Below are 72,089 nucleotides of genomic sequence, written 5' to 3' on the forward strand. Positions count from 1 at the left end.
ATTCTCTGCCTCTGATTCCCCACTTCTGATTCCCCATATCTGATTCCCCGCCTCTGTTTCCCCGCCTCTGATTCCCCGCCTCTGTTTCCCCATATCTAATTCCCCGCCTCTGATTCCCCAACTCTGATTCCCCGCACTGTTTCCCCAGCTCTGAATCCCCACCTCAGATTCCCCGCATCTGATTCCCTGCCTCTGAATCCCCACCTCTGATTCCCTGCCTCTGATTCCCAACCTCTGATTCCCCTCCTCTGATTCCCCATATCTGATTCCCCGCCTCTGATTCCCCGCGTCTGAATCCCTGCCTCTGATTCCCCGCCTCTGATTCCCCATCTCTGATTCACCACCTCTGATCCCCCGCCTCTGATTCCCCATGTCTGATTCACCGCCTCTGTTTCCCCACCTCTGATTCCCCGCCTCTGATTCCACATATCTGATTCCCCGCCTCTGATTCCCCAACTCTGATTCCCAGCCTGTGATTCGCCAGCTATGATTCCCCGCCTCTGATTCCCCACGTCTAATTCCCTGCCTGTGATTCCCTGCCTCTTATTCCCCGCCTCTGATTCCCCGCATCTGATTCCCTGCCTCTGAATCCCCACCTCTATTCCCTGCCTCTGATTCCCAACCTCTGATTCCCCTCCTCTGATTCCCCATATCTGATTCCCCGCCTCCATTTCCCTGCCTCTGATTCCCCGCCTCTGTTACCCCATATCTGATTCCCCGCCTCTGATTCCCCAACTCTGATTCTGCACATCTGATTCCCTGCCTCTTATTCCCCACCTCTAATTCCCGGCCTCTGATTCCCGGCCTCTGATTCCCCACCTCTGATTCTCCATATCTGATTCCCCGCCTATGTTTCCCCACCTCTGATTCCCCACCTCTGTTTCCCCATATCTGATTCCCCGCCTCTGATTCCCCAACTCTGATTCCCCGCCTCTGATTCCCCAGGTCTGATTCCCCGCCTCTGATTCCACGTGTTTGATTACCTGCCTCTGATTCCCCGCCTCTGCTTCCCCATCTCTGATTCACCGCCTTTGATTCGCCACCTCTGATTCCCCATATGTGATTCCCCACCTCTGTTTCCCCGCCTCTGATTCCCCACTTCTGATTCCCCATATCTCATTCCCCGCCTCTGATTCCCCGCATCTGATTCCCTGCCTCTGAATCCCCACCTCTGATTCCCTGCCTCTGATTCCCAACCTCTGATTCCCCTCCTCTGATTCCCCATATCTGATTCCCCGCCTCCGTTTCCCTGCCTCTGATTAACCGCCTCTGTTTCCCCATATCTGATTCCCCGCCTCTGATTCCCCAACTCTGATTCCCCGCCTCTGATTCCCCAGCTCTGATTCCCCGCCTCTGATTCCCCGCGTCTGATTCCCAGCCTCTGATTCCCCATGTCTGATTTCCTGCCTCTGATTCCCCGCCTCTGATTCGCCATCTCTGATTCATCGCCTCTGATTCCCCACCTCTGATTCCCCATATCTTATTCCCCACCTATGTTTCCCCGCCTCTCATTCCCCGCCTCTGATTCCCCATCTCTGATTCCCGGACTCTGATTCCCCACCTCTGATTCCCTATCTCTGATTCCACACATCCGATTCCCTGCCTCTGATTCCCCGCCTCTGATGCCCCGCCTCTGATTCCCAATCTCTGATTCCCCTCCTCTGATTCCCCATATCTGATTCCCCGCCTCCGTTTCCCTGCCTCTGATTCCCCGCCTCTGTTTCCCCATATCTGATTCCCTGCCTCTGATTCCCCAACTCTGATTCCCCGCCTCTGATTCCCCAGCTCTGATTCCCCGCCTCTGATTCCCCGCGTCTGATTCCCAGCCTCTGATTCCCCATGTCTTATTCCCCGCCTCTGATTCGCCATCTCTGATTCATCGCCTCTGATTCCCCACCTCTGATTCCCCATATCTGATTCCCACCTATGTTTCCCCGCCTCTGATGCCCCGCCTCTGATTCCATGCCTCTGATTCCCAACCTCTGATTCCCCACCTCTGATTCCCCATATCTGATTCCCCGCCTCTGTTTCCCCTCCTCTGATTCCCTGCCTCTGTTTCCTCATATCTGATTCCCCGCCTCTGATTCCCCAAAGCTGATTCCCCTCCTCTGATTCCCCAGCTCTGATTCACCACCTCTGATTCCCCGCGTCTGATTCCCCGCCTCTGATTCCCCATCTCTGATTCCCTATCTCTGATTCCCCAATTCTGATTCCCCGCCTTTGATTCCCTGCCTCTGATTCCCAACCTCTGATTCCCCACCTCTGATTCCCCATATCTGATTCCCCGCCTCTGTTTCCCCGCCTCTTATTCCCCGCCTCTGTTTCCCCATATCTGATTCCCGGCCTCTCATTCCCCAGCTCTGATTCCCCGCCTCTGATTCCCCATATCTGATTCCCCGCCGCTGATTCCCCAACTCTGATTCCCCAGCTCCGATTCCCCGCCTCTGATTCCCCGCGTCTGAATCCCTGCCTCTGATTCCCCGCCTCTGATTCCCCATCTCTGATTCACCACCTCTGATCCCCCGCCTCTGATTCCCCATGTCTGATTCACCGCCTCTGTTTCCCCACCTCTGATTCCCCGCCTCTGATTCCACATATCTGATTCCCCGCCTCTGATTCCCCAACTCTGATTCCCAGCCTGTGATTCGCCAGCTATGATTCCCCGCCTCTGATTCCCCACGTCTAATTCCCTGCCTGTGATTCCCTGCCTCTTATTCCCCGCCTCTGATTCCCCGCATCTGATTCCCTGCCTCTGAATCCCCACCTCTATTCCCTGCCTCTGATTCCCAACCTCTGATACCCCTCCTCTGATTCCCCATATCTGATTCCCTGCCTCCATTTCCCCGCGTCTGATTCCCCACCTCTGTTTCCCCATATCTGATTCCCCGCCTCTGATTCCCCAACTCTGATTCCCCGCCTCTGATTCCCCAGGTCTGATTCCCCGCCTCTGATTCCACGTGTTTGATTACCTGCCTCTGATTCCCCGCCTCTGCTTCCCCATCTCTGATTCACCGCCTTTGATTCGCCACCTCTGATTCCCCATATGTGATTCCCCGCCTCTGTTTCCCCGCCTCTGATTCCCCACCTCTGATTCCCCATATCTCATTCCCCGCCTCTGATTCCCCGCATCTGATTCCCTGCCTCTGAATCCCCACCTCTGATTCCCTGCCTCTGATTCCCAACCTCTGATTCCCCACCTCTGATTCCCCATATCTGATTCCCCGCCTCCGTTTCCCTGCCTCTGATTGCCCGCCTCTGTTTCCCCATATCTGATTCCCCGCCTCTGATTCCCAAACTCTGATTCCCCGCCACTGATTCCCCAGCTCTGATTCCCCGCCTCTGATTCCTCGCGTCTGATTCCCAGCCTCTGATTCCCCATGTCTGATTTCCTGCCTCTGATTCCCCGCCTCTGATTCGCCATCTCTGATTCATCCCCTCTGATTCCCCACCTCTGATTCCCCATATCTTATTCCCCACCTATGTTTCCCCGCCTCTGATTCCCCGCCTCTGATTCCCCATCTCTGATTCCCAGACTCTGATTCCCCACCTCTGATTCCCTATCTCTTATTCTGCACATCCGATTCCCTGCCTCTGATTCCCCGCCTCTGATTCCCCACCTCTGATTCCCCACCTCTGATTCCCCATATCTGATTCCCCGCCTCTGTTTCCCCGCCTCTGATTCCCTGCCTCTGTTTCCTCATATCTGATTCCCCGCCTCTGATTCCCCAACACTGATTCCCCGCCTCTGATTCCCCAGCTCTGATTCACCACCTCTGATTCCCCGCGTCTGATTCCCCGCTTCTGATTCCCGGCCTCTTATTCCCCACCTCTGATTCCCGGCATCTGATTCCCGGCCTCTGATTCCCGAACTCTCATTCCCGGCCTCTGATTCCCGGCCTCTGATTCCCCGCCTCTGATTCCCCGCCTCTGATTCCCTGCCTCTGATTCCCCATCTCTGATTCTCCATATCTGATTCCCCGCCTCTGTTTCCCCGCCTCTGATTCCCCACCTCTGTTTCCCCATATCTGATTCCCCGCATCTGATTCCCCACGTCTGATTCCCTGCCTGTGATTCCCTGCCTCTTATTCCCCGCCTCTGATTCCCCGCATCTGATTCCCTGCCTCTGAATCCCCACCTTGATTCCCTGCCTCTGATTCCCAACCTCTGATTCCCCTCCTCTGATTCCCCATATCTGATTCCCCACCTCCATTTCCCTGCCTCTGATTCCCCGCCTCTGTTACCCAATATCTGATTCCCCGCCTCTGATTCCCCAACTCTGTTTCTGCACATCTGATTCCCTGCCTCTTATTCCCCACCTCTAATTCCCGGCCTCTGATTCCCGGCCTCTGATACCCTACCTCTGATTCTCCATATCTGATTCCCCGCCTCTGTTTCCCCGCCTCTGATTCCCCGCCTCTGTTTCCCCATATCTGATTCCCCGCCTCTGATTCCCCAACTCTGATTCCCCGCCTCTGATTCCCCAGGTCTGATTCCCCGCCTCTGATTCCACGTGTTTGATTACCTGCCTCTGATTCCCCGCCTCTGCTTCCCCATCTCTGATTCACCGCCTTTGATTCGCCACCTCTGATTCCCCATATGTGATTCCCCTCCTCTGTTTCCCCGCCTCTGATTCCCCGCCTCTGATTCCCCATATCTCATTCCCCGCCTCTGATTCCCCGCATCTGATTCCCTGCCTCTGAAACCCCACCTCTGATTCCCTGCCTCTGATTCCCAACCTCTGATTCCCCTCCTCTGATTCCCCATATCTGATTCCCCGCCTCCGTTTCCCTGCCTCTGATTAACCGCCTCTGTTTCCCCATATCTGATTCCCCGCCTCTGATTCCCCAACTCTGATTCCCCGCCTCTGATTCCCCAGCTCTGATTCCCCGCCTCTGATTCCCCGCGTCTGATTCCCAGCCTCTGATTCCCCATGTCTGATTTCCTGCCTCTGATTCCCCGCCTCTGATTCGCCATCTCTGATTCATCGCCTCTGATTCCCCACCTCTGATTCCCCATATCTTATTCCCCACCTATGTTTCCCCGCCTCTCATTCCCCGCCTCTGATTCCCCATCTCTGTTTCCCGGACTCTGATTCCCCACCTCTGATTCCCTATCTCTGATTCCACACATCCGATTCCCTGCCTCTGATTCCCCGCCTCTGATGCCCCGCCTCTGATTCCCAATCTCTGATTCCCCTCCTCTGATTCCCCATATCTGATTCCCCGCCTCCGTTTCCCTGCCTCTGATTCCCCGCCTCTGTTTCCCCATATCTGATTCCCTGCCTCTGATTCCCCAACTCTGATTCCCCGCCTCTGATTCCCCAGCTCTGATTCCCCGCCTCTGATTCCCCGCGTCTGATTCCCAGCCTCTGATTCCCCATGTCTTATTCCCCGCCTCTGATTCGCCATCTCTGATTCATCGCCTCTGATTCCCCACCTCTGATTCCCCATATCTGATTCCCACCTATGTTTCCCCACCTCTGATGCCCCGCCTCTGATTCCATGCCTCTGATTCCCAACCTCTGATTCCCCACCTCTGATTCCCCATATCTGATTCCCCGCCTCTGTTTCCCCTCCTCTGATTCCCTGCCTCTGTTTCCTCATATCTGATTCCCCGCCTCTGATTCCCCAAAACTGATTCCCCTCCTCTAATTCCCCAGCTCTGATTCACCACCTCTGATTCCCCGCGTCTGATTCCCCGCCTCTGATTCCCCATCTCTGATTCCCTATCTCTGATTCCCCAATTCTGATTCCCCGCCTTTGATTCCCTGCCTCTGATTCCCAACCTCTGATTCCCCACCTCTGATTCCCCATATCTGATTCCCCGCCTCTGTTTCCCCGCCTCTTATTCCCCGCCTCTGTTTCCCCATATCTGATTCCCGGCCTCTCATTCCCCAGCTCTGATTCCCCTCCTCTGATTCCCCATATCTGATTCCCCGCCGCTGATTCCCAAACTCTGATTCCCCAGCTCTGATTCCCCACCTCTGATTCCCCGCGTCTGAATCCCTGCCTCTGATTCCCCGCCTCTGATTCCCCATCTCTGATTCACCACCTCTGATCCCCCGCCTCTGATTCCCCATGTCTGATTCACCGCCTCTGTTTCCCCACCTCTGATTCCCCGCCTCTGATTCCCCATATCTGATTCCCCGCCTCTGATTCCCCAACTCTGATTCCCCGCCTGTGATTCGCCAGCTATGATTCCCCGCCTCTGATTCCCCACGTCTGATTCCCTGCCTGTGATTCCCTGCCTCTTATTCCCCGCCTCTGATTCCCCGCATCTGATTCCCAACCTCTAATTCCCCTCCTCTGATTCCCCATATCTGATTCCCCGCCTCCATTTCCCTGCCTCTGATTCCCCGCCTCTGTTACCCCATATCTGATTCCCCGCCTCTGATTCCCCAACTCTGATTCTGCACATCTGATTCCCTGCCTCTTATTCCCCACCTCAAATTCCCGGCCTCTGATTCCCAGCCTCTGATTCCCCACCTCTGATTCTCCATATCTGATTCGCCGCCTCTGTTTCCCCGCCTCTGATTCCCCGCCTCTGTTTCCCCATATCTGATTCCCCGCCTCTGATTCCCCAACTCTGATTCCCCGCCTCTGATTCCCCAGGTCTGATTCCCCGCCTCTGATTCCACGTGTTTGATTACCTGCCTCTGATTCCCCGCCTCTGCTTCCCCATCTCTGATTCACCGCCTTTGATTCGCCACCACTGATTCCCCATATGTGATTCCCCGCCTCTGTTTCCCCGCCTCTGATTCCCCGCCTCTGATTCCCCATATCTCATTCCCCGCCTCTGATTCCCCGCATCTGATTCCCTGCCTCTGAATCCCCACCTCTGATTCCCTGCCTCTGATTCCCCACCTCTGATTCCCGGCCTCTGATTCCCGGCCTCTGATTCCCGACCTCTCATTCCCGGCCTCTGATTCCCGGCCTCTGATTCCCCGCCTCTGATTCCCCGACTCTGATTCCCTGCCTCTGATTCCCCATCTCTGATTCTGCACATCTGATTCCCTGCCTCTTATTCCCCACCTCTGATTCCCGGCCTCTGATTCCCGGCCTCTGATTCCCGGCCTCTCATTCCCGGCCTCTCATTCCCGGCCTCTCATTCCCGGCCTCTGATTCCCCGCCTCTGATTCCCTGCCTCTGATTCCCTGCCTCTGATTCCCTGCCTCTGATTCCCAACCTCTGATTCCCCGCTTCTGATTCTGATTCCCTGCCTCTGATACCCCATCTCTGATTCCGCACATCTGATTCCCTGCCTCTGATTCCCCACTTCTGATTCCCCATATCTGATTCCCCGCCTCTGTTTCCCCGCCTCTGATTCCCCGCCTCTGTTTCCCCATATCTAATTCCCCGCCTCTGATTCCCCAACTCTGATTCCCCGCACTGATTCCCCAGCTCTGAATCCCCACCTCAGATTCCCCGCATCTGATTCCCTGCCTCTGAATCCCCACCTCTGATTCCCTGCCTCTGATTCCCAACCTCTGATTCCCCTCCTCTGATTCCCCATATCTGATTCCCCGCCTCCGTTTCCCTGCCTCTGATTCCCCGCCTCTGTTTCCCCATATCTGATTCCCCGCCTCTGATTCCCCAACTCTGATTCCCAGCCTCTGATTCCCCAGCTCTGATTCCCCGCCTCTGATTCCCCGCGTCTGATTCCCAGCCTCTGATTCCCCATGTCTTATTCCCCACCTCTGATTCGCCATCTCTGATTCATCGCCTCTGATTCCCCACCTCTGATTCCCCATATCTGATTCCCCACCTATGTTTCCCCGCCTCTGATGTCCCGCCTCTGATTCCATGCCTCTGATTCCCAACCTCTGATTCCCCGCCTCTGTTTCCCCGCCTCTGATTCCCTGCCTCTGTTTCCTCATATCTGATTCCCCGCCTCTGATTCCCCAACACTGATTCCCCGCCTCTGATTCCCCAGGTCTGATTCACCACCTCTGATTCCCCGCGTCTGATTCCCCGCCTCTGATTCCCCATCTCTGATTCCCTATCTCTGATTCCCCAATTCTGATTCCCCGCCTTTGATTCCCTGCCTCTGATTCCCAACCTCTGATTCTCCAACTCTAATTCCCCATATCTGATTCCCCGCCTCTGTTTCCCCGCCTCTTATTCCCCGCCTCTGTTTCCCCATATCTGATTCCCGGCCTCTCATTCCCCAGCTCCGATTCCCCGCCTCTGATTCCCCATATCTGATTCCCCGCCGCTGATTCCCCAACTCTGATAGCCCGCCTCTGATTCCCCAGCTCTGATTCCCCGCCTCTGATTCCCCGCGTCTGAATCCCTGCCTCTGATTCCCCGCCTCTGATTCCCCATCTCTGATTCACCACCTCTGATCCCCCGCCTCTGATTCCCCATGTCTGATTCACCGCCTCTGTATCCCCACCTCTGATTCCCCGCCTCTGATTCCCCAGCTCTGATTCCCCGCATCTGATTCCCTGCCTCTGAATCCCCACCGCTATTCCCTGCCTCTGATTCCCAACCTCTGATTCCCCTCCTCTGATTCCCCATATCTGATTCCTCGCCTCCATTTCCCTGCCTCTGATTCCCCACCTCTGTTACCCCATATCTGATTCCCCGCCTCTGATTCCCCAACTCTGATTCTGCACATCTGATTCCCTGCCTCTTATTCCCCACCTCTATTTCCCGGCCTCTGATTCCCCGCCTCTGATGCCCCGCCTCTGATTCCCAATCTCTGATTCCCCTCCTCTGATTCCCCATATCTGATTCCCCGCCTCCGTTTCCCTGCCTCTGATTCCCCGCCTCTGTTTCCCCATATCTGATTCCCTGCCTCTGATTCCCCAACTCTGATTCCCCGCCTCTGATTCCCCAGCTCTGATTCCCCGCCTCTGATTCCCCGCGTCTGATTCCCAGCCTCTGATTCCCCATGTCTTATTCCCCGCCTCTGATTCGCCATCTCTGATTCATCGCCTCTGATTCCCCACCTCTGATTCCCCATATCTGATTCCCACCTATGTTTCCCCGCCTCTGATGCCCCGCCTCTGATTCCATGCCTCTGATTCCCAACCTCTGATTCCCCACCTCTGATTCCCCATATCTGATTCCCCGCCTCTGTTTCCCCTCCTCTGATTCCCTGCCTCTGTTTCCTCATATCTGATTCCCCGCCTCTGATTCCCCAAAACTGATTCCCCTCCTCTAATTCCCCAGCTCTGATTCACCACCTCTGATTCCCCGCGTCTGATTCCCCGCCTCTGATTCCCCATCTCTGATTCCCTATCTCTGATTCCCCAATTCTGATTCCCCGCCTTTGATTCCCTGCCTCTGATTCCCAACCTCTGATTCCCCACCTCTGATTCCCCATATCTGATTCCCCGCCTCTGTTTCCCCGCCTCTTATTCCCCGCCTCTGTTTCCCCATATCTGATTCCCGGCCTCTCATTCCCCAGCTCTGATTCCCCTCCTCTGATTCCCCATATCTGATTCCCCGCCGCTGATTCCCAAACTCTGATTCCCCAGCTCTGATTCCCCACCTCTGATTCCCCGCGTCTGAATCCCTGCCTCTGATTCCCCGCCTCTGATTCCCCATCTCTGATTCACCACCTCTGATCCCCCGCCTCTGATTCCCCATGTCTGATTCACCGCCTCTGTTTCCCCACCTCTGATTCCCCGCCTCTGATTCCCCATATCTGATTCCCCGCCTCTGATTCCCCAACTCTGATTCCCCGCCTGTGATTCGCCAGCTATGATTCCCCGCCTCTGATTCCCCACGTCTGATTCCCTGCCTGTGATTCCCTGCCTCTTATTCCCCGCCTCTGATTCCCCGCATCTGATTCCCAACCTCTAATTCCCCTCCTCTGATTCCCCATATCTGTTTCCCCGCCTCCATTTCCCTGCCTCTGATTCCCCGCCTCTGTTACCCCATATCTGATTCCCCGCCTCTGATTCCCCAACTCTGATTCTGCACATCTGATTCCCTGCCTCTTATTCCCCACCTCAAATTCCCGGCCTCTGATTCCCAGCCTCTGATTCCCCACCTCTGATTCTCCATATCTGATTCGCCGCCTCTGTTTCCCCGCCTCTGATTCCCCGCCTCTGTTTCCCCATATCTGATTCCCCGCCTCTGATTCCCCAACTCTGATTCCCCGCCTCTGATTCCCCAGGTCTGATTCCCCGCCTCTGATTCCACGTGTTTGATTACCTGCCTCTGATTCCCCGCCTCTGCTTCCCCATCTCTGATTCACCGCCTTTGATTCGCCACCACTGATTCCCCATATGTGATTCCCCGCCTCTGTTTCCCCGCCTCTGATTCCCCGCCTCTGATTCCCCATATCTCATTCCCCGCCTCTGATTCCCCGCATCTGATTCCCTGCCTCTGAATCCCCACCTCTGATTCCCTGCCTCTGATTCCCCACCTCTGATTCCCGGCCTCTGATTCCCGGCCTCTGATTCCCGACCTCTCATTCCCGGCCTCTGATTCCCGGCCTCTGATTCCCCGCCTCTGATTCCCCGACTCTGATTCCCTGCCTCTGATTCCCCATCTCTGATTCTGCACATCTGATTCCCTGCCTCTTATTCCCCACCTCTGATTCCCGGCCTCTGATTCCCGGCCTCTGATTCCCGGCCTCTCATTCCCGGCCTCTCATTCCCGGCCTCTCATTCCCGGCCTCTGATTCCCCGCCTCTGATTCCCTGCCTCTGATTCCCTGCCTCTGATTCCCTGCCTCTGATTCCCAACCTCTGATTCCCCGCTTCTGATTCTGATTCCCTGCCTCTGATACCCCATCTCTGATTCCGCACATCTGATTCCCTGCCTCTGATTCCCCACTTCTGATTCCCCATATCTGATTCCCCGCCTCTGTTTCCCCGCCTCTGATTCCCCGCCTCTGTTTCCCCATATCTAATTCCCCGCCTCTGATTCCCCAACTCTGATTCCCCGCACTGATTCCCCAGCTCTGAATCCCCACCTCAGATTCCCCGCATCTGATTCCCTGCCTCTGAATCCCCACCTCTGATTCCCTGCCTCTGATTCCCAAACTCTGATTCCCCTCCTCTGATTCCCCATATCTGATTCCCCGCCTCCGTTTCCCTGCCTCTGATTCCCCGCCTCTGTTTCCCCATATCTGATTCCCCGCCTCTGATTCCCCAACTCTGATTCCCAGCCTCTGATTCCCCAGCTCTGATTCCCCGCCTCTGATTCCCCGCGTCTGATTCCCAGCCTCTGATTCCCCATGTCTTATTCCCCACCTCTGATTCGCCATCTCTGATTCATCGCCTCTGATTCCCCACCTCTGATTCCCCATATCTGATTCCCCACCTATGTTTCCCCGCCTCTGATGTCCCGCCTCTGATTCCATGCCTCTGATTCCCAACCTCTGATTCCCCGCCTCTGTTTCCCCGCCTCTGATTCCCTGCCTCTGTTTCCTCATATCTGATTCCCCGCCTCTGATTCCCCAACACTGATTCACCGCCTCTGATTCCCCAGGTCTGATTCACCACCTCTGATTCCCCGCGTCTGATTCCCCGCCTCTGATTCCCCATCTCTGATTCCCTATCTCTGATTCCCCAATTCTGATTCCCCGCCTTTGATTCCCTGCCTCTGATTCCCAACCTCTGATTCTCCAACTCTAATTCCCCATATCTGATTCCCCGCCTCTGTTTCCCCGCCTCTTATTCCCCGCCTCTGTTTCCCCATATCTGATTCCCGGCCTCTCATTCCCCAGCTCCGATTCCCCGCCTCTGATTCCCCATATCTGATTCCCCGCCGCTGATTCCCCAACTCTGATAGCCCGCCTCTGATTCCCCAGCTCTGATTCCCCGCCTCTGATTCCCCGCATCTGAATCCCTGCCTCTGATTCCCCGCCTCTGATTCCCCATCTCTGATTCACCACCTCTGATCCCCCGCCTCTGATTCCCCATGTCTGATTCACCGCCTCTGTATCCCCACCTCTGATTCCCCGCCTCTGATTCCCCAGCTCTGATTCCCCGCATCTGATTCCCTGCCTCTGAATCCCCACCGCTATTCCCTGCCTCTGATTCCCAACCTCTGATTCCCCTCCTCTGATTCCCCATATCTGATTCCCCGCCTCCATTTCCCTGCCTCTGATTCCCCACCTCTGTTACCCCATATCTGATTCCCCGCCTCTGATTCCCCAACTCTGATTCTGCACATCTGATTCCCTGCCTCTTATTCCCCACCTCTATTTCCCGGCCTCTGATTCCCGGCCTCTGATTCCCCACCTCTGATTCTCCATATCTGATTCCCCGCCTCTGTTTCCCCGCCTCTGATTCCCCACCTCTGTTTCCCCATATCTGATTCCCCGCATCTGATTCCCCACGTCTGATTCCCTGCCTGTGATTCCCTGCCTCTTATTCCCCGCCTCTGATTCCCCGCATCTGATTCCCTGCCTCTGAATCCCCACCTTGATTCCCTGCCTCTGATTCCCAACCTCTGATTCCCCTCCTCTGATTCCCCATATCTGATTCCCCACCTCCATTTCCCTGCCTCTGATTCCCCGCCTCTGTTACCCAATATCTGATTCCCCGCCTCTGATTCCCCAACTCTGTTTCTGCACATCTGATTCCCTGCCTCTTATTCCCCACCTCTAATTCCCGGCCTCTGATTCCCGGCCTCTGATACCCTACCTCTGATTCTCCATATCTGATTCCCCGCCTCTGTTTCCCCGCCTCTGATTCCCCGCCTCTGTTTCCCCATATCTGATTCCCCGCCTCTGATTCCCCAACTCTGATTCCCCGCCTCTGATTCCCCAGGTCTGATTCCCCGCCTCTGATTCCACGTGTTTGATTACCTGCCTCTGATGCCCCGCCTCTGCTTCCCCATCTCTGATTCACCGCCTTTGATTCGCCACCTCTGATTCCCCATATGTGATTCCCCTCCTCTGTTTCCCCGCCTCTGATTCCCCGCCTCTGATTCCCCATATCTCATTCCCCGCCTCTGATTCCCCGCATCTGATTCCCTGCCTCTGAATCCCCACCTCTGATTCCCTGCCTCTGATTCCCAACCTCTGATTCCCCTCCTCTGATTCCCCATATCTGATTCCCCGCCTCCGTTTCCCTGCCTCTGATTAACCGCCTCTGTTTCCCCATATCTGATTCCCCGCCTCTGATTCCCCAACTCTGATTCCCCGCCTCTGATTCCCCAGCTCTGATTCCCCGCCTCTGATTCCCCGCGTCTGATTCCCAGCCTCTGATTCCCCATGTCTGATTTCCTGCCTCTGATTCCCCGCCTCTGATTCGCCATCTCTGATTCATCGCCTCTGATTCCCCACCTCTGATTCCCCATATCTTATTCCCCACCTATGTTTCCCCGCCTCTCATTCCCCGCCTCTGATTCCCCATCTCTGATTCCCGGACTCTGATTCCCCACCTCTGATTCCCTATCTCTGATTCCACACATCCGATTCCCTGCCTCTGATTCCCCGCCTCTGATGCCCCGCCTCTGATTCCCAATCTCTGATTCCCCTCCTCTGATTCCCCATATCTGATTCCCCGCCTCCGTTTCCCTGCCTCTGATTCCCCGCCTCTGTTTCCCCATATCTGATTCCCTGCCTCTGATTCCCCAACTCTGATTCCCCGCCTCTGATTCCCCAGCTCTGATTCCCCGCCTCTGATTCCCCGCGTCTGATTCCCAGCCTCTGATTCCCCATGTCTTATTCCCCGCCTCTGATTCGCCATCTCTGATTCATCGCCTCTGATTCCCCACCTCTGATTCCCCATATCTGATTCCCACCTATGTTTCCCCGCCTCTGATGCCCCGCCTCTGATTCCATGCCTCTGATTCCCAACCTCTGATTCCCCACCTCTGATTCCCCATATCTGATTCCCCGCCTCTGTTTCCCCTCCTCTGATTCCCTGCCTCTGTTTCCTCATATCTGATTCCCCGCCTCTGATTCCCCAAAACTGATTCCCCTCCTCTGATTCCCCAGCTCTGATTCACCACCTCTGATTCCCCGCGTCTGATTCCCCGCCTCTGATTCCCCATCTCTGATTCCCTATCTCTGATTCCCCAATTCTGATTCCCCGCCTTTGATTCCCTGCCTCTGATTCCCAACCTCTGATTCCCCACCTCTGATTCCCCATATCTGATTCCCCGCCTCTGTTTCCCCGCCTCTTATTCCCCGCCTCTGTTTCCCCATATCTGATTCCCGGCCTCTCATTCCCCAGCTCTGATTCCCCGCCTCTGATTCCCCATATCTGATTCCCCGCCGCTGATTCCCCAACTCTGATTCCCCAGCTCCGATTCCCCGCCTCTGATTCCCCGCGTCTGAATCCCTGCCTCTGATTCCCCGCCTCTGATTCCCCATCTCTGATTCACCACCTCTGATCCCCCGCCTCTGATTCCCCATGTCTGATTCACCGCCTCTGTTTCCCCACCTCTGATTCCCCGCCTCTGATTCCACATATCTGATTCCCCGCCTCTGATTCCCCAACTCTGATTCCCAGCCTGTGATTCGCCAGCTATGATTCCCCGCCTCTGATTCCCCACGTCTAATTCCCTGCCTGTGATTCCCTGCCTCTTATTCCCCGCCTCTGATTCCCCGCATCTGATTCCCTGCCTCTGAATCCCCACCTCTATTCCCTGCCTCTGATTCCCAACCTCTGATACCCCTCCTCTGATTCCCCATATCTGATTCCCTGCCTCCATTTCCCCGCGTCTGATTCCCCACCTCTGTTTCCCCATATCTGATTCCCCGCCTCTGATTCCCCAACTCTGATTCCCCGCCTCTGATTCCCCAGGTCTGATTCCCCGCCTCTGATTCCACGTGTTTGATTACCTGCCTCTGATTCCCCGCCTCTGCTTCCCCATCTCTGATTCACCGCCTTTGATTCGCCACCTCTGATTCCCCATATGTGATTCCCCGCCTCTGTTTCCCCGCCTCTGATTCCCCACCTCTGATTCCCCATATCTCATTCCCCGCCTCTGATTCCCCGCATCTGATTCCCTGCCTCTGAATCCCCACCTCTGATTCCCTGCCTCTGATTCCCAACCTCTGATTCCCCTCCTCTGATTCCCCATATCTGATTCCCCGCCTCCGTTTCCCTGCCTCTGATTGCCCGCCTCTGTTTCCCCATATCTGATTCCCCGCCTCTGATTCCCCAACTCTGATTCCCCGCCACTGATTCCCCAGCTCTGATTCCCCGCCTCTGATTCCTCGCGTCTGATTCCCAGCCTCTGATTCCCCATGTCTGATTTCCTGCCTCTGATTCCCCGCCTCTGATTCGCCATCTCTGATTCATCCCCTCTGATTCCCCACCTCTGATTCCCCATATCTTATTCCCCACCTATGTTTCCCCGCCTCTGATTCCCCGCCTCTGATTCCCCATCTCTGATTCCCAGACTCTGATTCCCCACCTCTGATTCCCTATCTCTTATTCTGCACATCCGATTCCCTGCCTCTGATTCCCCGCCTCTGATTCCCCACCTCTGATTCCCCACCTCTGATTCCCCATATCTGATTCCCCGCCTCTGTTTCCCCGCCTCTGATTCCCTGCCTCTGTTTCCTCATATCTGATTCCCCGCCTCTGATTCCCCAACACTGATTCCCCGCCTCTGATTCCCCAGCTCTGATTCACCACCTCTGATTCCCCGCGTCTGATTCCCCGCTTCTGATTCCCGGCCTCTTATTCCCCACCTCTGATTCCCGGCATCTGATTCCCGGCCTCTGATTCCCGAACTCTCATTCCCGGCCTCTGATTCCCGGCCTCTGATTCCCCGCCTCTGATTCCCCGCCTCTGATTCCCTGCCTCTGATTCCCCATCTCTGATTCCGCACATCTGATTCCCTGCCTCTGATTCCCCGCCTCTGATTCCCTGCCTCTGATTCCCTGCCTCTGATTCCCAACCTCTGATTCCCCACCTCTGATTCCCCATATCTGATTCCCCGCCTCTGTTTCCCCGCCTCTGATTCCCCGCCTCTGTTTCCCCATATCTGATTCCCCGCCTCTGATTCCCCAACTCTGATTCCCCACCTCTGATCCCCAGCTCTGATTCCCCGCCTCTGATTCCCCGTGTTTGATTCCCTGCCTCTGATTCCCTGCCTCTGATTCCCAACCTCTGATTCCCCACCTCTGATTCCCCATATCTGATTCCCCGCCTCTTTTTCCCCGCCTCTGATTTTCCGCCTCTGTTTCCCCATATCTGATTCCCCGCCTTTGATTGGCCACCTCTGATTCCCCATATGTGATTCCCCGCCTCTGTTTCCCCGCATCTGATTCCCCGCCTCTGATTCCCCATATCTCATTCCCCGCCTCTGATTCCCCATATCTGATTCCCTGACTCTGATTCCCAACCTCTGATTCCCGGCCTCTTTTTCCCGGCATCTGATTCCCGGCATCTGATTCCCGGCCTCTGATTCCCGGCCTCTGATTCCCCGCCTCTGATTCCCCAGGTCTGATTCCCCGCCTCTGATTCCACGTGTTTGATTACCTGTCTCTGATTCCCCGCCTCTGCTTCCCCATCTCTGATTCACCGCCTTTGATTCGCCACCTCTGATTCCCCATATGTAATTCCCCGCCTCTGTTTCCCCACCTCTGATTCCCCACCTCTGATTCCCCATATCTCATTCCCCGCCTCTGATTCCCCGCATCTGATTCCCTGCCTCTGAATCCCCACCTCTGACTCCCTGCCTCTGATTCCCAACCTCTGATTCCCCTCCTCTGATTCCCCATATCTGATTCCCCGCCTCCGTTTCCCTGCCTCTGATTGCCCGCCTCTGTTTCCCCGCCTCTGATTCCCCACCTCTGATTCCCCATATCTCATTCCCCGCCTCTGATTCCCCGCATCTGATTCCCTGCCTCTGAATCCCCACCTCTGACTCCCTGCCTCTGATTCCCAACCACTGATTCCCCAGCTCTGATTCCCCGCCTCTGATTCCCCGCGTCTGATTCCCAGCCTCTGATTCCCCATGTCTGATTTCCTGCCTCTGATTCCCCGCCTCTGATTCCCTGACTCTGATTCCCTGCCTCTGATTCCCCATCTCTGATTCTGCACATTTGATTCCCTGCCTCTTATTCCCCACCTCTGATTCCCGGCCTCTGATTCCCGGCCTCTGATTCCCGGCCTCTCATTCCCGGCCTCTGATACCCCGCCTCTGATTCCCCGCCTCTGTTTCCCTGCCTCTGATTCCCCTTCTCTGATTCCGCACATCTGATTCCCTGCCTCTGATTCCCTGCCTCTGATTCCCTGCCTCTGATTCCCTGCCTCTGATTCCCAACCTCTGATTCCCCACCTCTGATTCCCCATATCTGATTCCCCGCCTCTGTATCCCCGCCTCTGATTTCCCGCCTCTGTTTCCCCATATCTGATTCCCCGCCTCTGATTCCCCAACTTTGATTCCCCACCTCTGATCCCCAGCTCTGATTCCCCGCCTTTGATTCCCCGTGTTTGATTCCCTGCCTCTGATTCCCTGCCTCTGATTCCCAACCTCTGATTCCCCACCTCTGATTCTCCATATCTGATTCCCCGCCTCTGTTTCCCCGCCTCTGATTCCCCTCCTCTGTTTCCCCATATCTGATTCCCCGCCTTTGATTCGCCACCTCTGATTCCCCATATGTGATTCCCCGCCTCTGTTTCCCCGCCTCTGATTCCCCGCCTCTGATACCCCATATCTCATTCCCCGCCTCTGATTCCCCATATCTGATTCCCGGACTCTGATTCCCCACATCTGATTCCCGGCCTCTTATTCCCGGCATCTGATTCCCGGCCTCTGATTCCCGGCCTCTGATTCCCCGCTTCTGATTCTGATTCCCTGCCTCTGATTCCCCATCTCTGATTCCGCACATCTGATTCTCTGCCTCTGATTCCCCACTTCTGATTCCCCATATCTGATTCCCCGCCTCTGTTTCCCCGCCTCTGATTCCCCGCCTCTGTTTCCCCATATCTAATTCCCCGCCTCTGATTCCCCAACTCTGATTCCCCGCACTGTTTCCCCAGCTCTGAATCCCCACCTCAGATTCCCCGCATCTGATTCCCTGCCTCTGAATCCCCACCTCTGATTCCCTGCCTCTGATTCCCAACCTCTGATTCCCCTCCTCTGATTCCCCATATCTGATTCCCCGCCTCTGATTCCCCGCGTCTGAATCCCTGCCTCTGATTCCCCGCCTCTGATTCCCCATCTCTGATTCACCACCTCTGATCCCCCGCCTCTGATTCCCCATGTCTGATTCACCGCCTCTGTTTCCCCACCTCTGATTCCCCGCCTCTGATTCCACATATCTGATTCCCCGCCTCTGATTCCCCAACTCTGATTCCCAGCCTGTGATTCGCCAGCTATGATTCCCCGCCTCTGATTCCCCACGTCTAATTCCCTGCCTGTGATTCCCTGCCTCTTATTCCCCGCCTCTGATTCCCCGCATCTGATTCCCTGCCTCTGAATCCCCACCTCTATTCCCTGCCTCTGATTCCCAACCTCTGATTCCCCTCCTCTGATTCCCCATATCTGATTCCCCGCCTCCATTTCCCTGCCTCTGATTCCCCGCCTCTGTTACCCCATATCTGATTCCCCGCCTCTGATTCCCCAACTCTGATTCTGCACATCTGATTCCCTGCCTCTTATTCCCCACCTCTAATTCCCGGCCTCTGATTCCCGGCCTCTGATTCCCCACCTCTGATTCTCCATATCTGATTCCCCGCCTATGTTTCCCCACCTCTGATTCCCCACCTCTGTTTCCCCATATCTGATTCCCCGCCTCTGATTCCCCAACTCTGATTCCCCGCCTCTGATTCCCCAGGTCTGATTCCCCGCCTCTGATTCCACGTGTTTGATTACCTGCCTCTGATTCCCCGCCTCTGCTTCCCCATCTCTGATTCACCGCCTTTGATTCGCCACCTCTGATTCCCCATATGTGATTCCCCACCTCTGTTTCCCCGCCTCTGATTCCCCACTTCTGATTCCCCATATCTCATTCCCCGCCTCTGATTCCCCGCATCTGATTCCCTGCCTCTGAATCCCCACCTCTGATTCCCTGCCTCTGATTCCCAACCTCTGATTCCCCTCCTCTGATTCCCCATATCTGATTCCCCGCCTCCGTTTCCCTGCCTCTGATTAACCGCCTCTGTTTCCCCATATCTGATTCCCCGCCTCTGATTCCCCAACTCTGATTCCCCGCCTCTGATTCCCCAGCTCTGATTCCCCGCCTCTGATTCCCCGCGTCTGATTCCCAGCCTCTGATTCCCCATGTCTGATTTCCTGCCTCTGATTCCCCGCCTCTGATTCGCCATCTCTGATTCATCGCCTCTGATTCCCCACCTCTGATTCCCCATATCTTATTCCCCACCTATGTTTCCCCGCCTCTCATTCCCCGCCTCTGATTCCCCATCTCTGATTCCCGGACTCTGATTCCCCACCTCTGATTCCCTATCTCTGATTCCACACATCCGATTCCCTGCCTCTGATTCCCCGCCTCTGATGCCCCGCCTCTGATTCCCAATCTCTGATTCCCCTCCTCTGATTCCCCATATCTGATTCCCCGCCTCCGTTTCCCTGCCTCTGATTCCCCGCCTCTGTTTCCCCATATCTGATTCCCTGCCTCTGATTCCCCAACTCTGATTCCCCGCCTCTGATTCCCCAGCTCTGATTCCCCGCCTCTGATTCCCCGCGTCTGATTCCCAGCCTCTGATTCCCCATGTCTTATTCCCCGCCTCTGATTCGCCATCTCTGATTCATCGCCTCTGATTCCCCACCTCTGATTCCCCATATCTGATTCCCACCTATGTTTCCCCGCCTCTGATGCCCCGCCTCTGATTCCATGCCTCTGATTCCCAACCTCTGATTCCCCACCTCTGATTCCCCATATCTGATTCCCCGCCTCTGTTTCCCCTCCTCTGATTCCCTGCCTCTGTTTCCTCATATCTGATTCCCCGCCTCTGATTCCCCAAAGCTGATTCCCCTCCTCTGATTCCCCAGCTCTGATTCACCACCTCTGATTCCCCGCGTCTGATTCCCCGCCTCTGATTCCCCATCTCTGATTCCCTATCTCTGATTCCCCAATTCTGATTCCCCGCCTTTGATTCCCTGCCTCTGATTCCCAACCTCTGATTCCCCACCTCTGATTCCCCATATCTGATTCCCCGCCTCTGTTTCCCCGCCTCTTATTCCCCGCCTCTGTTTCCCCATATCTGATTCCCGGCCTCTCATTCCCCAGCTCTGATTCCCCGCCTCTGATTCCCCATATCTGATTCCCCGCCGCTGATTCCCCAACTCTGATTCCCCAGCTCCGATTCCCCGCCTCTGATTCCCCGCGTCTGAATCCCTGCCTCTGATTCCCCGCCTCTGATTCCCCATCTCTGATTCACCACCTCTGATCCCCCGCCTCTGATTCCCCATGTCTGATTCACCGCCTCTGTTTCCCCACCTCTGATTCCCCGCCTCTGATTCCACATATCTGATTCCCCGCCTCTGATTCCCCAACTCTGATTCCCAGCCTGTGATTCGCCAGCTATGATTCCCCGCCTCTGATTCCCCACGTCTAATTCCCTGCCTGTGATTCCCTGCCTCTTATTCCCCGCCTCTGATTCCCCGCATCTGATTCCCTGCCTCTGAATCCCCACCTCTATTCCCTGCCTCTGATTCCCAACCTCTGATACCCCTCCTCTGATTCCCCATATCTGATTCCCTGCCTCCATTTCCCCGCGTCTGATTCCCCACCTCTGTTTCCCCATATCTGATTCCCCGCCTCTGATTCCCCAACTCTGATTCCCCGCCTCTGATTCCCCAGGTCTGATTCCCCGCCTCTGATTCCACGTGTTTGATTACCTGCCTCTGATTCCCCGCCTCTGCTTCCCCATCTCTGATTCACCGCCTTTGATTCGCCACCTCTGATTCCCCATATGTGATTCCCCGCCTCTGTTTCCCCGCCTCTGATTCCCCACCTCTGATTCCCCATATCTCATTCCCCGCCTCTGATTCCCCGCATCTGATTCCCTGCCTCTGAATCCCCACCTCTGATTCCCTGCCTCTGATTCCCAACCTCTGATTCCCCACCTCTGATTCCCCATATCTGATTCCCCGCCTCCGTTTCCCTGCCTCTGATTGCCCGCCTCTGTTTCCCCATATCTGATTCCCCGCCTCTGATTCCCAAACTCTGATTCCCCGCCACTGATTCCCCAGCTCTGATTCCCCGCCTCTGATTCCTCGCGTCTGATTCCCAGCCTCTGATTCCCCATGTCTGATTTCCTGCCTCTGATTCCCCGCCTCTGATTCGCCATCTCTGATTCATCCCCTCTGATTCCCCACCTCTGATTCCCCATATCTTATTCCCCACCTATGTTTCCCCGCCTCTGATTCCCCGCCTCTGATTCCCCATCTCTGATTCCCAGACTCTGATTCCCCACCTCTGATTCCCTATCTCTTATTCTGCACATCCGAATACCTGCCTCTGATTCCCCGCCTCTGATTCCCCACCTCTGATTCCCCACCTCTGATTCCCCATATCTGATTCCCCGCCTCTGTTTCCCCGCCTCTGATTCCCTGCCTCTGTTTCCTCATATCTGATTCCCCGCCTCTGATTCCCCAACACTGATTCCCCGCCTCTGATTCCCCAGCTCTGATTCACCACCTCTGATTCCCCGCGTCTGATTCCCCGCTTCTGATTCCCGGCCTCTTATTCCCCACCTCTGATTCCCGGCATCTGATTCCCGGCCTCTGATTCCCGAACTCTCATTCCCGGCCTCTGATTCCCGGCCTCTGATTCCCCGCCTCTGATTCCCCGCCTCTGATTCCCTGCCTCTGATTCCCCATCTCTGATTCCGCACATCTGATTCCCTGCCTCTGATTCCCCGCCTCTGATTCCCTGCCTCTGATTCCCTGCCTCTGATTCCCAACCTCTGATTCCCCACCTCTGATTCCCCATATCTGATTCCCCGCCTCTGTTTCCCCGCCTCTGATTCCCCGCCTCTGTTTCCCCATATCTGATTCCCCGCCTCTGATTCCCCAACTCTGATTCCCCACCTCTGATCCCCAGCTCTGATTCCCCGCCTCTGATTCCCCGTGTTTGATTCCCTGCCTCTGATTCCCTGCCTCTGATTCCCAACCTCTGATTCCCCACCTCTGATTCCCCATATCTGATTCCCCGCCTCTGTTTCCCCGCCTCTGATTTTCCGCCTCTGTTTCCCCATATCTGATTCCCCGCCTTTGATTGGCCACCTCTGATTCCCCATATGTGATTCCCCGCCTCTGTTTCCCCGCATCTGATTCCCCGCCTCTGATTCCCCATATCTCATTCCCCGCCTCTGATTCCCCATATCTGATTCCCTGACTCTGATTCCCAACCTCTGATTCCCGGCCTCTTTTTCCCGGCATCTGATTCCCGGCATCTGATTCCCGGCCTCTGATTCCCGGCCTCTGATTCCCCGCCTCTGATTCCCCAGGTCTGATTCCCCGCCTCTGATTCCACGTGTTTGATTACCTGTCTCTGATTCCCCGCCTCTGCTTCCCCATCTCTGATTCACCGCCTTTGATTCGCCACCTCTGATTCCCCATATGTAATTCCCCGCCTCTGTTTCCCCACCTCTGATTCCCCACCTCTGATTCCCCATATCTCATTCCCCGCCTCTGATTCCCCGCATCTGATTCCCTGCCTCTGAATCCCCACCTCTGACTCCCTGCCTCTGATTCCCAACCTCTGATTCCCCTCCTCTGATTCCCCATATCTGATTCCCCGCCTCCGTTTCCCTGCCTCTGATTGCCCGCCTCTGTTTCCCCGCCTCTGATTCCCCACCTCTGATTCCCCATATCTCATTCCCCGCCTCTGATTCCCCGCATCTGATTCCCTGCCTCTGAATCCCCACCTCTGACTCCCTGCCTCTGATTCCCAACCACTGATTCCCCAGCTCTGATTCCCCGCCTCTGATTCCCCGCGTCTGATTCCCAGCCTCTGATTCCCCATGTCTGATTTCCTGCCTCTGATTCCCCGCCTCTGATTCCCTGACTCTGATTCCCTGCCTCTGATTCCCCATCTCTGATTCTGCACATCTGATTCCCTGCCTCTTATTCCCCACCTCTGATTCCCGGCCTCTGATTCCCGGCCTCTGATTCCCGGCCTCTCATTCCCGGCCTCTCATTCCCGGCCTCTCATTCCCGGCCTCTGATACCCCGCCTCTGATTCCCCGCCTCTGTTTCCCTGCCTCTGATTCCCCTTCTCTGATTCCGCACATCTGATTCCCTGCCTCTGATTCCCTGCCTCTGATTCCCTGCCTCTGATTCCCTGCCTCTGATTCCCAACCTCTGATTCCCCACCTCTGATTCCCCATATCTGATTCCCCGCCTCTGTATCCCCGCCTCTGATTTCCCGCCTCTGTTTCCCCATATCTGATTCCCCGCCTCTGATTCCCCAACTTTGATTCCCCACCTCTGATCCCCAGCTCTGATTCCCCGCCTTTGATTCCCCGTGTTTGATTCCCTGCCTCTGATTCCCTGCCTCTGATTCCCAACCTCTGATTCCCCACCTCTGATTCTCCATATCTGATTCCCCGCCTCTGTTTCCCCGCCTCTGATTCCCCTCCTCTGTTTCCCCATATCTGATTCCCCGCCTTTGATTCGCCACCTCTGATTCCCCATATGTGATTCCCCGCCTCTGTTTCCCCGCCTCTGATTCCCCGCCTCTGATACCCCATATCTCATTCCCCGCCTCTGATTCCCCATATCTGATTCCCGGACTCTGATTCCCCACATCTGATTCCCGGCCTCTTATTCCCGGCATCTGATTCCCGGCCTCTGATTCCCGGCCTCTGATTCCCCGCTTCTGATTCTGATTCCCTGCCTCTGATTCCCCATCTCTGATTCCGCACATCTGATTCTCTGCCTCTGATTCCCCACTTCTGATTCCCCATATCTGATTCCCCGCCTCTGTTTCCCCGCCTCTGATTCCCCGCCTCTGTTTCCCCATATCTAATTCCCCGCCTCTGATTCCCCAACTCTGATTCCCCGCACTGATTCCCCAGCTCTGAATCCCCACCTCAGATTCCCCGCATCTGATTCCCTGCCTCTGAATCCCCACCTCTGATTCCCTGCCTCTGATTCCCAACCTCTGATTCCCCTCCTCTGATTCCCCATATCTGATTCCCCGCCTCTGATTCCCCGCGTCTGAATCCCTGCCTCTGATTCCCCGCCTCTGATTCCCCATCTCTGATTCACCACCTCTGATCCCCCGCCTCTGATTCCCCATGTCTGATTCACCGCCTCTGTTTCCCCACCTCTGATTCCCCGCCTCTGATTCCACATATCTGATTCCCCGCCTCTGATTCCCCAACTCTGATTCCCAGCCTGTGATTCGCCAGCTATGATTCCCCGCCTCTGATTCCCCACGTCTAATTCCCTGCCTGTGATTCCCTGCCTCTTATTCCCCGCCTCTGATTCCCCGCATCTGATTCCCTGCCTCTGAATCCCCACCTCTATTCCCTGCCTCTGATTCCCAACCTCTGATTCCCCTCCTCTGATTCCCCATATCTGATTCCCCGCCTCCATTTCCCTGCCTCTGATTCCCCGCCTCTGTTACCCCATATCTGATTCCCCGCCTCTGATTCCCCAACTCTGATTCTGCACATCTGATTCCCTGCCTCTTATTCCCCACCTCTAATTCCCGGCCTCTGATTCCCGGCCTCTGATTCCCCACCTCTGATTCTCCATATCTGATTCCCCGCCTCTGTTTCCCCACCTCTGATTCCCCACCTCTGTTTCCCCATATCTGATTCCCCGCCTCTGATTCCCCAACTCTGATTCCCCGCCTCTGATTCCCCAGGTCTGATTCCCCGCCTCTGATTCCACGTGTTTGATTACCTGCCTCTGATTCCCCGCCTCTGCTTCCCCATCTCTGATTCACCGCCTTTGATTCGCCACCTCTGATTCCCCATATGTGATTCCCCACCTCTGTTTCCCCGCCTCTGATTCCCCACCTCTGATTCCCCATATCTCATTCCCCGCCTCTGATTCCCCGCATCTGATTCCCTGCCTCTGAATCCCCACCTCTGATTCCCTGCCTCTGATTCCCAACCTCTGATTCCCCTCCTCTGATTCCCCATATCTGATTCCCCGCCTCCGTTTCCCTGCCTCTGATTAACCGCCTCTGTTTCCCCATATCTGATTCCCCGCCTCTGATTCCCCAACTCTGATTCCCCGCCTCTGATTCCCCAGCTCTGATTCCCCGCCTCTGATTCCCCGCGTCTGATTCCCAGCCTCTGATTCCCCATGTCTGATTTCCTGCCTCTGATTCCCCGCCTCTGATTCGCCATCTCTGATTCATCGCCTCTGATTCCCCACCTCTGATTCCCCATATCTTATTCCCCACCTATGTTTCCCCGCCTCTCATTCCCCGCCTCTGATTCCCCATCTCTGATTCCCGGACTCTGATTCCCCACCTCTGATTCCCTATCTCTGATTCCACACATCCGATTCCCTGCCTCTGATTCCCCGCCTCTGATGCCCCGCCTCTGATTCCCAATCTCTGATTCCCCTCCTCTGATTCCCCATATCTGATTCCCCGCCTCCGTTTCCCTGCCTCTGATTCCCCGCCTCTGTTTCCCCATATCTGATTCCCTGCCTCTGATTCCCCAACTCTGATTCCCCGCCTCTGATTCCCCAGCTCTGATTCCCCGCCTCTGATTCCCCGCGTCTGATTCCCAGCCTCTGATTCCCCATGTCTTATTCCCCGCCTCTGATTCGCCATCTCTGATTCATCGCCTCTGATTCCCCACCTCTGATTCCCCATATCTGATTCCCACCTATGTTTCCCCGCCTCTGATGCCCCGCCTCTGATTCCATGCCTCTGATTCCCAACCTCTGATTCCCCACCTCTGATTCCCCATATCTGATTCCCCGCCTCTGTTTCCCCTCCTCTGATTCCCTGCCTCTGTTTCCTCATATCTGATTCCCCGCCTCTGATTCCCCAAAACTGATTCCCCTCCTCTGATTCCCCAGCTCTGATTCACCACCTCTGATTCCCCGCGTCTGATTCCCCGCCTCTGATTCCCCATCTCTGATTCCCTATCTCTGATTCCCCAATTCTGATTCCCCGCCTTTGATTCCCTGCCTCTGATTCCCAACCTCTGATTCCCCACCTCTGATTCCCCATATCTGATTCCCCGCCTCTGTTTCCCCGCCTCTTATTCCCCGCCTCTGTTTCCCCATATCTGATTCCCGGCCTCTCATTCCCCAGCTCTGATTCCCCGCCTCTGATTCCCCATATCTGATTCCCCGCCGCTGATTCCCCAACTCTGATTCCCCAGCTCCGATTCCCCGCCTCTGATTCCCCGCGTCTGAATCCCTGCCTCTGATTCCCCGCCTCTGATTCCCCATCTCTGATTCACCACCTCTGATCCCCCGCCTCTGATTCCCCATGTCTGATTCACCGCCTCTGTTTCCCCACCTCTGATTCCCCGCCTCTGATTCCACATATCTGATTCCCCGCCTCTGATTCCCCAACTCTGATTCCCAGCCTGTGATTCGCCAGCTATGATTCCCCGCCTCTGATTCCCCACGTCTAATTCCCTGCCTGTGATTCCCTGCCTCTTATTCCCCGCCTCTGATTCCCCGCATCTGATTCCCTGCCTCTGAATCCCCACCTCTATTCCCTGCCTCTGATTCCCAACCTCTGATACCCCTCCTCTGATTCCCCATATCTGATTCCCTGCCTCCATTTCCCCGCGTCTGATTCCCCACCTCTGTTTCCCCATATCTGATTCCCCGCCTCTGATTCCCCAACTCTGATTCCCCGCCTCTGATTCCCCAGGTCTGATTCCCCGCCTCTGATTCCACGTGTTTGATTACCTGCCTCTGATTCCCCGCCTCTGCTTCCCCATCTCTGATTCACCGCCTTTGATTCGCCACCTCTGATTCCCCATATGTGATTCCCCGCCTCTGTTTCCCCGCCTCTGATTCCCCACCTCTGATTCCCCATATCTCATTCCCCGCCTCTGATTCCCCGCATCTGATTCCCTGCCTCTGAATCCCCACCTCTGATTCCCTGCCTCTGATTCCCAACCTCTGATTCCCCTCCTCTGATTCCCCATATCTGATTCCCCGCCTCCGTTTCCCTGCCTCTGATTGCCCGCCTCTGTTTCCCCATATCTGATTCCCCGCCTCTGATTCCCCAACTCTGATTCCCCGCCACTGATTCCCCAGCTCTGATTCCCCGCCTCTGATTCCTCGCGTCTGATTCCCAGCCTCTGATTCCCCATGTCTGATTTCCTGCCTCTGATTCCCCGCCTCTGATTCGCCATCTCTGATTCATCCCCTCTGATTCCCCACCTCTGATTCCCCATATCTTATTCCCCACCTATGTTTCCCCGCCTCTGATTCCCCGCCTCTGATTCCCCATCTCTGATTCCCAGACTCTGATTCCCCACCTCTGATTCCCTATCTCTTATTCTGCACATCCGATTCCCTGCCTCTGATTCCCCGCCTCTGATTCCCCACCTCTGATTCCCCACCTCTGATTCCCCATATCTGATTCCCCGCCTCTGTTTCCCCGCCTCTGATTCCCTGCCTCTGTTTCCTCATATCTGATTCCCCGCCTCTGATTCCCCAACACTGATTCCCCGCCTCTGATTCCCCAGCTCTGATTCACCACCTCTGATTCCCCGCGTCTGATTCCCCGCTTCTGATTCCCGGCCTCTTATTCCCCACCTCTGATTCCCGGCATCTGATTCCCGGCCTCTGATTCCCGAACTCTCATTCCCGGCCTCTGATTCCCGGCCTCTGATTCCCCGCCTCTGATTCCCCGCCTCTGATTCCCTGCCTCTGATTCCCCATCTCTGATTCCGCACATCTGATTCCCTGCCTCTGATTCCCCGCCTCTGATTCCCTGCCTCTGATTCCCTGCCTCTGATTCCCAACCTCTGATTCCCCACCTCTGATTCCCCATATCTGATTCCCCGCCTCTGTTTCCCCGCCTCTGATTCCCCGCCTCTGTTTCCCCATATCTGATTCCCCGCCTCTGATTCCCCAACTCTGATTCCCCACCTCTGATCCCCAGCTCTGATTCCCCGCCTCTGATTCCCCGTGTTTGATTCCCTGCCTCTGATTCCCTGCCTCTGATTCCCAACCTCTGATTCCCCACCTCTGATTCCCCATATCTGATTCCCCGCCTCTGTTTCCCCGCCTCTGATTTTCCGCCTCTGTTTCCCCATATCTGATTCCCCGCCTTTGATTGGCCACCTCTGATTCCCCATATGTGATTCCCCGCCTCTGTTTCCCCGCATCTGATTCCCCGCCTCTGATTCCCCATATCTCATTCCCCGCCTCTGATTCCCCATATCTGATTCCCTGACTCTGATTCCCAACCTCTGATTCCCGGCCTCTTTTTCCCGGCATCTGATTCCCGGCATCTGATTCCCGGCCTCTGATTCCCGGCCTCTGATTCCCCGCCTCTGATTCCCCAGGTCTGGATCCCCGCCTCTGATTCCACGTGTTTGATTACCTGTCTCTGATTCCCCGCCTCTGCTTCCCCATCTCTGATTCGCCGCCTTTGATTCGCCACCTCTGATTCCCCATATGTAATTCCCCGCCTCTGTTTCCCCACCTCTGATTCCCCACCTCTGATTCCCCATATCTCATTCCCCGCCTCTGATTCCCCGCATCTGATTCCCTGCCTCTGAATCCCCACCTCTTACTCCCTGCCTCTGATTCCCAACCTCTGATTCCCCTCCTCTGATTCCCCATATCTGATTCCCCGCCTCCGTTTCCCTGCCTCTGATTGCCCGCCTCTGTTTCCCCGCCTCTGATTCCCCACCTCTGATTCCCCATATCTCATTCCCCGCCTCTGATTCCCCGCATCTGATTCCCTGCCTCTGAATCCCCACCTCTGACTCCCTGCCTCTGATTCCCAACCACTGATTCCCCAGCTCTGATTCCCCGCCTCTGATTCCCCGCGTCTGATTCCCAGCCTCTGATTCCCCATGTCTGATTTCCTGCCTCTGATTCCCCGCCTCTGATTCCCTGACTCTGATTCCCTGCCTCTGATTCCCCATCTCTGATTCTGCACATCTGATTCCCTGCCTCTTATTCCCCACCTCTGATTCCCGGCCTCTGATTCCCGGCCTCTGATTCCCGGCCTCTCATTCCCGGCCTCTCATTCCCGGCCTCTCATTCCCGGCCTCTGATACCCCGCCTCTGATTCCCCGCCTCTGTTTCCCTGCCTCTGATTCCCCTTCTCTGATTCCGCACATCTGATTCCCTGCCTCTGATTCCCTGCCTCTGATTCCCTGCCTCTGATTCCCTGCCTCTGATTCCCAACCTCTGATTCCCCACCTCTGATTCCCCATATCTGATTCCCCGCCTCTGTATCCCCCCCTCTGATTTCCCGCCTCTGTTTCCCCATATCTGATTCCCCGCCTCTGATTCCCCAACTTTGATTCCCCACCTCTGATCCCCAGCTCTGATTCCCCGCCTTTGATTCCCCGTGTTTGATTCCCTGCCTCTGATTCCCTGCCTCTGATTCCCAACCTCTGATTCCCCACCTCTGATTCTCCATATCTGATTCCCCGCCTCTGTTTCCCCGCCTCTGATTCCCCTCCTCTGTTTCCCCATATCTGATTCCCCGCCTTTGATTCGCCACCTCTGATTCCCCATATGTGATTCCCCGCCTCTGTTTCCCCGCCTCTGATTCCCCGCCTCTGATACCCCATATCTCATTCCCCGCCTCTGATTCCCCATATCTGATTCCCGGACTCTGATTCCCCACATCTGATTCCCGGCCTCTTATTCCCGGCATCTGATTCCCGGCCTCTGATTCCCGGCCTCTGATTCCCCGCTTCTGATTCTGATTCCCTGCCTCTGATTCCCCATCTCTGATTCCGCACATCTGATTCTCTGCCTCTGATTCCCCACTTCTGATTCCCCATATCTGATTCCCCGCCTCTGTTTCCCCGCCTCTGATTCCCCGCCTCTGTTTCCCCATATCTAATTCCCCGCCTCTGATTCCCCAACTCTGATTCCCCGCACTGATTCCCCAGCTCTGAATCCCCACCTCAGATTCCCCGCATCTGATTCCCTGCCTCTGAATCCCCACCTCTGATTCCCTGCCTCTGATTCCCAACCTCTGATTCCCCTCCTCTGATTCCCCATATCTGATTCCCCGCCTCTGATTCCCCGCGTCTGAATCCCTGCCTCTGATTCCCCGCCTCTGATTCCCCATCTCTGATTCACCACCTCTGATCCCCCGCCTCTGATTCCCCATGTCTGATTCACCGCCTCTGTTTCCCCACCTCTGATTCCCCGCCTCTGATTCCACATATCTGATTCCCCGCCTCTGATTCCCCAACTCTGATTCCCAGCCTGTGATTCGCCAGCTATGATTCCCCGCCTCTGATTCCCCACGTCTAATTCCCTGCCTGTGATTCCCTGCCTCTTATTCCCCGCCTCTGATTCCCCGCATCTGATTCCCTGCCTCTGAATCCCCACCTCTATTCCCTGCCTCTGATTCCCAACCTCTGATTCCCCTCCTCTGATTCCCCATATCTGATTCCCCGCCTCCATTTCCCTGCCTCTGATTCCCCGCCTCTGTTACCCCATATCTGATTCCCCGCCTCTGATTCCCCAACTCTGATTCTGCACATCTGATTCCCTGCCTCTTATTCCCCACCTCTAATTCCCGGCCTCTGATTCCCGGCCTCTGATTCCCCACCTCTGATTCTCCATATCTGATTCCCCGCCTCTGTTTCCCCACCTCTGATTCCCCACCTCTGTTTCCCCATATCTGATTCCCCGCCTCTGATTCCCCAACTCTGATTCCCCGCCTCTGATTCCCCAGGTCTGATTCCCCGCCTCTGATTCCACGTGTTTGATTACCTGCCTCTGATTCCCCGCCTCTGCTTCCCCATCTCTGATTCACCGCCTTTGATTCGCCACCTCTGATTCCCCATATGTGATTCCCCACCTCTGTTTCCCCGCCTCTGATTCCCCACCTCTGATTCCCCATATCTCATTCCCCGCCTCTGATTCCCCGCATCTGATTCCCTGCCTCTGAATCCCCACCTCTGATTCCCTGCCTCTGATTCCCAACCTCTGATTCCCCTCCTCTGATTCCCCATATCTGATTCCCCGCCTCCGTTTCCCTGCCTCTGATTGCCCGCCTCTGTTTCCCCATATCTGATTCCCCGCCTCTGATTCCCCAACTCTGATTCCCCGCCACTGATTCCCCAGCTCTGATTCCCCGCCTCTGATTCCCCGCGTCTGATTCCCAGCCTCTGATTCCCCATGTCTGATTTCCTGCCTCTGATTCCCCGCCTCTGATTCGCCATCTCTGATTCATCCCCTCTGATTCCCCACCTCTGATTCCCCATATCTTATTCCCCACCTATGTTTCCCCGCCTCTGATTCCCCGCCTCTGATTCCCCATCTCTGATTCCCAGACTCTGATTCCCCACCTCTGATTCCCTATCTCTGATTCTGCACATCCGATTCCCTGCCTCTGATTCCCCGCCTCTGATTCCCCACCTCTGATTCCCCACCTCTGATTCCCCATATCTGATTCCCCGCCTCTGTTTCCCCGCCTCTGATTCCCTGCCTCTGTTTCCTCATATCTGATTCCCCGCCTCTGATTCCCCAACACTGATTCCCCGCCTCTGATTCCCCAGCTCTGATTCACCACCTCTGATTCCCCGCGTCTGATTCCCCGCTTCTGATTCCCGGCCTCTTATTCCCCACCTCTGATTCCCGGCCTCTGATTCCCGGCCTCTGATTCCCGAACTCTCATTCCCGGCCTCTGATTCCCGGCCTCTGATTCCCCGCCTCTGATTCCCCGCCTCTGATTCCCTGCCTCTGATTCCCCATCTCTGATTCCGCACATCTGATTCCCTGCCTCTGATTCCCCACCTCTGATTCCCTGCCTCTGATTCCCTGCCTCTGATTCCCAACCTCTGATTCCCCACCTCTGATTCCCCATATCTGATTCCCTGCCTCTGTTTCCCGCCTCTGATTCACCGCCTCTGTTTCCCCATATCTGATTCCCCGCCTCTGATTCCCCAACTCTGATTCCCCACCTCTGATCCCCAGCTCTGATTCCCCGCCTCTGATTCCCCGTGTTTGATTCCCTGCCTCTGATTACCTGCCTCTGATTCCCAACCTCTGATTCCCCACCTCTGATTCCCCATATCTGATTCCCCGCCTCTGTTTCCCCGCCTCTGATTCCCCGCCTCTGTTTCCCCATATCTGATTCCCCGCCTTTGATTGGCCACCTCTGATTCCCCATATGTGATTCCCCGCCTCTGTTTCCCCGCATCTGATTCCCCGCCTCTGATTCCCCATATCTCATTCCCCGCCTCTGATTCCCCATATCTGATTCCCTGACTCTGATTCCCAAACTCTGATTCCCGGCCTCTTTTTCCCGGCATCTGATTCCCGGCATCTGATTCCCGGCCTCTGATTCCCGGCCTCTGATTCCCCGCCTCTGATTCCACGTGTTTGATTACCTGCCTATGATTCCCCGCCTCTGCTTCCCCATCTCTGATTCACCGCCTTTGATTCGCCACCTCTGATTCCCCATATGTAATTCCCCGCCTCTGTTTCCCCGCCTCTGATTCCCCACCTCTGATTCCCCATATCTCATTCCCCGCCTCTGATTCCCCGCATCTGATTCCCTGCCTCTGAATCCCCACCTCTGATTCCCTGCCTCTGATTCCCAACCTCTGATTCCCCTCCTCTGATTCCCCATATCTGATTCCCCGCCTCCGTTTCCCTGCCTCTGATTGCCCGCCTCTGTTTCCCCAACTCTGATTCCCCGCCACTGATTCCCCAGCTCTGATTCCCCGCCTCTGATTCCCCGCGTCTGATTCCCAGCCTCTGATTCCCCATGTCTGATTTCCTGCCTCTGATTCCCCGCCTCTGATTCGCCATCTCTGATTCATCCCCTCTGATTCCCCACCTCTGATTCCCCATATCTTATTCCCCACCTATGTTTCCCCGCCTCTGATTCCCCGCCTCTGATTCCCCATCTCTGATTCCCAGACTCTGATTCCCCACCTCTGATTCCCTATCTCTGATTCTGCACATCCGATTCCCTGCCTCTGATTCCCCGCCTCTGATTCCCCACCTCTGATTCCCCACCTCTGATTCCCCATATCTGATTCCCCGCCTCTGTTTCCCCGCCTCTGATTCCCTGCCTCTGTTTCCTCATATCTGATTCCCCGCCTCTGATTCCCCAACACTGATTCCCCGCCTCTGATTCCCCAGCTCTGATTCACCACCTCTGATTCCCCGCGTCTGATTCCCCGCTTCTGATTCCCGGCCTCTTATTCCCCACCTCTGATTCCCAGCCTCTGATTCCCGGCCTCTGATTCCCGAACTCTCATTCCCGGCCTCTGATTCCCGGCCTCTGATTCCCCGCCTCTGATTCCCCGCCTCTGATTCCCTGCCTCTGATTCCCCATCTCTGATTCCGCACATCTGATTCCCTGCCTCTGATTCCCCGCCTCTGATTCCCTGCCTCTGATTCCCTGCCTCTGATTCCCAACCTCTGATTCCCCACCTCTGATTCCCCATATCTGATTCCCCGCCTCTGTTTCCCCGCCTCTGATTCCCCGCCTCTGTTTCCCCATATCTGATTCCCCGCCTCTGATTCCCCAACTCTGATTCCCCACCTCTGATCCCCAGCTCTGATTCCCCGCCTCTGATTCCCCGTGTTTGATTCCCTGCCTCTGATTCCCTGCCTCTGATTCCCAACCTCTGATACCCCACCTCTGATTCCCCATATCTGATTCCCCGCCTCTGTTTCCCCGCCTCTGATTCCCCGCCTCTGTTTCCCCATATCTGATTCCCCGCCTTTGATTGGCCACCTCTGATTCCCCATATGTGATTCCCCGCCTCTGTTTCCCCGCATCTGATTCCCCGCCTCTGATTCCCCATATCTCATTCCCCGCCTCTGATTCCCCATATCTGATTCCCTGACTCTGATTCCCCACCTCTGATTCCCGGCCTCTTTTTCCCGGCATCTGATTCCCGGCATCTGATTCCCGGCCTCTGATTCCCGGCCTCTGATTCCCCGCTTCTGATTCTGATTCCCTGCCTCTGATTCCCCATACCTGATTCCGCACATCTGATTCCCGCCTCTGATTCCCCGCCTCTGATTCCCCATATCTCATTCCCTGCCTCTGATTCCCCGCATCTGATTCCCTGCCTCTGAATCCCCACCTCTGATTCCCTGCCTTTGATTCCCAACCTCTGATTCCCCTCCTCTGATTCCCCATATCTGATTCCCCGCCTCCGTTTCCCTGCCTCTGATTGCCCGCCTCTGTTTCCCCATATCTGATTCCCCGCCTCTGATTCCCCAACTCTGATTCCCCGCCTCTGATTCCCCAGCTCTGATTCCCCGCCTCTGATTCCCCGCGTCTGATTCCCAGCCTCTGATTCCCCATGTCTGATTTCCTGCCTCTGATTCCCCGCCTCTGATTCGCCATCTCTGATTCATCCCCTCTGATTCCCCACCTCTGATTCCCCATATCTTATTCCCCACCTATGTTTCCCCGCCTCTGATTCCCCGCCTCTGATTCCCCATCTCTGATTCCCAGACTCTGATTCCCCACCTCTGATTCCCTATCTCTGATTCTGCACATCCGATTCCCTGCCTCTGAATCCCCACCTCTGATTCCCTGCCTCTGATTCCCAACCTCTGATTCCCCTCCTCTGATTCCCCATATCTGATTCCCCGCCTCCGTTTCCCTGCCTCTGATTGCCCGCCTCTGTTTCCCCATATCTGATTCCCCGCCTCTGATTCCCCAACTCTGATTCCCCGCCACTGATTCCCCAGCTCTGATTCCCCGCCTCTGATTCCCCGCATCTGATTCCCAGCCTCTGATTCCCCATGTCTGATTTCCTGCCTCTGATTCCCCGCCTCTGATTCGCCATCTCTGATTCATCCCCTCTGATTCCCCACCTCTGATTCCCCATATCTTATTCCCCACCTATGTTTCCCCGCCTCTGATTCCCCGCCTCTGATTCCCCATCTCTGATTCCCAGACTCTGATTCCCCACCTCTGATTCCCTATCTCTGATTCTGCACATCCGATTCCCTGCCTCTGATTCCCCGCCTCTGATTCCCCACCTCTGATTCCCCACCTCTGATTCCCCATATCTGATTCCCCGCCTCTGTTTCCCCGCCTCTGATTCCCTGCCTCTGTTTCCTCATATCTGATTCCCCGCCTCTGATTCCCCAACACTGATTCCCCGCCTCTGATTCCCCAGCTCTGATTCACCACTTCTGATTCCCCGCGTCTGATTCCCCGATTCTGATTCCCGGCCTCTTATTCCCCACCTCTGATTCCCGGCCTCTGATTCCCGGCCTCTGATTCCCGAACTCTCATTCCCGGCCTCTGATTCCCGGCCTCTGATTCCCCGCCTCTGATTCCCCGCCTCTGATTCCCTGCCTCTGATTCCCCATCTCTGATTCCGCACATCTGATTCCCTGCCTCTGATTCCCCGCCTCTGATTCCCTGCCTCTGATTCCCTGCCTCTGATTCCCAACCTCTGATTCCCCACCTCTGATTCCCCATATCTGATTCCCCGCCTCTGTTTCCCCGCCTCTGATTCCCCGCCTCTGTTTCCCCATATCTGATTCCCCGCCTCTGATTCCCCAACTCTGATTCCCCACCTCTGATCCCCAGCTCTGATTCCCCGCCTCTGATTCCCCGTGTTTGATTCCCTGCCTCTGATTCCCTGCCTCTGATTCCCAACCTCTGATTCCCCACCTCTGATTCCCCATATCTGATTCCCCGCCTCTGTTTCCCCGCCTCTGATTCCCCGCCTCTGTTTCCCCATATCTGATTCCCCGCCTTTGATTGGCCACCTCTGATTCCCCATATGTGATTCCCCGCCTCTGTTTCCCCGCATCTGATTCCCCGCCTCTGATTCCCCATATCTCATTCCCCGCCTCTGATTCCCCATATCTGATTCCCTGACTCTGATTCCCCACCTCTGATTCCCGGCCTCTTTTTCCTGGCATCTGATTCCCGGCATCTGATTCCCGGCCTCTGATTCCCGGCCTCTGATTCCCCGCCTCTGATTCCCCAGGTCTGATTCCCCGCCTCTGATTCCACGTGTTTGATTACCTGCCTCTGATTCCCCGCCTCTGCTTCCCCATCTCTGATTCACCGCCTTTGATTCGCCACCTCTGATTCCCCATATGTAATTCCCCGCCTCTGTTTCCCCGCCTCTGATTCCCCACCTCTGATTCCCCATATCTCATTCCCCGCCTCTGATTCCCCGCATCTGATTCCCTGCCTCTGAATCCCCACCTCTGATTCCCTGCCTCTGATTCCCAACCTCTGATTCCCCTCCTCTGATTCCCCATATCTGATTCCCCGCCTCCGTTTCCCTGCCTCTGATTGCCCGCCTCTGTTTCCCCAACTCTGATTCCCCGCCACTGATTCCCCAGCTCTGATTCCCCGCCTCTGATTCCCCGCGTCTGATTCCCAGCCTCTGATTCCCCATGTCTGATTTCCTGCCTCTGATTCCCCACCTCTGATTCGCCATCTCTGATTCATCCCCTCTGATTCCCCACCTCTGATTCCCCATATCTTATTCCCCACCTATGTTTCCCCGCCTCTGATTCCCCGCCTCTGATTCCCCATCTCTGATTCCCAGACTCTGATTCCCCACCTCTGATTCCCTATCTCTGATTCTGCACATCCGATTCCCTGCCTCTGATTCCCCGCCTCTGATTCCCCACCTCTGATTCCCCACCTCTGATTCCCCATATCTGATTCCCCGCCTCTGTTTCCCCGCCTCTGATTCCCTGCCTCTGTTTCCTCATATCTGATTCCCCGCCTCTGATTCCCCAACACTGATTCCCCGCCTCTGATTCCCCAGCTCTGATTCACCACCTCTGATTCCCCGCGTCTGATTCCCCGCTTCTGATTCCCGGCCTCTTATTCCCCACCTCTGATTCCCGGCCTCTGATTCCCGGCCTCTGATTCCCGAACTCTCATTCCCGGCCTCTGATTCCCGTCCTCTGATTCCCTGCCTCTGATTCCCCGCCTCTGATTCCCTGCCTCTGATTCCCCATCTCTGATTCCGCACATCTGATTCCCTGCCTCTGATTCCCCGCCTCTGATTCCCTGCCTCTGATTCCCTGCCTCTGATTCCCAACCTCTGATTCCCCACCTCTGATTCCCCATATCTGATTCCCCGCCTCTGTTTCCCCGCCTCTGATTCCCCGCCTCTGTTTCCCCATATCTGATTCCCCGCCTCTGATTCCCCAACTCTGATTCCCCACCTCTGATCCCCAGCTCTGACTCCCCGCCTCTGATTCCCCGTGTTTGATTCCCTGCCTCTGATTCCCTGCCTCTGATTCCCAACCTCTGATTCCCCACCTCTGATTCCCCATATCTGATTCCCCGCCTCTGTTTCCCCGCCTCTGATTCCCCGCCTCTGTTTCCCCATATCTGATTCCCCGCCTTTGATTGGCTACCTCTGATTCCCCATATGTGATTCCCCGCCTCTGTTTCCCCGCATCTGATTCCCCGCCTCTGATTCCCCATATCTCATTCCCCGCCTCTGATTCCCCATATCTGATTCCCTGACTCTGATTCCCCACCTCTGATTCCCGGCCTCTTTTTCCCGGCATCTGATTCCCGGCATCTGATTCCCGGCCTCTGATTCCCGGCCTCTGATTCCCCGCTTCTGATTCTGATTCCCTGCCTCTGATTCCCCATACCTGATTCCGCACATCTGATTCCCGCCTCTGATTCCCCGCCTCTGATTCCCCATATCTCATTCCCCGCCTCTGATTCCCCGCATCTGATTCCCTGCCTCTGAATCCCCACCTCTGATTCCCTGCCTCTGATTCCCAACCTCTGATTCCCCTCCTCTGATTCCCCATATCTGATTCCCCGCCTCCGTTTCCCTGCCTCTGATTGCCCGCCTCTGTTTCCCCATATCTGATTCCCCGCCTCTGATTCCCCAACTCTGATACCCCGCCTCTGATTCCCCAGCTCTGATTCCCCGCCTCTGATTCCCCGCGTCTGATTACCAGCCTCTGATTCCCCATGTCTGATTTCCTGCCTCTGATTCCCCGCCTCTGATTCGCCATCTCTGATTCATCCCCTCTGATTCCCCACCTCTGATTCCCCATATCTTATTCCCCACCTATGTTTCCCCGCCTCTGATTCCCCGCCTTTGATTCCCCATCTCTGATTCCCAGACTCTGATTCCCCACCTCTGATTCCCTATCTCTGATTCTGCACATCCGATTCCCTGCCTCTGATTCCCCGCCTCTGATCCCCACCTCTGATTCCCCACCTCTGATTCCCCATATCTGATTCCCCGCCTCTGTTTCCCCGCCTCTGATTCCCTGCCTCTGTTTCCTCATATCTGATTCCCCGCCTCTGATTCCCCAACACTGATTCCCCGCCTCTGATTCCCCAGCTCTGATTCACCACCTCTGATTCCCCGCGTCTGATTCCCCGCTTCTGATTCCCGGCCTCTTATTCCCCACCTCTGATTCCCGGCCTCTGATTCCCGGCCTCTGATTCCCTAACTCTCATTCCCGGCCTCTGATTCCCGGCCTCTGATTCCCCGCCTCTGATTCCCCGCCTCTGATTCCCTGCCTCTGATTCCCCATCTCTGATTCCGCACATCTGATTCCCTGCCTCTGATTCCCCGCCTCTGATTCCCTGCCTCTGATTCCCTGCCTCTGATTCCCAACCTCTGATTCCCCACCTCTGATTCCCCATATCTGATTCCCCGCCTCTGTTTCCCCGCCTCTGATTCCCCGCCTCTGTTTCCCCATATCTGATTCCCCGCCTCTGATTCCCCAACTCTGATTCCCCACCTCTGATCCCCAGCTCTGATTCCCCGCCTCTGATTCCCCGTGTTTGATTCCCTGCCTCTGATTCCCTGCCTCTGATTCCCAACCTCTGATTCCCCACCTCTGATTCCCCATATCTGATTCCCCGCCTCTGTTTCCCCGCCTCTGATTCCCCGCCTCTGTTTCCCCATATCTGATTCCCCGCCTTTGATTGGCCACCTCTGATTCCCCATATGTGATTCCCCGCCTCTGTTTCCCCGCATCTGATTCCCCGCCTCTGATTCCCCATATCTCATTCCCCGCCTCTGATTCACCATATCTGATTCCCTGACTCTGATTCCCCACCTCTGATTCCCGGCCTCTTTTTCCCGGCATCTGATTCCTGGCATCTGATTCTCGGCCTCTGATTCCCGGCCTCTGATTCCCCGCTTCTGATTCTGATTCCCTGCCTCTGATTCCCCATCCCTGATTCCGCACATCTGATTCTCTGCCTCTGATTCCCCACTTCTGATTCCCCATATCTGATTCCCCGCCTCTGTTTCCCCGCCTCTGATTCACCGCCTCTGTTTCCCCATATCTAATTCCCCGCCTCTGATTCCCCAACTCTTATTCCCCGCACTGATTCCCCAGCTCTGAATCCCCGCCTCAGATTCCCCGCATCTGATTCCCTGCCTCTAAATCCCCACCTCTGATTCCCTGCCTCTGATTCCCAACCTCTGATTCACCTCCTCTGATTCCCCATATCTGATTTTCCGCCTCCGTTTCCCTGCCTCTCATTCCCCGCCTCTGTTTCCCCATATCTGATTCCCCGCCTCTGATTCTCTGATTCCCCAACTCTGATTCCCCGCCTCTGATTCCCCGCGTCTGATTCCCAGCCTCTGATTCCCCATGTCTTATTCCCCGCCTCTGATTCGCCATCTCTGATTCATCGCCTCTGATTCCCCACCTCTGATTCCCCATATCTGATTCCCCACCTCTGTTTCCCCGCCTCTGATGCCCCACCTCTGATTCCATGCCTCTGATTCCCAACCTCTGATTCCCCACCTCTGATTCCCCATATCTGATTCCCCGCCTCTGATTCCCTGCCTCTGTTTCCTCATATCTGATTCCCCGCCTCTGATTCCCCAACACTGATTCCCCGCCTCTGATTCCCCAGCTCTGATTCACCACCTCTGATTCCCCGCGTCTGATTCCCCGCCTCTGATTCCCCATCTCTGATTCCCTATCTCTGATTCCCCAATTCTGATTCCCCGCCTTTGATTCCCTGCCTCTGATTCCTAACCTCTGATTCCCCACCTCTGATTCCCCGCCACTGTTTCCCCGCCTCTTATTCCCCGCCTCTGTTTCCCCATATCTGATTCCCGGCCTCTCATTCCCCAGCTCTGATTCCCCGCCTCTGATTCCCCATATCTGATTCCCCGCCGCTGATTCCCCAACTCTGATAGCCCGCCTCTGATTCCCCAGCTCTGATTCCCCGCCTCTGATTCCCCGCGTCTGAATCCCTGCCTCTGATTCCCCGCCTCTGATTCCCCATCTCTGATTCACCACCTCTGATCCCCCGCCTCTGATTCCCCATGTCTGATTCACCGCCTCTGTTTCCCCACCTCTGATTCCCCGCCTCCGATTCCCCATATCTGATTCCCCGCCTCTGATTCCCTGCCTCTTATTCCCCGCCTCTGATTCCCCGCATCTGATTCCCAACCTCTGATTCCCCTCCTCTGATTCCCCATATCTGATTCCCCGCCTCCATTTCCCTGCCTCTGATTCCCCGCCTCTGATTCCCCAACTCTGATTCCCCGCCTGTGATTCGCCAGCTATGATTCCCCGCATCTGATTCCCCACGTATGATTCCCTGCCTGTGATTCCCTGCCTCTTATTCCCCGCCTCTGATTCCCCGCCTCTGATTCCCCGCATCTGATTCCCTGCCTCTGAATCCCCACCTCTGATTCCCTGCCTCTGATTCCCAACCTCTGATTCCCCTCCTCTGATTCCCCATATCTGATTCCCCACCTCCATTTCCCTGCCTCTGATTCCCCGCCTCTGTTACCCAATATCTGATTCCCTGCCTCTGATTCCCCAACCCTGATTCTGCACATCTGATTCCCTGCCTCTTATTCCCCACCTCTAATTCCCGGCCTCTGATTCCCGGCCTCTGATTCCCCACCTCTGATTCCCCATATCTGATTCCCGGACTCCGATTCCCCACCTCTGATTCCCGGCCTCTTATTCCCGGCATCTGATTCCCGGCCTCTGATTCCCGGCCTCTGATTCCCCGCTTCTGATTCTGATTCCCTGCCTCTGATTCCCCATCTCTGATTCCGCACATCTGATTCCCTGCCTCTGATTCCCCACTTCTGATTCCCCATATCTGATTCCCCGCCTCTGTTTCCCCGCCTCTGATTCCCCGCCTCTGTTTCCCCATATCTAATTCCTCGCATCTGATTCCCCAACTCTGATTCCCCGCACTGATTCCCCAGCTCTGAATCCCCGCCTCAGATTTCCCGCATCTGATTCCCTGCCTCTGAATCCCCACCTCTGATTCCCTGCCTCTGATTCCCAACCTCTGATTCCCCTCCTCCGATTCCCCATATCTGATTCCCCGCCTCCGTTTCCCTGCCTCTGATTCCCCGCCTCTGTTTCCCCATATCTGATTCCCCGCCTCTGATTCCCCAACTCTGATTCCCCGCCTCTGATTCCCCAGCTCTGATTCCCCGCCTCTGATTCCCCGCGTCTGATTCCCAGCCTCTGATTCCCCATGTCTTATTCCCCGCCTCTGATTCGCCATCTCTGATTCATCGCCTCTGATTCCCCACCTCTGATTCCCCATATCTGATTCCCCACCTATGTTTCCCCGCCTCTGATGCCCCACCTCTGATTCCATGCCTCTGATTCCCAACCTCTGATTCCCCACCTCTGATTCCCCATATCTGATTCCCCGCCTCTGTTTCCCCGCCTCTGATTCCCTGCCTCTGTTTCCTCATATCTGATTCCCCGCCTCTGATTCCCCAACACTGATTCCCCGCCTCTGATTCCCCAGGTTAGATTCACCACCTCTGATTCCCCGCGTCTGATTCCCCGCCTCTGATTCCCCATCTCTGATTCCCTATCTCTGATTCCCCAATTCTGATTCCCCGCCTTTGATTCCCTGCCTCTGATTCCCAACCTCTGATTCCCCACCTCTGATATCCCATATCTGATTCCCCGCCTCTGTTTCCCCGCCTCTTATTCCCCGCCTCTGTTTCCCCATATCTGATTCCCGGCCTCTCATTCCCCAGCTCTGATTCCCCGCCTCTGATTCCCCATATCTGATTCCCCGCCACTGATTCCCCAACTCAGATAGCCCGCCTCTGATTCCCCAGCTCTGATTCCCCGCCTCTGATTCCCAACCTCTGATTCCCCTCCTCTGATTCCCCATATCTGATTCCCCGCCTCCGTTTCCCTGCCTCTGATTGCCCGCCTCTGTTTCCCCATATCTGATTCCCCGCCTCTGATTCCCCAACTCTGATTCCCCGCCTCTGATTCCCCAGCTCTGATTCCCCGCCTCTGATTCCCCGCGTCTGATTACCAGCCTCTGATTCCCCATGTCTGATTTCCTGCCTCTGATTCCCCGCCTCTGATTCGCCATCTCTGATTCATCCCCTCTGATTCCCCACCTCTGATTCCCCATATCTTATTCCCCACCTATGTTTCCCCGCCTCTGATTCCCCGCCTTTGATTCCCCATCTCTGATTCCCAGACTCTGATTCCCCACCTCTGATTCCCTATCTCTGATTCTGCACATCCGATTCCCTGCCTCTGATTCCCCGCCTCTGATTCCCCACCTCTGATTCCCCACCTCTGATTCCCCATATCTGATTCCCCGCCTCTGTTTCCCCGCCTCTGATTCCCTGCCTCTGTTTCCTCATATCTGATTCCCCGCCTCTGATTCCCCAACACTGATTCCCCGCCTCTGATTCCCCAGCTCTGATTCACCACCTCTGATTCCCCGCGTCTGATTCCCCGCTTCTGATTCCCGGCCTCTTATTCCCCACCTCTGATTCCCGGCCTCTGATTCCCGGCCTCTGATTCCCTAACTCTCATTCCCGGCCTCTGATTCCCGGCCTCTGATTCCCCGCCTCTGATTCCCCGCCTCTGATTCCCTGCCTCTGATTCCCCATCTCTGATTCCGCACATCTGATTCCCTGCCTCTGATTCCCCGCCTCTGATTCCCTGCCTCTGATTCCCTGCCTCTGATTCCCAACCTCTGATTCCCCACCTCTGATTCCCCATATCTGATTCCCCGCCTCTGTTTCCCCGCCTCTGATTCCCCGCCTCTGTTTCCCCATATCTGATTCCCCGCCTCTGATTCCCCAACTCTGATTCCCCACCTCTGATCCCCAGCTCTGATTCCCCGCCTCTGATTCCCCGTGTTTGATTCCCTGCCTCTGATTCCCTGCCTCTGATTCCCAACCTCTGATTCCCCACCTCTGATTCCCCATATCTGATTCCCCGCCTCTGTTTCCCTGCCTCTGATTCCCCATCTCTGATTCCGCACATCTGATTCCCTGCCTCTGATTCCCCACTTCTGATTCCCCATATCTGATTCCCCGCCTCTGTTTCCCCGCCTCTGATTCCCCGCCTCTGTTTCCCCATATCTAATTCCTCGCATCTGATTCCCCAACTCTGATTCCCCGCACTGATTCCCCAGCTCTGAATCCCCGCCTCAGATTCCCCGCATCTGATTCCCTGCCTCTGAATCCCCACCTCTGATTCCCTGCCTCTGATTCCCAACCTCTGATTCCCCTCCTCTGATTCCCCATATCTGATTCCCCGCCTCCGTTTCCCTGCCTCTGATTCCCCGCCTCTGTTTCCCCATATCTGATTCCCCGCCTCTGATTCCCCAACTCTGATTCCCCGCCTCTGATTCCCCAGCTCTGATTCCCCGCCTCTGATTCCCCGCGTCTGATTCCCAGCCTCTGATTCCCCATGTCTTATTCCCCGCCTCTGATTCGCCATCTCTGATTCATCGCCTCTGATTCCCCACCTCTGATTCCCCATATCTGATTCCCCACCTATGTTTCCCCGCCTCTGATGCCCCACCTCTGATTCCATGCCTCTGATTCCCAACCTCTGATTCCCCACCTCTGATTCCCCATATCTGATTCCCCGCCTCTGTTTCCCCGCCTCTGATTCCCTGCCTCTGTTTCCTCATATCTGATTCCCCGCCTCTGATTCCCCAACACTGATTCCCCGCCTCTGATTCCCCAGGTTAGATTCACCACCTCTGATTCCCCGCGTCTGATTCCCCGCCTCCGATTCCCCATCTCTGATTCCCTATCTCTGATTCCCCAATTCTGATTCCCCGCCTTTGATTCCCTGCCTCTGATTCCCAACCTCTGATTCCCCACCTCTGATATCCCATATCTGATTCCCCGCCTCTGTTTCCCCGCCTCTTATTCCCCGCCTCTGTTTCCCCATATCTGATTCCCGGCCTCTCATTCCCCAGCTCTGATTCCCCGCCTCTGATTCCCCATATCTGATTCCCCGCCACTGATTCCCCAACTCAGATAGCCCGCCTCTGATTCCCCAGCTCTGATTCCCCGCCTCTGATTCCCAACCTCTGATTCCCCTCCTCTGATTCCCCATATCTGATTCCCCGCCTCCGTTTCCCTGCCTCTGATTGCCCGCCTCTGTTTCCCCATATCTGATTCCCCGCCTCTGATTCCCCAACTCTGATTCCCCGCCTCTGATTCCCCAGCTCTGATTCCCCGCCTCTGATTCCCCGCGTCTGATTACCAGCCTCTGATTCCCCATGTCTGATTTCCTGCCTCTGATTCCCCGCCTCTGATTCGCCATCTCTGATTCATCCCCTCTGATTCCCCACCTCTGATTCCCCATATCTTATTCCCCACCTATGTTTCCCCGCCTCTGATTCCCCGCCTTTGATTCCCCATCTCTGATTCCCAGACTCTGATTCCCCACCTCTGATTCCCTATCTCTGATTCTGCACATCCGATTCCCTGCCTCTGATTCCCCGCCTCTGATTCCCCACCTCTGATTCCCCACCTCTGATTCCCCATATCTGATTCCCCGCCTCTGTTTCCCCGCCTCTGATTCCCTGCCTCTGTTTCCTCATATCTGATTCCCCGCCTCTGATTCCCCAACACTGATTCCCCGCCTCTGATTCCCCAGCTCTGATTCACCACCTCTGATTCCCCGCGTCTGATTCCCCGCTTCTGATTCCCGGCCTCTTATTCCCCACCTCTGATTCCCGGCCTCTGATTCCCGGCCTCTGATTCCCTAACTCTCATTCCCGGCCTCTGATTCCCGGCCTCTGATTCCCCGCCTCTGATTCCCCGCCTCTGATTCCCTGCCTCTGATTCCCCATCTCTGATTCCGCACATCTGATTCCCTGCCTCTGATTCCCCGCCTCTGATTCCCTGCCTCTGATTCCCTGCCTCTGATTCCCAACCTCTGATTCCCCACCTCTGATTCCCCATATCTGATTCCCCGCCTCTGTTTCCCCGCCTCTGATTCCCCGCCTCTGTTTCCCCATATCTGATTCCCCGCCTCTGATTCCCCAACTCTGATTCCCCACCTCTGATCCCCAGCTCTGATTCCCCGCCTCTGATTCCCCGTGTTTGATTCCCTGCCTCTGATTCCCTGCCTCTGATTCCCAACCTCTGATTCCCCACCTCTGATTCCCCATATCTGATTCCCCGCCTCTGTTTCCCCGCCTCTGATTCCCCGCCTCTGTTTCCCCATATCTGATTCCCCGCCTTTGATTGGCCACCTCTGATACCCCATATGTGATTCCCCGCCTCTGTTTCCCCGCATCTGATTCCCCGCCTCTGATTCCCCATATCTCATTCCCCGCCTCTGATTCCCCATATCTGATTCCCTGACTCTGATTCCCCACCTCTGATTCCCGGCCTCTTTTTCCCGGCATCTGATTCCCGGCATCTGATTCTCGGCCTCTGATTCCCGGCCTCTGATTCCCCGCTTCTGATTCTGATTCCCTGCCTCTGATTCCCCATCCCTGATTCCGCACATCTGATTCCCTGCCTCTGATTCCCCACTTCTGATTCCCCATATCTGATTCCCCGCCTCTGTTTCCCCGCCTCTGATTCACCGCCTCTGTTTCCCCATATCTAATTCCCCGCCTCTGATTCCCCAACTCTTATTCCCCGCACTGATTCCCCAGCTCTGAATCCCCGCCTCAGATTCCCCGCATCTGATTCCCTGCCTCTAAATCCCCACCTCTGATTCCCTGCCTCTGATTCCCAACCTCTGATTCACCTCCTCTGATTCCCCATATCTGATTTTCCGCCTCCGTTTCCCTGCCTCTCATTCCCCGCCTCTGTTTCCCCATATCTGATTCCCCGCCTCTGATTCCCCAACTCTGATTCCCCGCCTCTGATTCCCCGCGTCTGATTCCCAGCCTCTGATTCCCCATGTCTTATTCCCCGCCTCTGATTCGCCATCTCTGATTCATCGCCTCTGATTCCCCACCTCTGATTCCCCATATCTGATTCCCCACCTATGTTTCCCCGCCTCTGATGCCCCACCTCTGATTCCATGCCTCTGATTCCCAACCTCTGATTCCCCACCTCTGATTCCCCATATCTGATTCCCCGCCTCTGATTCCCTGCCTCTGTTTCCTCATATCTGATTCCCCGCCTCTGATTCCCCAACACTGATTCCCCGCCTCTGATTCCCCAGCTCTGATTCACCACCTCTGATTCCCCACGTCTGATTCCCCGCCTCTGATTCCCCATCTCTGATTCCCTATCTCTGATTCCCCAATTCTGATTCCCCGCCTTTGATTCCCTGCCTCTGATTCCTAACCTCTGATTCCCCACCTCTGATTCCCCGCCACTGTTTCCCCGCCTCTTATTCCCCGCCTCTGTTTCCCCATATCTGATTCCCGGCCTCTCATTCCCCAGCTCTGATTCCCCGCCTCTGATTCCCCATATCTGATTCCCCGCCGCTGATTCCCCAACTCTGATAGCCCGCCTCTGATTCCCCAGCTCTGATTCCCTGCCTCTGATTCCCCGCGTCTGAATCCCTGCCTCTGATTCCCCGCCTCTGATTCCCCATCTCTGATTCACCACCTCTGATCCCCCGCCTCTGATTCCCCATGTCTGATTCACCGCCTCTGTTTCCCCACCTCTGATTCCCCGCCTCCGATTCCCCATATCTGATTCCCCGCCTCTGATTCCCTGCCTCTTATTCCCCGCCTCTGATTCCCCGCATCTGATTCCCAACCTCTGATTCCCCTCCTCTGATTCCCCATATCTGATTCCCCGCCTCCATTTCCCTGCCTCTGATTCCCCGCCTCTGATTCCCCAACTCTGATTCCCCGCCTGTGATTCGCCAGCTATGATTCCCCGCATCTGATTCCCCACGTCTGATTCCCTGCCTGTGATTCCCTGCCTCTTATTCCCCGCCTCTGATTCCCCGCCTCTGATTCCCCGCATCTGATTCCCTGCCTCTGAATCCCCACCTCTGATTCCCTGCCTCTGATTCCCAACCTCTGATTCCCCTCCTCTGATTCCCCATATCTGATTCCCCACCTCCATTTCCCTGCCTCTGATTCCCCGCCTCTGTTACCCAATATCTGATTCCCCGCCTCTGATTCCCCAACTCTGATTCTGCACATCTGATTCCCTGCCTCTTATTCCCCACCTCTAATTCCCGGCCTCTGATTCCCGGCCTCTGATTCCCGGCCTCTGATTCCCCACCTCTGATTCCCCATATCTGATTCCCGGACTCCGATTCCCCACCTCTGATTCCCGGCCTCTGATTCCCCGCCTCCGATTCCCCATATCTGATTCCCCGCCTCTGATTCCCTGCCTCTTATTCCCCGCCTCTGATTCCCCGCATCTGATTCCCAACCTCTGATTCCCCTCCTCTGATTCCCCATATCTGATTCCCCGCCTCCATTTCCCTGCCTCTGATTCCCCGCCTCTGATTCCCCAACTCTGATTGCCCGCCTGTGATTCGCCAGCTATGATTCCCCGCATCTGATTCCCCACGTCTGATTCCCTGCCTGTGATTCCCTGCCTCTTATTCCCCGCCTCTGATTCCCCGCCTCTGATTCCCCGCATCTGATTCCCTGCCTCTGAATCCCCACCTCTGATTCCCTGCCTCTGATTCCCAACCTCTGATTCCCCTCCTCTGATTCCCCATATCTGATTCCCCACCTCCATTTCCCTGCCTCTGATTCCCCGCCTCTGTTACCCAATATCTGATTCCCCGCCTCTGATTCCCCAACTCTGATTCTGCACATCTGATTCCCTGCCTCTTATTCCCCACCTCTAATTCCCGGCCTCTGATTCCCGGCCTCTGATTCCCCACCTCTGATTCCCCATATCTGATTCCCGGACTCCGATTCCCCACCTCTGATTCCCGGCCTCTTATTCCCGGCATCTGATTCCCGGCCTCTGATTCCCGGCCTCTGATTCCCCGCTTCTGATTCTGATTCCCAGCCTCTGAATCCCCATCTCTGATTCCGCACATCTGATTCCCTGCCTCTGATTCCCCACTTCTGATTCCCCATATCTGATTCCCCGCCTCTGTTTCCCCGCCTCTGATTCCCCGCCTCTGTTTCCCCATATCTAATTCCTCGCATCTGATTCCCCAACTCTGATTCCCCGCACTGATTCCCCAGCTCTGAATCCCCGCCTCAGATTCCCCGCATCTGATTCCCTGCCTCTGAATCCCCACCTCTGATTCCCTGCCTCTGATTCCCAACCTCTGATTCCCCTCCTCTGATTCCCCATATCTGATTCCCCGCCTCCGTTTCCCTGCCTCTGATTCCCCGCCTCTGTTTCCCCATATCTGATTCCCCGCCTCTGATTCCCCAACTCTGATTCCCCGCCTCTGATTCCCCAGCTCTGATTCCCCGCCTCTGATTCCCCGCGTCTGATTCCCAGCCTCTGATTCCCCATGTCTTATTCCCCGCCTCTGATTCGCCATCTCTGATTCATCGCCTCTGATTCTCCACCTCTGATTCCCCATATCTGATTCCCCACCTATGTTTCCCCGCCTCTGATGCCCCACCTCTGATTCCATGCCTCTGATTCCCAACCTCTGATTCCCCACCTCTGATTCCCCATATCTGATTCCCCGCCTCTGTTTCCCCGCCTCTGATTCCCCGCCTCTGTTTCCCCATATCTGATTCACCGCCTTTGATTCGCCACCTCTGATTCCCCATATGTGATTCCCCTCCTCTGTTTCCCCGCCTCTGATTCCCCGCCTCTGATTCCCCATATCTCATTCCCCTCCTCTGATTCCCCGCATCTGATTCCCTGCCTCTGATTCCCCATCTCTGATTCCCTATCTCTGATTCCCCAATTCTGATTCCCCGCCTTTGATTCCCTGCCTCTGATTCCCAACCTCTGATTCCCCACCTCTGATATCCCATATCTGATTCCCCGCCTCTGTTTCCCCGCCTCTTATTCCCCGCCTCTGTTTCCCCATATCTGATTCCCGGCCTCTCATTCCCCAGCTCTGATTCCCCGCCTCTGATTCCCCATATCTGATTCCCCGCCACTGATTCCCCAACTCAGATAGCCCGCCTCTGATTCCCCAGCTCTGATTCCCCGCCTCTGATTCCCCGCGTCTGAATCCCTGCCTCTGATTCCCCGCCTCTGATTCCCCATCTCTGATTCACCACCTCTGATCCCCCGCCTCTGATTCCCCATGTCTGATTCACCGCCTCTGTTTCCCCACCTCTGATTCCCCGCCTCTGATTCCACATATCTGATTCCCCGCCTCTGATTCCCCAACTCTGATTCGCCGCCTGTGATTCGCCAGCTATGATTCCCCGCATCTGATTCCCCACGTCTGATTCCCTGCCTGTGATTCCCTGCCTCTTATTCCCCGCCTCTGATTCCCGGCATCTGATTCCCTGCCACTGAATCCCCGCCTCTGATTCCCCGCCTCTGTTACCCAATATCTGATTCCCCGCCTCTGATTCCCCAACTCTGATTCTGCACATCTGATTCCCTGCCTCTTATTCCCCACCTCTAATTCCCGGCCTCTGATTCCCGGCCTCTGATTCCCCACCTCTGATTCTCCATATCTGATTCCCCGCCTCTGTTTCCCCGCCTCTGATTCCCCGCCTCTGTTTCCCCATATCTGATTCACCGCCTTTGATTCGCCACCTCTGATTCCCCATATGTGATTCCCCTCCTCTGTTTCCCCGCCTCTGATTCCCCGCCTCTGATTCCCCATATCTCACTCCCCTCCTCTGATTCCCCGCATCTGATTCCCTGCCTCTGAATCCCCACCTCTGATTCCCTGCCTCTGATTCCCAACCTCTGATTCCCCTCCTCTGATTCCACATATCTGATTCCTCGCCTCCGTTTCCCTGCCTCTGATTAACCGCATCTGTTTCCCCATATCTGATTCCGCGCCTCTGATTCCCCAACTCTGATTCCCCGCCTCTGATTCCCCAGCTCTGATTCCCCGCCTCTGTTTCCCCGCGTCTGATTCCCAGCCTCTGATTCCCCATGTCTGATTTCCTGCCTCTGATTCCCCGCCTCATATTTGCCATCTCTGATTCATCGCCTCTGATTCCCCACCTCTGATTCCCCATATCTTATTCCCCACCTATGTTTCCCCGCCTCTGATTCCCCGCCTCTGATTCCCCATCTCTGATTCCCGGACTCTGATTCCCCACCTCTGATTCCCTATCTCTGATTCCGCACATCCGATTCCCTGCCTCTGATTCCCCGCCTCTGATGCCCCGCCTCTGATTCCCAACCTCTGATTCCCCTCCTCTGATTCCCCATATCTGATTCCCCGCCTCCGTTTCCCTGCCTCTGATTCCCCGCCTCTGTTTCCCCATATCTGATTCCCCGCCTCTGATTCCCCAACTCTGATTCCCCGCCTCTGATTCCCCAGCTCTGATTCCCCGCCTCTGATTCCCCGCGTCTGATTCCCAGCCTCTGATTCCCCATGTCTTATTCCCCGCCTCTGATTCCCCGCCTCTGATTCGCCATCTCTGATTCATCGCCTCTGATTCCCCACCTCTGATTCCCCATATCTGATTCCCACCTATGTTTCCCCGCCTCTGATGCCCCGCCTCTGATTCCATGCCTCTGATTCCCAACCTCTGATTCCCCACCTCTGATTCCCCATATCTGATTCCCCGCCTCTGTTTCCCCGCCTCTGATTCCCTGCCTCTGTTTCCTCATATCTGATTCCCCGCCTCTGATTCCCCTACACTGATTCCCCTCCTCTGATACCCCAGCTCTGATTCACCACCTCTGATTCCCCGCGTCTGATTCCCCGCGTCTGATTCCCCATCTCTGATTCCCTATCTCTGATTCCCCAATTCTGATTCCCTGCCTTTGATTCCCTGCCTCTGATTCCCAACCTCTGATTCCCCACCTCTGATTCCCCAGCTCTGATTCCCCGCCTCTGATTCCCCACGTCTGAATCCCTGCCTCTGATTCCCCGCCTCTGATTCGCCATCTCTGATTCATCGCCTCTGATTCCCCACCTCTGATTCCCCATATCTTATTCCCCACCTATGTTTCCCCGCCTCTGATTCCCCGCCTCTGATTCCCCATCTCTGATTCCCGGACTCTGATTCCCCACCTCTGATTCCCTATCTCTGATTCCGCACATCCGATTCCCTGCCTCTGATTCCCCGCCTCTGATGCCCCGCCTCTGATTCCCAACCTCTGATTCCCCTCCTCTGATTCCCCATATCTGATTCCCCGCCTCCGTTTCCCTGCCTCTGATTCCCCGCCTCTGTTTCCCCATATCTGATTCCCCGCCTCTGATTCCCCAACTCTGATTCCCCGCCTCTGATTCCCCAGCTCTGATTCCCCGCCTCTGATTCCCCGCGTCTGATTCCCAGCCTCTGATTCCCCATGTCTTATTCCCCGCCTCTGATTCCCCGCCTCTGATTCGCCATCTCTGATTCATCGCCTCTGATTCCCCACCTCTGATTCCCCATATCTGATTCCCACCTATGTTTCCCCGACTCTGATGGCCCGCCTCTGATTCCATGCCTCTGATTCCCAACCTCTGATTCCCCACCTCTGATTCCCCATATCTGATTCCCCGCCTCTGTTTCCCCGCCTCTGATTCCCTGCCTCTGTTTCCTCATATCTGATTCCCCGCCTCTGATTCCCCAACACTGATTCCCCTCCTCTGATACCCCAGCTCTGATTCACCACCTCTGATTCCCCGCGTCTGATTCCCCGCCTCTGATTCCCCATCTCTGATTCCCTATCTCTGATTCCCCAATTCTCATTCCCCGCCTTTGATTCCCTGCCACTGATTCCCAACCTCTGATTCCCCACCTCTGATTCCCCAGCTCTGATTCCCCGCCTCTGATTCCCCGCGTCTGAATCCCTGCCTCTGATTCCCCGCCTCTGATTCCCCATCTCTGATTCACCACCTCTGATCCCCCGCCTCTGATTCCCCATGTCTGATTCACCGCCTCTGTTTCCCCACCTCTGATTCCCCGCCTCTGATTCCCCATATCTGATTCCCCGCCTCTGATTCCCTGAATCTGTTTCCCCGCCTCTGATTCCCCGCCTCTGATTCCCCATATCTCATTCCCCGCCTCTGATTCCCCGCATCTGATTCCCTGCCTCTGAATCCCCACCTCTGATTCCCTGCCTCTGATTCCCAACCTCTGATTCCCCTCCTCTGATTCCCCATATCTGATTCCCCGCCTCCGTTTCCCTGCCTCTGATTGCCCGCCTCTGTTTCCCCATATCTGATTCCCCGCATCTGATTCCCCAAATCTGATTCCCCGCCTCTGATTCCCCAGCTCTGATTCCCCGCCTCTGATTCCCCGCGTCTGATTCCCAGCCTCTGATTCCCCATGTCTGATTTCCTGCCTCTGATTCCCCGCCTCTGATTCGCCATCTCTGATTCATCCCCTCTGATTCCCCACCTCTGATTCCCCATATCTTATTCCCCACCTATGTTTCCCCGCCTCTGATTCCCCGCCTCTGATTCCCCATCTCTGATTCCCAGACTCTGATTCCCCACCTCTGATTCCCTATCTCTGATTCTGCACATCCGATTCCCTGCCTCTGATTCCCCGCCTCTGATTCCCCACCTCTGATTCCCCACCTCTGATTCCCCATATCTGATTCCCCGCCTCTGTTTCCCCGCCTCTGATTCCCTGCCTCTGTTTCCTCATATCTGATTCCCCGCCTCTGATTCCCCAACACTGATTCCCCGCCTCTGATTCCCCAGCTCTGATTCACCACCTCTGATTCCCCACGTCTGATTCCCCGCTTCTGATTCCCGGCCTCTTATTCCCCACCTCTGATTCCCGGCCTCTGATTCCCGGCCTCTGATTCCCGACCTCTCATTCCCGGCCTCTGATTCCCGGCCTCTGATACCCCGGCTCTGATTCCCCGCCTCTGATTCCCTGCCTCTGATTCCCCATCTCTGATTCCGCACATCTGATTCCCTGCCTCTGATTCCCCGCCTCTGATTCCCTGCCTCTGATTCCCTGCCTCTGATTCCCAACATCTGATTCCCCACCTCTGATTCCCCATATCTGATTCCCCGCCTCTGTTTCCCCGCCTCTGATTCTCCGCCTCTGTTTCCCCATATCTGATTCCCCGCCTCTGATTCCCCAACTCTGATTCCCCACCTCTGATCCCCAGCTCTGATTCCCCGCCTCTGATTCCCCGTGTTTGATTCCCTGCCTCTGATTCCCTGCCTCTGATTCCCAACCTCTGATTCCCCACCTCTGATTCCCCATATCTGATTCCCCGCCTCTGTTTCCCCACCTCTGATTCCCCGCCTCTGTTTCCCCATATCTGAATCCCCGCCTTTGATTCGCCACCTCTGATTCCCCATATGTGATTCCCCGCCTCTGTTTCCCCGCATCTGATTCCCCGCCTCTGATTCCCCATATCTCATTCCCCGCCTCTGATTCCCCATATCTGATTCCCGGACTCTGATTCCCCACCTCTGATTCCCGGCCTCTTTTTCCCGGCATCTGATTCCCGGCATCTGATTCCCGGTCTCTGATTCCCGGCCTCTGATTCCCAGCTTCTGATTCTGATTCCCTGCCTCTGATTCCCCATCTCTGATTCCGCACATCTGATTCCCTGCCTCTGATTCCCCACTTCTGATTCCCCATATCTGATTCCCCGCCTCTGTTTCCCCGCCTCTGATTCCCTGCCTCTGTTTCCCCATATCTAATTCCCCGCCTCTGATTCCCCAACTCTGATTCCCCGCACTGATTCCCCAGCTCTGAATCCCCGCCTCAGGTTCCCCGCATCTGATTCCCTGCCTCTGAATCCCCACCTCTGATTCCCTGCCTCTGATTCCCAACCTCTGATTCCCCTCCTCTGATTCCCCATATCTGATTCCCCGCCTCCATTTCCCTGCCTCTGATTCCCCGCCTCTGTTTCCCCATATCTGATTCCCCGCCTCTGATTCCCCAACTCTGATTCCCCGCCTTTGATTCCACAGCTCTGATTCCCCGCCTCTGATTCCCCGCGTCTGATTCCCAGCCTCTGATTCCCCATGTCTTATTTCCCGCCTCTGATTCCCCGCCTCTGATTCGCCATCTCTGATTCATCGCCTCTGATTCCCCACCTCTGATTCCCCACCTCTGATTCCCCATATCTGATTCCCCGCCTCTGTTTCCCCGCCTCTGATTTCCTGCCTCTGTTTCCTCATATCTGATTCCCCGCCTCTGATTCCCCAACACTGATTCCCCGCCTCTGATTCCCCAGCTCTGATTCACCACCTCTGATTCCCCGCGTCTGATTCCCCGCTTCTGATTCCCGGCCTCTTATTCCCCACCTCTGATTCCCGGCCTCTGATTCCCGGCCTCTGATTCCCTAACTCTCATTCCCGGCCTCTGATTCCCGGCCTCTGATTCCCCGCCTCTGATTCCCCGCCTCTGATTCCCTGCCTCTGATTCCCCATCTCTGATTCCGCACATCTGATTCCCTGCCTCTGATTCCCCGCCTCTGATTCCCTGCCTCTGATTCCCTGCCTCTGATTCCCAACCTCTGATTCCCCACCTCTGATTCCCCATATCTGATTCCCCGCCTCTGTTTCCCCGCCTCTGATTCCCCGCCTCTGTTTCCCCATATCTGATTCCCCGCCTCTGATTCCCCAACTCTGATTCCCCACCTCTGATCCCCAGCTCTGATTCCCCGCCTCTGATTCCCCGTGTTTGATTCCCTGCCTCTGATTCCCTGCCTCTGATTCCCAACCTCTGATTCCCCACCTCTGATTCCCCATATCTGATTCCCCGCCTCTGTTTCCCCGCCTCTGATTCCCCGCCTCTGTTTCCCCATATCTGATTCCCCGCTTTTGATTGGCCACCTCTGATTCCCCATATGTGATTCCCCGCCTCTGTTTCCCCGCATCTGATTCCCCGCCTCTGATTCCCCATATCTCATTCCCCGCCTCTGATTCCCCATATCTGATTCCCTGACTCTGATTCCCCACCTCTGATTCCCGGCCTCTTTTTCCCGGCATCTGATTCCCGGCATCTGATTCTCGGCCTCTGATTCCCGGCCTCTGATTCCTCGCTTCTGATTCTGATTCCCTGCCTCTGATTCCCCATCCCTGATTCCGCACATCTGATTCCCTGCCTCTGATTCCCCACTTCTGATTCCCCATATCTGATTCCCCGCCTCTGTTTCCCCGCCTCTGATTCACCGCCTCTGTTTCCCCATATCTAATTCCCCGCCTCTGATTCCCCAACTCTTATTCCCCGCACTGATTCCCCAGCTCTGAATCCCCGCCTCAGATTTCCCGCATCTGATTCCCTGCCTCTAAATCCCCACCTCTGATTCCCTGCCTCTGATTCCCAACCTCTGATTCACCTCCTCTGATTCCCCATATCTGATTTTCCGCCTCCGTTTCCCTGCCTCTCATTCCCCGCCTCTGTTTCCCCATATCTGATTCCCCGCCTCTGATACCCCAACTCTGATTCCCCGCCTCTGATTCCCCGCGTCTGATTCCCAGCCTCTGATTCCCCATGTCTTATTCCCCGCCTCTGATTCGCCATCTCTGATTCATCGCCTCTGATTCCCCACCTCTGATTCCCCATATCTGATTCCCCACCTATGTTTCCCCGCCTCTGATGCCCCACCTCTGATTCCATGCCTCTGATTCCCAACCTCTGATTCCCCACCTCTGATTCCCCATATCTGATTCCCCGCCTCTGTTTCCCCGCCTCTGATTCCCTGCCTCTGTTTCCTCATATCTGATTCCCCGCCTCTGATTCCCCAACACTGATTCCCCGCCTCTGATTCCCCAGCTCTGATTCACCACCTCTGATTCCCCGCGTCTGATTCCCCGCCTCTGATTCCCTGCCTCTTATTCCCCGCCTCTGATTCCCCGCATCTGATTCCCAACCTCTGATTCCCCTCCTCTGATTCCCCTATCTGATTCCCCGCCTCCATTTCCCTGCCTCTGATTCCCCGCCTCTGATTCCCCAACTCTGATTCCCCGCCTGTGATTCGCCAGCTATGATTCCCCGCATCTGATTCCCCACGTCTGATTCCCTGCCTGTGATTCCCTGCCTCTTATTCCCCGCCTCTGATTCCCCGCCTCTGATTCCCCGCATCTGATTCCCTGCCTCTGAATCCCCACCTCTGATTCCCTGCCTCTGATTCCCAACCTCTGATTCCCCTCCTCTGATTCCCCATATCTGATTCCCCACCTCCATTTCCCTGCCTCTGATTCCCCGCCTCTGTTACCCAATATCTGATTCCCCGCCTCTGATTCCCCAACTCTGATTCTGCACATCTGATTCCCTGCCTCTTATTCCCCACCTCTAATTCCCGGCCTCTGATTCCCGGCCTCTGATTCCCCACCTCTGATTCCCCATATCTGATTCCCGGACTCTGATTCCCCACCTCTGATTCCCGGCCTCTTATTCCCGGCATCTGATTCCCGGCCTCTGATTCCCGGCCTCTGATTCCCCGCTTCTGATTCTGATTCCCTGCCTCTGATTCCCCATCTCTGATTCCGCACATCTGATTCCCTGCCTCTGATTCCCCACTTCTGATTCCCCATATCTGATTCCCCGCCTCTGTTTCCCCGCCTCTGATTCCCCGCCTCTGTTTCCCCATATCTAATTCCTCGCATCTGATTCCCCAACTCTGATTCCCCGCACTGATTCCCCAGCTCTGAATCCCCGCCTCAGATTCCCCGCATCTGATTCACTGCCTCTGAATCCCCACCTCTGATTCCCTGCCTCTGATTCCCAACCTCTGATTCCCCTCCTCTGATTCCCCATATCTGATTCCCCGCCTCCGTTTCCCTGCCTCTGATTCCCCGCCTCTGTTTCCCCATATCTGATTCCCCGCCTCTGATTCCCCAACTCTGATTCCCCTCCTCTGATTCCCCAGCTCTGATTCCCCGCCTCTGATTCCCCGCGTCTGATTCCCAGCCTCTGATTCCCCATGTCTTATTCCCCGCCTCTGATTCGCCATCTCTGATTCATCGCCTCTGATTCCCCACCTCTGATTCCCCATATCTGATTCCCCACCTATGTTTCCCCGCCTCTGAGGCCCCACCTCTGATTCCATGCCTCTGATTCCCAACCTCTGATTCCCCACCTCTGATTCCCCATATCTGATTCCCCGCCTCTGTTTCCCCGCCTCTGATTCCCTGCCTCTGTTTCCTCATATCTGATTCCCCGCCTCTGATTCCCCAACACTGATTCCCCGCCTCTGATTCCCCAGGTCTGATTCACCACCTCTGATTCCCCGCGTCTGATTCCCCGCCTCTGATTCCCCATCTCTGATTCCCTATCTCTGATTCCCCAATTCTGATTCCCCGCCTTTGATTCCCTGCCTCTGATTCCCAACCTCTGATTCCCCACCTCTGATATCCCATATCTGATTCCCCGCCTCTGTTTCCCCGCCTCTTATTCCCCGCCTCTGTTTCCCCATATCTGATTCCCGGCCTCTCATTCCCCAGCTCTGATTCCCCGCCTCTGATTCCCCATATCTGATTCCCCGCCACTGATTCCCCAACTCAGATAGCCCGCCTCTGATTCCCCAGCTCTGATTCCCCGCCTCTGATTCCCCGCGTCTGAATCCCTGCCTCTGATTCCCCGCCTCTGATTCCCCATCTCTGATTCACCACCTCTGATCCCCCGCCTCTGATTCCCCATGTCTGATTCACCGCCTCTGTTTCCCCACCTCTGATTCCCCGCCTCTGATTCCCCATATCTGATTCCCCGCCTCTGATTCCCCAACTCTGATTCGCCGCCTGTGATTCGCCAGCTATGATTCCCCGCATCTGATTCCCCACGTCTGATTCCCTGCCTGTGATTCCCTGCCTCTTATTCCCCTCCTCTGATTCCCCGCATCTGATTCCCTGCCTCTGAATCCCCACCTCTGATTCCCTGCCTCTGATTCCCAACCTCTTATTCCCCTCCTCTGATTCCCCATATCTGATTCCCCACCTCCATTTCCCTGCCTCTGATTCCCCGCCGCTGTTACCCAATATCTGATTCCCCGCCTCTGATTCCCCAACTCTGATTCTGCACATCTGATTCCCTGCCTCTTATTCCCCACCTCTAATTCCCGGCCTCTGATTCCCGGCCTCTGATTCCCCACCTCTGATTCTCCATATCTGATTCCCCGCCTCTGTTTCCCCGCCTCTGATTCCCCGCCTCTGTTTCCCCATATCTGATTCACCGCCTTTGATTCGCCACCTCTGATTCCCCATATGTGATTCCCCTCCTCTGTTTCCCCGCCTCTGATTCCCCGCCTCTGATTCCCCATATCTCATTCCCCGCCTCTGATTCCCCGCATCTGATTCCCTGCCTCTGAATCCCCACCTCTGATTCCCTGCCTCTGATTCCCAACCTCTGATTCCCCTCCTCTGATTCCACATATCTGATTCCTCGCCTCCGTTTCCCTGCCTCTGATTAACCGCCTCTGTTTCCCCATATCTGATTCCGCGCCTCTGATTCCCCAACTCTGATTCCCCGCCTCTGATTCCCCAGCTCTGATTCCCCGCCTCTGATTCCCCGCGTCTGATTCCCAGCCTCTGATTCCCCATGTCTTATTCCCCGCCTCTGATTCCCCGCCTCTGATTCGCCATCTCTGATTCATCGCCTCTGATTCCCCACCTCTGATTCCCCATATCTGATTCCCACCTATGTTTCCCCGCCTCTGATGCCCCGCCTCTGATTCCATGCCTCTGATTCCCAACCTCTGATTCCCCACCTCTGATTCCCCATATCTGATTCCCCGCCTCTGTTTCCCCGCCTCTGATTCCCTGCCTCTGTTTCCTCATATCTGATTCCCCGCCTCTGATTCCCCAACACTGATTCCCCTCCTCTGATACCCCAGCTCTGATTCACCACCTCTGATTCCCCGCGTCTGATTCCCCGCGTCTGATTCCCCATCTCTGATTCCCTATCTCTGATTCCCCAATTCTGATTCCCCGCCTCTGTTTCCCCGCCTCTGATTCCCTGCCTCTGTTTCCTCATATCTGATTCCCCGCCTCTGATTCCCCAACACTGATTCCCCTCCTCTGATACCCCAGCTCTGATTCACCACCTCTGATTCCCCGCGTCTGATTCCCCGCGTCTGATTCCCCATCTCTGATTCCCTATCTCTGATTCCCCAATTCTGATTCCCCGCCTTTGATTCCCTGCCTCTGATTCCCAACCTCTGATTCCGCACATCCGATTCCCTGCCTCTGATTCCCCGCCTCTGATGCCCCGCCTCTGATTCCCAACCTCTGATTCCCCTCCTCTGATTCCCCATATCTGATTCCCCGCCTCCGTTTCCCTGCCTCTGATTCCCCGCCTCTGTTTCCCCATATCTGATTCCCCGCCTCTGATTCCCCAACTCTGATTCCCCGCCTCTGATTCCCCAGCTCTGATTCCCCGCCTCTGATTCCCCGCATCTGATTCCCAGCCTCTGATTCCCCATGTCTTATTCCCCGCCTCTGATTCCCCGCCTCTGATTCGCCATCTCTGATTCATCGCCTCTGATTCCCCACCTCTGATTCCACATATTTGATTCCCACCTATGTTTCCCCGCCTCTGATGCCCCGCCTCTGATTCCATGCCTCTGATTCCCAACCTCTGATTCCCCACCTCTGATTCCCCATATCTGATTCCCCGCCTCTGTTTCCCCGCCTCTGATTCCCTGCCTCTGTTTCCTCATATCTGATTCCCCGCCTCTGATTCCCCAACACTGATTCCCCTCCTCTGATACCCCAGCTCTGATTCACCACCTCTGATTCCCCGCGTCTGATTCCCCGCCTCTGATTCCCAATCTCTGATTCCCTATCTCTGATTCCCAAATTCTCATTCCCCGCCTTTGATTCCCTGCCACTGATTCCCAACCTCTGATTCCCCACCTCTGATTCCCCAGCTCTGATTCCCCGCCTCTGATTCCCCGCGTCTGAATCCCTGCCTCTGATTCCCCGCCTCTGATTCCCCATCTCTTATTCACCACCTCTGATCCCCCGCCTCTGATTCCCCATGTCTGATTCACCGCCTCTGTTTCCCCACCTCTGATTCCCCGCCTCTGATTCCCCATATCTGATTCCCCGCCTCTGATTCCCTGAATCTGTTTCCCCGCCTCTGATTCCCCGCCTCTGATTCCCCATATCTCATTCCCCGCCTCTGATTCCCCGCATCTGATTCCCTGCCTCTGAATCCCCACCTCTGATTCCCTGCCTCTGATTCCCAACCTCTGATTCCCCTCCTCTGATTCCCCATATCTGATTCCCCGCCTCCGTTTCCCTGCCTCTGATTGCCCGCCTCTGTTTCCCCATATCTGATTCCCCGCCTCTGATTCCCCAACTCTGATTCCCCGCCTCTGATTCCCCAGCTCTGATTCCCCGCCTCTGATTCCCCGCGTCTGATTCCCAGCCTCTGATTCCCCATGTCTGATTTCCTGCCTCTGATTCCCCGCCTCTGATTCGCCATCTCTGATTCATCCCCTCTGATTCCCCACCTCTGATTCCCCATATCTTATTCCCCACCTATGTTTCCCCGCCTCTGATTCCCCGCCTCTGATTCCCCATCTCTGATTCCCTATCTCTGATTCTGCACATCCGATTCCCTGCCTCTGATTCCCCGCCTCTGATTCCCCACCTCTGATTCCCCACCTCTGATTCCCCATATCTGATTCCCCGCCTCTGTTTCCCCGCCTCTGATTCCCTGCCTCTGTTTCCTCATATCTGATTCCCCGCCTCTGATTCCCCAACACTGATTCCCCGCCTCTGATTCCCCAGCTCTGATTCACCACCTCTGATTCCCCACGTCTGATTCCCCGCTTCTGATTCCCGGCCTCTTATTCCCCACCTCTGATTCCCGGCCTCTGATTCCCGGCCTCTGATTCCCGACCTCTCATTCCCGGCCTCTGATTCCCGGCCTCTGATACCCCGGCTCTGATTCCCCGCCTCTGATTCCCTGCCTCTGATTCCCCATCTCTGATTCCGCACATCTGATTCCCTGCCTCTGATTCCCCGCCTCTGATTCCCTGCCTCTGATTCCCTGCCTCTGATTCCCAACCTCTGATTCCCCACCTCTGATTCCCCATATCTGATTCCCCGCCTCTGTTTCCCCGCCTCTGATTCTCCGCCTCTGTTTCCCCATATCTGATTCCCCGCCTCTGATTCCCCAACTCTGATTCCCCACCTCTGATCCCCAGCTCTGATTCCCCGCCTCTGATTCCCCGTGTTTGATTCCCTGCCTCTGATTCCCTGCCTCTGATTCCCAACCTCTGATTCCCCACCTCTGATTCCCCATATCTGATTCCCCGCCTCTGTTTCCCCACCTCTGAATCCCCGCCTCTGTTTCCCCATATCTGATTCCCCGCCTTTGATTCGCCACCTCAGATTCCCCATATGTGATTCCCCGCCTCTGTTTCCCCGCATCTGATTCCCCGCCTCTGATTCCCCATATCTCATTCCCCGCCTCTGATTCCCCATATCTGATTCCCGGACTCTGATTCCCCACCTCTGATTCCCGGCCTCTTTTTCCCGGCATCTGATTCCCGGCATCTGATTCCCGGCCTCTGATTCCCGGCCTCTGATTCCCAGCTTCTGATTCTGATTCCCTGCCTCTGATTCCCCATCTCTGATTCCGCACATCTGATTCCCTGCCTCTGATTCCCCACTTCTGATTCCCCATATCTGATTCCCCGCCTCTGTTTCCCCGCCTCTGATTCCCTGCCTCTGTTTCCCCATATCTAATTCCCCGCCTCTGATTCCCCAACTCTGATTCCCCGCACTGATTCCCCAGCTCTGAATCCCCGCCTCAGATTCCCCGCATCTGATTCCCTGCCTCTGAATCCCCACCTCTGATTCCCTGCCTCTGATTCCCAACCTCTGATTCCCCTCCTCTGATTCCCCATATCTGATTCCCCGCCTCCGTTTCCCTGCCTCTGATTCCCCGCCTCTGTTTCCCCATATCTGATTCCCCGCCTCTGATTCCCCAACTCTGATTCCCCGCCTTTGATTCCCCAGCTCTGATTCCCCGCCTCTGATTCCCCGCGTCTGATTCCCAGCCTCTGATTCCCCATGTCTTATTTCCCGCCTCTGATTCCCCGCCTCTGATTCGCCATCTCTGATTCATCGCCTCTGAATCCCCACCTCTGATTCCCCTCCTCTGATTCCCCATATCTGATTCCCCGCCTCTGTTTCCCCGCCTCTGATTCCCTGCCTCTGTTTCCTCATATCTGATTCCCCGCCTCTGATTCCCCAACACTGATTCCCCGCCTCTGATTCCCCAGCTTTGATTCACCACCTCTGATTCCCCGCGTCTGATTCCCCGCTTCTGATTCCCGGCCTCTTATTCCCCACCTCTGATTCCCGGCCTCTGATTCCCGGCCTCTGATTCCCTAACTCTCATTCCCGGCCTCTGATTCCCGGCCTCTGATTCCCCGCCTCTGATTCCCCGCCTCTGATTCCCTGCCTCTGATTCCCCATCTCTGATTCCGCACATCTGATTCCCTGCCTCTGATTCCCCGCCTCTGATTCCCTGCCTCTGATTCCCTGCCTCTGATTCCCAACCTCTGATTCCCCACCTCTGATTCCCCATATCTGATTCCCCGCCTCTGTTTCCCCGCCTCTGATTCCCCGCCGCTGATTCCCCAACTCTGATAGCCCGCCTCTGATTCCCCAGCTCTGATTCCCCGCCTCTGATTCCCCGCGTCTGAATCCCTGCCTCTGATTCCCCGCCTCTGATTCCCCATCTCAGATTCACCACCTCTGATCCCCCGCCTCTGATTCCCCATGTCTGATTCACCGCCTCTGTTTCTCCACCTCTGATTCCCCGCCTCCGATTTCCCATATCTGATTCCCCGCCTCTGATTCCCTGCCTCTTATTCCCCGCCTCTGATTCCCCACATCTGATTCCCAACCTCTGATTCCCCTCCTCTGATTCCCCTATCTGATTCCCCGCCTCCATTTCCCTGCCTCTGATTCCCCGCCTCTGATTCCCCAACTCTGATTTCCCGCCTGTGATTCGCCAGCTATGATTCCCCGCATCTGATTCCCCACGTCTGATTCCCTGCCTGTGATTCCCTGCCTCTTATTCCCCGCCTCTGATTCCCCGCCTCTGATTCCCCGCATCTGATTCCCTGCCTCTGAATCCCCACCTCTGATTCCCTGCCTCTGATTCCCAACCTCTGATTCCCCTCCTCTGATTCCCCATATCTGATTCCCCACCTCCATTTCCCTGCCTCTGATTCCCCGCCTCTGTTACCCAATATCTGATTCCCCGCCTCTGATTCCCCAACTCTGATTCTGCACATCTGATTCCCTGCCTCTTATTCCCCACCTCTAATTCCCGGCCTCTGATTCCCGGCCTCTGAATCCCCACCTCTGATTCCCCATATCTGATTCCCGGACTCTGATTCCCCACCTCTGATTCCCGGCCTCTTATTCCCGGCATCTGATTCCCGGCCTCTGATTCCCGGCCTCTGATTCCCCGCTTCTGATTCTGATTCCCTGCCTCTGATTCCCCATCTCTGATTCCGCACATCTGATTCCCTGCCTCTGATTCCCCACTTCTGATTCCCCATATCTGATTCCCCGCCTCTGTTGCCCCGCCTCTGATTCCCCGCCTCTGTTTCCCCATATCTAATTCCTCGCATCTGATTCCCCAACTCTGATTCCCGCACTGATTCCCCAGCTCTGAATCCCCGCCTCAGATTCCCCGCATCTGATTCTCTGCCTCTGAATCCCCACCTCTGATTCCCTGCCTCTGATTCCCAACCTCTGATTCCCCTCCTCTGATTCCCCATATCTGATTGCCCGCCTCCGTTTCCCTGCCTCTGATTCCCCGCCTCTGTTTCCCCATATCTGATTCCCCGCCTCTGATTCCCCAACTCTGATTCCCCGCCTCTGATTCCCCAGCTCTGATTCCCCGCCTCTGATTCCCCGCGTCTGATTCCCAGCCTCTGATTCCCCATGTCTTATTCCCCGCCTCTGATTCGCCATCTCTGATTCATCGCCTCTGATTCCCCACCTCTGATTCCCCATATCTGATTCCCCACCTATGTTTCCCCGCCTCTGATGCCCCACCTCTGATTCCATGCCTCTGATTCCCAACCTCTGATTCCCCACCTCTGATTCCCCATATCTGATTCCCCGCCTCTGTTTCCCCGCCTCTGATTCCCTGCCTCTGTTTCCTCATATCTGATTCCCCGCCTCTGATTCCCCAACACTGATTCCCCGCCTCTGATTCCCCAGGTCTGATTCACCACCTCTGATTCCCCGCGTCTGATTCCCCGCCTCTGATTCCCCATCTCTGATTCCCTATCTCTGATTCCCCAATTCTGATTCCCCGCCTTTGATTCCCTGCCTCTGATTCCCAACCTCTGATTCCCCACCTCTGATATCCCATATCTGATTCCCCGCCTCTGTTTCCCCGCCTCTTATTCCCCGCCTCTGTTTCCCCATATCTGATTCCCGGCCTCTCATTCCCCAGCTCTGATTCCCCGCCTCTGATTCCCCATATCTGATTCCCCGCCACTGATTCCCCAACTCAGATAGCCCGCCTCTGATTCCCCAGCTCTGATTCCCCGCCTCTGATTCCCCGCGTCTGAATCCCTGCCTCTGATTCCCCGCCTCTGATTCCCCATCTCTGATTCACCACCTCTGATCCCCCGCCTCTGATTCCCCATGTCTGATTCACCGCCTCTGTTTCCCCACCTCTGATTCCCCGCCTCTGATTCCCCATATCTGATTCCCCGCCTCTGATTCCCCAACTCTGATTCGCCGCCTGTGATTCGCCAGCTATGATTCCCCGCATCTGATTCCCCACGTCTGATTCCCTGCCTGTGATTCCCTGCCTCTTATTCCCCGCCTCTGATTCCCCGCATCTGATTCCCTGCCTGTGATTCCCTGCCTCTTATTCCCCGCCTCTGATTCCCCATATCTGATTCCCCACCTCCATTTCCCTGCCTCTGATTCCCCGCCTCTGTTACCCAATATCTGATTCCCCGCCTCTGATTCCCCAACTCTGATTCTGCACATCTGATTCCCTGCCTCTTATTCCCCACCTCTAATTCCCGGCCTCTGATTCCCGGCCTCTGATTCCCCACCTCTGATTCTCCATATCTGATTCCCCGCCTCTGTATCCCCGCCTCTGATTCCCCGCCTCTGTTTCCCCATATCTGATTCACCGCCTTTGATTCACCACCTCTGATTCCCCATATGTGATTCCCGTCCTCTGTTTCCCCGCCTCTGATTCCCCGCATCTGATTCCCTGCCTCTGAATCCCCACCTCTGATTCCCTGCCTCTGATTCCCAACCTCTGATTCCCCTCCTCTGATTCCACATATCTGATTCCTCGCCTCCGTTTCCCTGCCTCTGATTAACCGCCTCTGTTTCCCCATATCTGATTCCGCGCCTCTGATTCCCCAACTCTGATTCCCCGCCTCTGATTCCCCAGCTCTGATTCCCCGCCTCTGATTCCCCGCGTCTGATTCCCAGCCTCTGATTCCCCATGTCTTATTCCCCGCCTCTGATTCCCCGCCTCTGATTCGCCATCTCTGATTCATCGCCTCTGATTCCCCACCTCTGATTCCCCATATCTGATTCCCACCTATGTTTCCCCGCCTCTGATGCCCCGCCTCTGATTCCATGCCTCTGATTCCCAACCTCTGATTCCCCACCTCTGATTCCCCATATCTGATTCCCCGCCTCTGTTTCCCCGCCTCTGATTCCCTGCCTCTGTTTCCTCATATCTGATTCCCCGCCTCTGATTCCCCAACACTGATTCCCCTCCTCTGATACCCCAGCTCTGATTCACCACCTCTGATTCCCCGCGTCTGATTCCCCGCGTCTGATTCCCCATCTCTGATTCCCTATCTCTGATTCCCCAATTCTGATTCCCCGCCTTTGATTCCCTGCCTCTGATTCCCAACCTCTGATTCCCCACCTCTGATTCCCCAGCTCTGATTCCCCGCCTCTGATTCCCCGCGTCTGAATCCCTGCCTCTGATTCCCCGCCTCTGATTCGCCATCTCTGATTCATCGCCTCTGATTCCCCACCTCTGATTCCCCATATCTTATTCCCCACCTATGTTTCCCCGCCTCTGATTCCCCGCCTCTGATTCCCCATCTCTGATTCCCGGACTCTGATTCCCCACCTCTGATTCCCTATCTCTGATTCCGCACATCCGATTCCCTGCCTCTGATTCCCCGCCTCTGATGCCCCGCCTCTGATTCCCAACCTCTGATTCCCCTCCTCTGATTCCCCATATCTGATTCCCCGCCTCCGTTTCCCTGCCTCTGATTCCCCGCCTCTGTTTCCCCATATCTGATTCCCCGCCTCTGATTCCCCAACTCTGATTCCCCGCCTCTGATTCCCCAGCTCTGATTCCCCGCCTCTGATTCCCCGCGTCTGATTCCCAGCCTCTGATTCCCCATGTCTTATTCCCCGCCTCTGATTCCCCGCCTCTGATTCGCCATCTCTGATTCATCGCCTCTGATTCCCCACCTCTGATTCCCCATATCTGATTCCCACCTATGTTTCCCCGCCTCTGATGCCCCGCCTCTGATTCCATGCCTCTGATTCCCAACCTCTGATTCCCCACCTCTGATTCCCCATATCTGATTCCCCGCCTCTGTTTCCCCGCCTCTGATTCCCTGCCTCTGTTTCCTCATATCTGATTCCTCGCCTCTGATTCCCCAACACTGATTCCCCTCCTCTGATACCCCAGCTCTGATTCACCACCTCTGATTCCCCGCGTCTGATTCCCCGCCTCTGATTCCCCATCTCTGATTCCCTATCTCTGATTCCCCAATTCTCATTCCCCGCCTTTGATTCCCTGCCACTGATTCCCAACCTCTGATTCCCCACCTCTGATTCCCCAGCTCTGATTCCCCGCCTCTGATTCCCCGCGTCTGAATCCCTGCCTCTGATTCCCCGCCTCTGATTCCCCATCTCTGATTCACCACCTCTGATCCCCCGCCTCTGATTCCCCATGTCTGATTTACCGCCTCTGTTTCCCCACCTCTGATTCCCCGCCTCTGATTCCCCATATCTGATTCCCCGCCTCTGATTCCCTGAATCTGTTTCCCCGCCTCTGATTCCCCGCCTCTGATTCCCCATATCTCATTCCCCGCCTCTGATTCCCCGCATCTGATTCCCTGCCTCTGAATCCCCACCTCTGATTCCCTGCCTCTGATTCCCAACCTCTGATTCCCCTCCTCTGATTCCCCATATCTGATTCCCCGCCTCCGTTTCCCTGCCTCTGATTGCCCGCCTCTGTTTCCCCATATCTGATTCCCCGCATCTGATTCCCCAACTCTGATTCCCCGCCTCTGATTCCCCAGCTCTGATTCCCCGCCTCTGATTCCCCGCGTCTGATTCCCAGCCTCTGATTCCCCATGTCTGATTTCCTGCCTCTGATTCCCCGCCTCTGATTCGCCATCTCTGATTCATCCCCTCTGATTCCCCACCTCTGATTCCCCATATCTTATTCCCCACCTATGTTTCCCCGCCTCTGATTCCCCGCCTCTGATTCCCCATCTCTGATACCCAGACTCTGATTCCCCACCTCTGATTCCCTATCTCTGATTCTGCACATCCGATTCCCTGCCTCTGATTCCCCGCCTCTGATTCCCCACCTCTGATTCCCCACCTCTGATTCCCCATATCTGATTCCCCGCCTCTGTTTCCCCGCCTCTGATTCCCTGCCTCTGTTTCCTCATATCTGATTCCCCACCTCTGATTCCCCAACACTGATTCCCCGCCTCTGATTCCCCAGCTCTGATTCACCACCTCTGATTCCCCACGTCTGATTCCCCGCTTCTGATTCCCGGCCTCTTATTCCCCACCTCTGATTCCCGGCCTCTGATTCCCGGCCTCTGAATCCCGACCTCTCATTCCCGGCCTCTGATTCCCGGCCTCTGATACCCCGGCTCTGATTCACCGCCTCTGATTCCCTGCCTCTGATTCCCCATCTCTGATTCCGCACATCTGATTCCCTGCCTCTGATTCCCCGCCTCTGATTCCCTGCCTCTGATTCCCTGCCTCTGATTCCCAACCTCTGATTCCCCACCTCTGATTCCCCATATCTGATTCCCCGCCTCTGTTTCCCCGCCTCTGATTCTCCGCCTCTGTTTCCCCATATCTGATTCCCCGCCTCTGATTCCCCAACTCTGATTCCCCACCTCTGATCCCCAGCTCTGATTCCCCGCCTCTGATTCCCCGTGTTTGATTCCCTGCCTCTGATTCCCTGCCTCTGATTCCCAACCTCTGATTCCCCACCTCTGATTCCCCATATCTGATTCCCCGCCTCTGTTTCCCCACCTCTGATTCCCCGCCTCTGTTTCCCCATATCTGATTCCCCGCCTTTGATTCGCCACCTCTGATTCCCCATATGTGACTCCCCGCCTCTGTTTCCCCGCATCTGATTCCCCGCCTCTGATTCCCCATATCTCATTCCCCGCCTCTGATTCCCCATATCTGATTCCCGGACTCTGATTCCCCACCTCTGATTCCCGGCCTCTTTTTCCCGGCATCTGATTCCCGGCATCTGATTCCCGGCCTCTGATTCCCGGCCTCTGATTCCCAGCTTCTGATTCTGATTCCCTGCCTCTGATTCCCCATCTCTGATTCCGCACATCTGATTCCCTGCCCCTGATTCCCCACTTCTGATTCCCCATATCTGATTCCCCGCCTCTGTTTCCCCGCCTCTGATTCCCTGCCTCTGTTTCCCCATATCTAATTCACCGCCTCTGATTCCCCAACTCTGATTCCCCACATTGATTCCCCAGCTCTGAATCCCCGCCTCAGATTCCCCGCATCTGATTCCCTGCCTCTGAATCCCCACCTCTGATTCCCTGCCTCTGATTCCCAACCTCTGATTCCCCTCCTCTGATTCCCCATATCTGATTCCCCGCCTCCGTTTCCCTGCCTCTGATTCCCGGCCTCTGATTCCCAGCTTCTGATTCTGATTCCCTGCCTCTGATTCCCCATCTCTGATTCCGCACATCTGATTCCCTGCCTCTGATTCCCCACTTCTGATTCCCCATATCTGATTCCCCGCCTCTGTTTCCCCGCCTCTGATTCCCTGCCTCTGTTTCCCCATATCTAATTCCCCGCCTCTGATTCCCCAACTCTGATTCCCCGCACTGATTCCCCAGCTCTGAATCCCCGCCTCAGATTCCCCGCATCTGATTCCCTGCCTCTGAATCCCCACCTCTGATTCCCTGCCTCTGATTCCCAACCTCTGATTCCCCTCCTCTGATTCCCCATATCTGATTCCCCGCCTCCGTTTCCCTGCCTCTGATTCCCCGCCTCTGTTTCCCCATATCTGATTCCCCGCCTCTGATTCCCCAACTCTGATTCCCCGCCTCTGATTCCCCGCGTCTGATTCCCAGCCTCTGATTCCCCATGTCTTATTTCCCGCCTCTGATTCCCCGCCTCTGATTCGCCATCTCTGATTCATCGCCTCTGATTCCCCACCTCTGATTCCCCACCTCTGATTCCCCATATCTGATTCCCCGCCTCTGTTTCCCCGCCTCTGATTCCCTGCCTCTGTTTCCTCATATCTGATTCACCGCCTCTGATTCCCCAACACTGATTCCCCGCCTCTGATTCCCCAGCTCTGATTCACCACCTCTGATTCCCCGCATCTGATTCCCCGCTTCTGATTCCCGGCCTCTTATTCCCCACCTCTGATTCCCGGCCTCTGATTCCCGGCCTCTGATTCCCTAACTATCATTCCCGGCCTCTGATTCCCGGCCTCTGATTCCCCGCCTCTGATTCCCCGCCTCTGATTCCCTGCCTCTGATTCCCCATCTCTGATTCCGCACATCTGATTCCCTGCCTCTGATTCCCCGCCTCTGATTCCCTGCCTCTGATTCCCTGCCTCTGATTCCCAACCTCTGATTCCCCACCTCTGATTCCCAATATCTGATTCCCCGCCTCTGTTTCCCCGCCTCTGATTCCCCGCCTCTGTTTCCCCATATCTGATTCCCCGCCTCTGATTCCCCAACTCTGATTCCCCACCTCTGATCCCCAGCTCTGATTCCCCGCCTCTGATTCCCCGTGTTTGATTCCCTGCCTCTGATTCCCTGCCTCTGATTCCCAACCTCTGATTCCCCACCTCTGATTCCCCATATCTGATTCCCCGCCTCTGTTTCCCCGCCTCTGAATCCCCGCCTCTGTTTCCCCATATCTGATTCCCCGCCTTTGATTGGCCACCTCTGATTCCCCATATGTGATTCCCCGCCTCTGTTTCCCCGCATCTGATTCCCCGCCTCTGATTCCCCATATCTCATTCCCCGCCTCTGATTCCCCATATCTGATTCCCTGACTCTGATTCCCCACCTCTGATTCCCGGCCTCTTTTTCCCGGCATCTGATTCCCGGCATCTGATTCTCGGCCTCTGATTCCCGGCCTCTGATTCCCCGCTTCTGATTCTGATTCCCTGCCTCTGATTCCCCATCCCTGATTCCGCACATCTGATTCCCTGCCTCTGATTCCCCACTTCTGATTCCCCATATCTGATTCCCCGCCTCTGTTTCCCCGCCTCTGATTCACCGCCTCTGTTTCCCCATATCTAATTCCCCGCCTCTGATTCCCCAACTCTTATTCCCCGCACTGATTCCCCAGCTCTGAATCCCCGCCTCAGATTCCCCGCATCTGATTCCCTGCCTCTGAATCCCCACCTCTGATTCCCTGCCTCTGATTCCCAACCTCTGATTCCCCTCCTCTGATTCCACATATCTGATTCCTCGCCTCCGTTTCCCTGCCTCTGATTAACCGCCTCTGTTTCCCCATATCTGATTCCGCGCCTCTGATTCCCCAACTCTGATTCCCCGCCTCTGATTCCCCAGCTCTGATTCCCCGCCTCTGTTTCCCCGCGTCTGATTCCCAGCCTCTGATTCCCCATGTCTGATTTCCTGCCTCTGATTCCCCGCCTCTGATTCGCCATCTCTGATTCATCGCCTCTGATTCCCCACCTCTGATTCCCCATATCTTATTCCCCACCTATGTTTCCCCGCCTCTGATTCCCCGCCTCTGATTCCCCATCTCTGATTCCCGGACTCTGATTCCCCACCTCTAATTCCCTATCTCTGATTCCGCACATCCGATTCCCTGCCTCTGATTCCCCGCCTCTGATGCCCCGCCTCTGATTCCCAACCTCTGATTCCCCTCCTCTGATTCCCCATATCTGATTCCCCGCCTCCGTTTCCCTGCCTCTGATTCCCCGCCTCTGTTTCCCCATATCTGATTCCCCGCCTCTGATTCCCCAACTCTGATTCCCCGCCTCTGATTCCCCAGCTCTGATTCCCCGCCTCTGATTCCCCGCGTCTGATTCCCAGCCTCTGATTCCCCATGTCTTATTCCCCGCCTCTGATTCCCCGCCTCTGATTCGCCATCTCTGATTCCCGGACTCTGATTCCCCACCTCTGATTCCCTATCTCTGATTCCGCACATCCGATTCCCTGCCTCTGATTCCCCGCCTCTGATGCCCCGCCTCTGATTCCCAACCTCTGATTCCCCTCCTCTGATTCCCCATATCTGATTCCCCGCCTCCGTTTCCCTGCCACTGATTCCCCGCCTCTGTTTCCCCATATCTGATTCCCCGCCTCTGATTCCCCAACTCTGATTCCCCGCCTCTGATTCCCCAGCTCTGATTCCCCGCCTCTGATTCCCCGTGTCTGATTCCCAGCCTCTGATTCCCCATGTCTTATTCCCCGCCTCTGATTCCCCGCCTCTGATTCGCCATATCTGATTCATCGCCTCTGATTCCCCACCTCTGATTCCCCATATCTGATTCCCACCTATGTTTTCCCGCCTCTGATGCCCCGCCTCTGATTCCATGCCTCTGATTCCCAACCTCTGATTCCCCACCTCTGATTCCCCATATCTGATTCCCCGCCTCTGTTTCCCCGCCTCTGATTCCCTGCCTCTGTTTCCT

Source organism: Narcine bancroftii, chromosome 1 (genome assembly GCF_036971445.1).
Source record: "Narcine bancroftii isolate sNarBan1 chromosome 1, sNarBan1.hap1, whole genome shotgun sequence".
Classification (NCBI taxonomy): Eukaryota; Metazoa; Chordata; class Chondrichthyes; order Torpediniformes; family Narcinidae; genus Narcine; species Narcine bancroftii.